This window comes from Cetorhinus maximus, chromosome 16, assembly GCF_964194155.1.
Source record: "Cetorhinus maximus chromosome 16, sCetMax3.hap1.1, whole genome shotgun sequence".
Lineage (NCBI taxonomy): Eukaryota > Metazoa > Chordata > Chondrichthyes > Lamniformes > Cetorhinidae > Cetorhinus > Cetorhinus maximus.
In genome coordinates this window covers 98,898,455-98,970,543 of record NC_135894.1, presented here as the reverse complement: position 1 = coordinate 98,970,543, position 72,089 = coordinate 98,898,455, and positions in this window count along the sequence as shown.

The window sequence follows — 72,089 nt, the reverse complement described above, 5'->3', positions numbered from 1 at the left end:
TCAGGCGATGGGAGATTACAATCTGTCATCTGTGAAAACTCTGACCAACAATGCTGTGCAAAGAAAGGCTGCCACACGTTCTGACATAACAACTGTGCTTCAAGAAAACTCGTTGTATTTGTAGCAGTTTGGGATGTTGCCTAAGGCATGTGGCCAAACGAACATCCTTCTTTCAATTGACGGACTGTTATCACATCAGACATCATCCATGGGTTGGTGAGTAGCAATCTTGCTTCTAACTCAGAAGGATGTGGGTTCAAATCTCACATTAAAGACGTGAGGCCAAAATTTATGTTGATAACTCCAGCGCATTCCAAGGGAGAGCTGCACGGTTGGAGATCTTGTGTTTTGGATGAGACCTTAAACTGAGGCCTTATCTAGCCTCTCAGATCCCAGGGCACTGTTTTTGAAGAAGATCAGGGGAGTGCCCTGGTCAATATTTATCCCCCAACCAATTTGCCTGATCGCTTACCTCATTGCCGTTTGTGGGATCTTGCTGTGTGCAAAATGGCTGCATTTCGAATGTACTTCATTGGCTGTAAACAACTTCCAGAAACTCTGATAGGCTGTATATGGAGGCAAGTCTTTCTTTTCCTTCTTTGAAAGTGACAGAATAAGCCATTCCCCAGGTATCAAACCTGGGCCTCTAGGGATGAGCAATAAGTACTTTCCCTGCCAGCAACACACATTACAAGAATGAATAAATTTACTATTTATTGAGATGGTTTATCTCCATGCAGTATTATTGTTCAGTAGATAAACACAGAGCTTCACAGGCACAGGCAGCACTGGCCCCTCTTATTCTGATGTCAATAGATAATGGAGATTATTAACTTAATATGAAAAACCATCATTGCAATCATCGCCTCTTACTTCAGTTCCTCTCTTGTGGTCCATTCTTCATACACTTTCACTAGATTACAGAAATTACTACACATTAGGCATACATCCAGCACGACTGAAGGATCTACACATTCGGATTTGTGACAACTGCGGAGGAAGGACCATTAGCGACAAGTGTTTGTCTCTCCTTAGGCTTTAGGGGGCCCTTCGGGGGCCTTTGTCAAACAACCTGAAATGTTTTTGTGCAGTCTGACTGTAAACCAATAATGCTCATAGAATCATACAGCACAGAAGGAGGGCCATTTGGCCCATCGTGCCTGTGCTGGCTCTTTGCAAGAGTTACACCATTATTCCCACCCCTTCACCTATGTTTTCCCCACAGCCCTGCAACTTTCCTCCCCTTCCAGTATTTGAAAGATGCTGGAACTTTGAAATGCCATGAAGATATTAATGTATATAATGTTATTGGAAATTATTGTAAATTGGGTTCGTAGTAGGGTCTGGGTCTGTGGGTGGGTGGGTGGGTGGGTGGGGGTATGTGTGTGTGTGTGTGTGTGTGTGTGTGTCTTAATTGGATTAAAGCCAGCTAGTCTGGGTGCTTTTATGTAAAGTAGTTTTGAGATGTTAAACAGTAAGGAAGTTAAGTTAAAGAGTACATTTACATTTTTTTGAATAAATCATGAAATCTTGCACCTAGCTAGGAGACACCAAGCAATATGTTTATATTACTAATAAAATTGGTACTATGAAAGGGGCTTTATTGTTAGAAGAGGTGGATTTCAAAAGGCCTGGTGATACAATGAGAGTTTGCATTCAAAGGGAAGGCTAGGTACAGACAGAGAAGAGTTTTGTGTGTGAGTCTGAGGCATGCTGCCTGTAAGCCTACAACTGTGCGAGGGAACCAAATTGAAAGGAAGCTCATTTGAATTTGTAAGATAAAATGTGCTTTGCCTGGTGCCTGTTTAAGTCTATGAACTATTGTTGCCTTGGGGAAGATTTACCTGGGGGTGATTCATTTGGGGATTTGTTTAAAAATTATTAAGGTAGTCATTTGTAGATGTGTGTATGTGTTTAAATTTGTTGTTAAATTAATAAATGTTTAATTTAATTTATATGAAAAACCTCTGGAGGCTTGGGTGGTTTCATTTCTGAATTCAGAGCTGCATCTCAAACATACCAATTGAAATTGTAGGTTATGACAATTGTTTAAAGTTTCCCTCTGGGATTTTAAATAACTCAGCCTTTACCAACTGCTGGGCAATAACAGAAATAAAAAGAGGAAATTCTGGAAATACTCAGCAGGTCTGGTAGCATCTGTAGGGAGAGAGAAAGAGAGTTAATGTCTTAGGTCAAGATGACCTCTCATGTATTACATCATGAAATCTATTATTATTTAATCTCTCCTGCTTTCCACCTTTCCCTTCTCTTCGGACCTTCCCTTGTCTTCTTCCTGCCCCCTCACCCCTGCCACTGGCTTAAAAACGCTTACATTTCTATCTTCAGTTCTTCATCAACCTAAATTTTGTTTCTCTCCACAGATGCTGCCTGGTCTGCTGAGTATTTCCATACACATGAGCCTATGAATTAGGAGCAGGAGTAGGCCATTCGGTCTCTTGAGCCTCTCCGCCATTTGATAACATCATGGCTGATCTGATTGCGGACTCAACTCTACTTCCCTGTCCACCCCCAATAACCTTAGGCTCCCTTGTCGATCAAGAATCTATCTAACTCAGCCTTAAAAAATATTCAATGACCCCGCATCCAATGCTCTCAGGAGAAGAGAACTCCACAGACTGACAGCCCTCTTAGAGAAAAAAACTTCTCCTCATCTCTGTCTTAAATGGGAGGCTCTTTTCATTCAGCTGTGTCCTCTTGTTCTAGCCTCTCCCACAAGGGGAAATATCCTCTCATCATCCGCCCCGCCAAGCCCCCGCTAGATCTTTGAATAAGGTCAACTCTCATTCTTCTAAACTCTAATGGACATAGGCCTAGCCTGACATAACTAGCTTTCCCTGATTCATGCACCAGGACACTCAGATCCCTCTGTACCACAGAGTTCTGCAATTTCTCTCCATTTAAATAATATGCTACTTTTTGAATCTTCCTGCCAAAGCGTACAAGTTTACATTTTCCCACATTATACTCCATCTGTCAAATTTTTGCCAACTCACTGAATCTAGTTGCGTCCCTTTGCAGACTCCGTATGTCCTCTTCACAACTTATTTTCCTACCTTTCTTTGTGTCACCAGCATATTTAGCAACCATACCTTTGGACCCTTCATCCAAGTCATTGATATGTATTGTAAACAGTTGAGGCCCCGGCACTGATCCCCATGGCACTCCACTAGTTACACCTTGCCGACCCGAAAAAGACCCATTTAACCCTACTCTCTGTTTCCTGTTAGCTACCCAATCCTCTATCCGTGCTAATATGTTAACCCCTACTCTGTGTGAGTTCTTATTTTGTGTAACGTTCTAGGTTTTTATTTCAATATGCTACCATGTCCACTTGATGCTACTTGCTCAAAAGCAGACAATTTGGAAATGGCCGCGTTCTCACATGCCAGCTTTCCAGGGGTGCAGTGTCACTAGGGAGCAGGAGCTCAGACTGGTTTACTGTAGGGCGTATCGCTCTGTCTGAGATCAGAAAGCTCAGAACTATTAGCCGTAAGATAGCCCAGCCCAGTTCAAGCAGCGAGCATTAATAACCCAATAAAAACATGATGAAAAAGGTGAAGCAGCTGCTGGGGGCACGATATCACACTGGATGCATGATCCTAATGGATTCCCCCTGGGCTAGGTGCTCGGACCTGTGCTGTGTTGACATCAGACAGGCAGAAGCACGGGGTTCTACAACTGGTTTTAATGAATCCGCTCACTAAAGTATCGCCTGGTGACTGCTGCTGGAAATGAGTGTGTGAGTATTCACAGGTGTGTGCGTGCATTGTTTTGTGTGTGTGTGTGTGTGTGTGTGTGTGTGTGTGCGTGTCTGTCTATGTGTGTGCATGTGTGTCTGTTTGTGTCCATACGTGTGTTTGCCTTCGCATGTGCATGTGTTCGTGTCTATGTGTCTTTGTGTGAATGTATTTTTGACTGTGTGTCTTTATGTGCATGTATGTGTGTGTTTTCCTATGTGCATGTGCGTGTTTGCCGATATGTGTGTGTCTTTGTGTGTATGTATGCAGACCTTTATGTGCTTTTCTGTGTGCATGTTTGCCTATGTGTTGTGTGTGCATGTATATATATCTTTATGTACATGTTTATCAGTACGTACATATATGTACATGCATGTGTGTATGTGTACCTGTATGCATGGTGTGGGTACACATGTATGTTTGTATGTGTATGTGTATGTTTATGCCTATGTATGTACAGCATGTGTTTACATAAGTGCGTATGTATGTACATGTTTGTGTATGCAGCCATATACACAAGATCGGGTAAGGACAGCATTGGCCTCAGCCTCAGACCCTTCTAAGCATCTGGCCAACACTCACTCCCTCATCTCACATGTGGTGAGGACACAGCAGGATGAAGCATTCTGGGGCAGCACCTTGGAGAGAAAGAAGAGGAGAAGACGTTCAGGAGAAAAACGCATTTGTGTATAAGTGATGGAGGAACATCAAACTAAAGGAAAGTTCCATGCCACAAGGCGATTGTATGTGAGTTAGTTACTAACTGTCCCCTGAGAGTACCAGAGCCTCAAGCACCTGCTGCCCCACACACACTCTCTGTTTCCCACTTCTTGTTGTTCCCCAGTTACCTCATCTGATCTTTAACTACATTTTTCCAGTTTAATGCTCTGTGTGAGTGTAGCTGCAACATGAGAAGCACGGCTTTAATCTGGGTGAGCAGATTTTCACTGCACAAACTGGGTCAAACTCAGCACCAAATTGGGAATTTCAGTCCGATGGGCCAAGTGGAGGGAAATATTACACTTTACAAACTCTCCTCAGATATCTGCAGCTTCGTTGGTAGTACTTTTGCCACTAACTCCGACATTTCTAGGTTAAAGTCCCATTCCAGGACAGGAGAATAAAAATCAAAGCTGACCCTACAGTGTAGGGCTGAGGGAGTATGGCGCTGCCGGAGGCTCCATCTTTCAGATGCTGTCTGAACTGGGCTGAAAAGATCCCGCAGCCATGATTCCGATGAAGAGCAGGGGATTTCTCCCTGCAGTCCTGCCTAATTCTTATCCCTCAGTCAACATCACAAAATCAGGTTACCTGGTCCTTGTCCTGCTGCTGTTTGTGGGAGTTTCCTTTGTGCAAATTGGCTGCTTGTTTCCGACATTACAAAAATCACAATGTTTCAAAACAATCTCATTTGCTGTAAAGCATTTTGGCATCTCTGGTGGTTGAGAAAGAGGCTACATAAATGTAAGATGGGACAACACAAAGGGAGCTTTACTCTGTATCTAACCCCGTGCTGTACCTGTTCTGGGAGTGTTTGATGGGGACAGTGTAGAGGGAGCTTTACTCTGTATCTAACCCCGTGCTGTACCTGTCCTGGGAGTGTTTGATGGGGACAGTGTAGAGGAGCTTTACTCCATACCTCAGTGAACATAAAATTAAGAAAACAAGCTGCAATAGCAACAATTGGAAAACTGAAGAAGGAATTCTACCCATAACCTCATGGACTGGGGACAAGATTGAAACTACAGGAATAATTTCAGGACAACTTCAGGACATCTCAAAATACTTTACAGCTGATAAAGTTCTTCTTGTAGGAAAGTTTGTGGGAAAGGCAGCCGCCTATTTGTGCACAGCAAGATCTCACAAGCAGCAATACAACAATGACCAAATTATCTGCATTCTCTTTTAATTTCAAGTATTTATCCAATTCTCTTTTGAGAGCTGTTTTATGTTTTATACCTCACATCGATGCAGATGCTATTTTAGCTTATGTGTGTGTAACAGGAACTTCTTCACAGTGTTTTATAATGTCTGCTCCATAATTACAGGTGTTTCAGGCAGCTGGTTCCAGATTTAATGGGGGTACAAAAAAACTTCTCATCTTCCCCCCCCCCTGGTTCTTTTGTCTCAGTTTAAAGCAAACACCTGACAGTGCTGCACTCCCACTGTACTGCAATAAGAGCACCAGCCTAGAATTTTTCATTCAGGTTTCTGGTGGGGCTTGAGCCCATAATCTTCCAACTGTGAGACAGAGATGCTAGCACAGAGCCACCGCTGACACTTGTTGACACTGTCTGTCTTTAACCTAGTAAAACATTCCAGTGTGCTTCACAGGCTGTCACACAACACAAATTAAACTCCAAGGTGCCTTATCATTACACTCTTGTCCACTCACTCAAAGGCAATGCAAACCCATTGATTTTACAACAAGACAATTTAGTACAAAGCAATCCACTTGACTGACATCCCATCTATCACTTTAAACATTCACCCCCTCCACCATCGATGCACAGTAGCAGCAGCGTGTGTGTGTCATCTGCAAGCCGCAATGCTCCTTAGACAGCACCTTCCAAACCCTGAATTGGAGGACAGCAGACACATCGGTTAACGAAGAAGATCCACCTGCAAGACCGCCAAAGGATTGACAATAACCACCGGACTCACCAGTGCCGCCCACGTGCTGTGAGTAAACTAAGGAGAAAGAGCTAACGCCGTGTTTAAACTAATGGGCGGAACCTGAAAACTCTGACAGAGTGAAAGTAGCACCCTGTGTGTCTGTCAGGAAAGAAAGACTAAAAGAAGACAGGTGGAATGGAGATCAGGCCAGGAGTCAGCAGGGTTCGGAGACTTGTCAATGGTGATTACACAGTGTAATTGCGATTATTTTATATTTACAAGCTGTTCGGTAGCGACTCCCTTCACGAGTTGTGAATCCAGTCCCTGCACACGCAGGGAAACAAAATCAGTGTCCAGCTCTGCTCTGCAGGAAACCAGCCAGACACCCGGAGGTAATGTGCATGTGCATGTTTTACAATTACACCCGGGGCATAATCTCACACTCCCTCGGCAACGGGTTGACAGGTAGGTGGGGTGCAAATGCCCATGGGATCTTTCCCGATGCCCACCTGCCTGCTCGCCCCACCCTCACCGCAGTTTTACACACAGCGGGAGGTGGCATTGGGTGGCCTACCTGCTCTTGCACCAAATGAAGCCCTTAAGTAGCCAATTAATGAATCAATTAATTAATTAAGCAGGCAGAGGCCAAAGCCAATTGGAACACAGGATTTAGGAGTAGGCCATTCAGCCCTTCAAGCCTGCTCCAGCATTCAATAAAATCATGGCTGATCTGGTTGTGGTCTCAACTCCACTTTCCCGTCTGCCCCCCACCCCCCATAACCCTTGACTCCCCCGTCTATGAAAAATCTGTTAACTCTACCTTGAGTGAGTTCAATGTCCCAGTCTCCACTGCTTTCTGGGGAAGGGAATTCCACACACCTACGACCGTCTGAGAAAAATTTCTCCTCATCTCCGTCTTAAAAGGGAGGCCTCTTATTCTTAAATTGTGTCACCTGGTTCTAGTCTCACCCAGAAGTGGAAACAGCCATCCCCGCACAGTTCCACTCTTTGGTCTATTTACACACTTTCTGTCCCATCAGATCTGGCCCACCCCCACCCCCTGGCCTGTGCACCCCACCCCCACCCCCACCCCCACCCCCCTCGTCCCCCTTGCCAGGGCCTCTTAATAACTCCCACCCCCTGGCCTGTGCACCTCACCCCCGCCCCCACCCCCACCCCCATCGTCCCCCTTGCAAGGGCCTCTTAATAACTCCCACCCCCTGGCCTGTGCACCCCACCCCCACCCCCCTCATCCCCCTTGCCAGGGCCTCTTAATAACCCACCCCACCCCGGCCAATTTACCTCTCCATCTGGCCCCCAGTGACAATCTCTGTTGGGGTTTGGCTGCAGTCCCGGCAGTGGCCACTGCTCCTGGGGGCGCTGCTGGGGGTCAGAAATCTCACCTGGAGTTGGTGAATTCCCCCCCCTCTCTGTGTGTGTGTGTGTTACAGGGTTGAGAGGCAGCTCAGCAGAGATCAGGCTCCCAACTTTTGTCTTTTCAGTGGGGCGAGGCCAGGGGTAGGTGGTGCAAGGGAGCGGGAACCCCCGGAGAAAGGATCAATCCTGCCCCTGGCCACCGATTGACGCGGGTTTTGTTCACACAAGTCGGGGGCTCTGAAACTCTGAGAGTGTCCGGATCTTCGAGAGGGGGAAGCTGGAGGGCCGGGGGGGTGGGGGGTGCGTGGGCAAGGGGAAGACCACAAAATGTGGGGGGGAAGAGAGAGGGGGGAGCGGATCCGTCAGGGATGTAAATGTCAATCTGTGCCAGTTTGCTGTGAGCTGAGGAGTCAGAATCCTCTTCGCAGCTCCTGCCAAACCCAACTTGACAGGATATTTTCCATCAGCCTCTCTAGGGTGTCAAAGGACTGTCAGCGCTGATTGAAACTCCGGCTGTTTACAGGAAAGAGACCTGCTGCTGGCTGACTCAGACTCAGGAACAGATGAAGCCCCTTCGCTCCATCCCGATCCTTCTCTCTCACTCAATCTGTGACATCTCACCCCCCCTTCCTGCCTCACAGGAGAGAAAAAGAACTTGCATTTATATAGCCCCTTTTTTACCAGCTCAGTCTGTGACAATTCTCACCCCCTTCCTGCCTCACAGGAGAGAAAAAGAACTTGCATTTATATAGCCCCTTTTTTACCAGCTCAGTCTGTGACAATTCTCACCCCCTTCCTGCCTCACAGGAGAGAAAAAGAACTTGCATTTATATAGCCCCTTTTTTTTTACCAGCTCAGGGCATCTCCGCAGCCAATGAAGTATTTTCCAAGTGTCGTCAACGTAGGAGAAACTTCAATTTGTGCGCACAGCAAGATCCCACCAACACCAACTAATGATCAGACCCTTTTTTTTTAAATACCCCTGAGTGTTGTTGGTTGAGGGATAAATGTTGGTCCCCAGGGGGGGAGGGGAGAATTTAAAAATAAAATAAAAATGTTTAAACTTTCATTTATAACATGTCCCTGCTCCCACATGACAGAGTCACACGAGGGTGTGTGGGGAGGGAGTAACATGTTTTATAACCTTTTTTAAAAATCTTTATTTTTGATGTTTTAAACTTGTTCGTCTCCCTGAGGGACAGAAGCAGCCTCAGGGAGCTTTGCCAACGCGCACCCCCACCCACCAGCTTTCTGACCACCCTCACCCACCCACCAACCCACCCACCCACCAGCTTTCTGACCACCCCCACCCCCACCCACCCAACGAGGGGGGGAAAAAAATCCTCCTCCTCCTCTCTTGCTCTTGTTTGAAAGAGAGGACGTGGATCTTTCTGACCCATTCAAGAGCGGGGGGGCAGACAGGACCTCAGTTGAACATCTTATCCAGTGTAAACACGGGTATAAACCCGGTGTAACTCCGCTACAGGAATGCAATTGTTCTGGATGTTAATGCACTAGGAGGATTGAGTTCCCCTCAGTCCAGTGGGTGGCTAGAAGAGGGAGGAGGGTAACATTAAGCCTCGGGGGGGGGCAGACAGCTCACAGGTCCCTGATTTCCAGTGAGGGTTGAGCGGTCAGTGAGGGAGGTCATCAGCAAATAAACCTCCAGTCCAGTGTGTGTGTTTGACCCTCCCTGGGTCTGTACCTGGGAGAACCAGCAAGTGTTGCAATCTGAGTTTCAAAAGTTCTGGCCCTTGGGTCACATTCCGCGTGACCTCACCATCCCTAAAAACAACAACAATTTACACTTATCTAGCCACCTTTAATACATTAAAACTTCTTCCCCCTGGGGGGGTGAGCTTCACAGGAGCCTCAGAAAAGGAGATATCAGGTACCCGGTGCTGACCAAAAAGCTTAGTCAAAGAGGTGAGGAGGGTTTTAAGGAGCATCTTAAAAGGGGGGGAAGGCGGAGAGAGAGAGAGAGAGAGAGGGTGGGGTGGGGGGGGGGGCGGGGGGAAAGGTGGAGAGAGAGAGAGAGAGAGAGAGAGGTGGGGGGTGGTTTCGGGAGAGAATTCCAAAGCTTGGGACCCAGGCAGGCGGAGGCACGGAAATCGGAGGCACTCGGGGAGACTGGAATTGGGGGAGTGCAGGGATCTGAGGGGTTGGTGGGGCAGGAAAAGGCTGCAGAGGCTGCAGAGGTAGGGAGGGAGAGGGAGAGGGAGAGGGAGGCGAGGCCATGGAGGATTTGGAAACACAGTCAGTGGCTGCAGCCCGAAGCTCTGCAATTCCTTCCCTGAACCCCCCCACCCCCTTTCTCTAACTCGCTGTTTAAATCATCCCTAAAACTTACCTTTTCGCCCAGTCACCACCTGTTCTGACATGGCCTGATGTGTCAAATCTCACTTGGTAACACTCCTGTGAGGCACCTTGGGATGATGCTTTGCTACATTAAAAGCGCTATATAAATGTACGTGGCTGTTGATGTGGTGCAGATGGACAGGCAGGTTGTTAATAGTGAGAAATAGGTGTGTAGACTGAAGAGGACAGTGAGGCAAGGGAGAGAAATGACAATGCAGACTGGAAGAGAGGAGCAGGTAAGGGGCCACTACAAAAGTAACAAAAAAGAGATTGCTTCCGTGTCCCCCCCCACCCCCCTTCCCCTTGAGCCAGTGCGAGTGAAACTTGCCGGAGTCTGATCCAATCGCCCGTCTGCAGTGCAGAAGGTCTAGACCCATTTTTTTTGCTCAGACAGTGTCTCTGATCTGTCGGTGCTGATGTGAAGTTGTGCATTTGTGGCTCAGAGGACACGGAGCAGGCCTGCCCTCTGGTGGGGATGGTCTGCAACAGCAACTCTCACCCTCCACAGACTCACCACTTCTCTTCACAACAAGGGGTTGGGTCTTAGTTCGAAGAGGTCAGCATTAGGCTATAGAAGATGGAACGGGTAGAGGCTTGAAAGGAAAAAAAAACACACAAAACCATTTAAATCTGTATATTTACTCTCTGCCTATTTCTATTTCCAAACATTGTTTCACCATGCTGGGTTGGAAATCGGATGGCAGACAAACTCTTGCCTTGATTCCCAGTCCAGCGCACATTCCGAATGGGACCTTCTAGAATTTGTCTGGGGATAACAGGAATCGAACCGGTGAACTGCAGGCGTCAACTTCAGCCTCCAGAGGCAGCTGACCAATGGCAGGGGGAGCAATATTGACAGGTTGGAATGCGGGCCGAGGGCTTAAAGTGAGGGAGGTGGCGATGAGGCAGTCGGGGGGCAGGGTGGGGTGAGAGGGGTCTGTTGGCCAGGAAGCACTGGGAGAGCCACAATCAAATAAGGGTAAGTATTTTGTTTAAGCCTAAGGGGTGCTCCACATCAGCACACACTCCATCAGTAAGACTGCTTTTACTTCATAACATTTATATCCATAACATCACCCTACCTCAACTGACCGACTGCTGACGTCCTCACCCCCGTGTTTGTTACCTCCAGCTCAACTGTTACAATGTTCCTCAGGATAGCCTCCCATCTTCTACTATCCATAAACCAGAGCAAAACTCTGCTGCCTGTACCCTGACTTGCACCACGTCTCGTTCACCCATCACCCATAGGCTCGATGGCTTGCGTTGGCTCCCAGTCTGGCATCACCTCAATTTTAACATTCGCATTTCTGGTTCAAATCCACTGCTCCCCCCAACCCGCCCCCCACCCCAATCCCCTCCCGCACCCCCCTGACCTCACCCCTCCAAAAACCTGGAACCTCCTCCTACAACCTAGCCCACTCCTACCACTCTCCGAGATCCCAGCCTTCCTCCAATTCTGGCCTCTTGCTCATCCCGATTTCCATCACTCCACCATTGGCGACCATGACTCCAGCTGCCTAAGCTCTGGAATTCCCTCCCTAAACGTCTCCGCCTCTCTACCTCTTTCTTTTCCTTCCAGATGCTCCTTAAGACTCTCTTTGGCCAGGGTCCTAAATCGCCCAGGAATTCAGAAGCGGTGATTAGATTAAATTTTGCAAGATATTAAGGGGAGCCGACGGACTTGATAGGGAGAAACTGTTTCTGCAGGTTGGGGGAGCCTAGGACTAAGGGGCATAATCTAACATAATCTATCATTCAGGAGTGAATTTAGGAAACACTTGTACATACAAAGAGTGGGAGAGATTTTGAATCCTCTTCAGCAATCGGCAACGGTGAAATTTAAATCTGATTGACAGACTTTGTGAACCAACAGTTTTAAGTGATATGGAGAAAAGTCAGGTTTATGGAGTTTGGTCGCAGGTCAACCATGATCTCATTGACTCGTGGAAGAGGCTCGAGGGGCTGAATGGCATCTTCTGTTTCTATATATAATCCTAAGCGCCTGTCTGAGTGTCTCCTTATGTGGCTTGGTACATACGAATAAATGAAATAGGAGAAGTAGGCCATTCGGCCCCTCGGGCCTGTTCCGCCATTCAACAAGATCATGGCTGATTTGTTTGTGTTTCGAGTTCCACATTCCCACCCACCCCCGATAACCTTCGATTTCCTTGAGAATCTATCTACGGCAAAAGCAAAATACTGCAGATGCTGGAAATCCGAAATAAAAACAGAAAAAGTTGGAAAAACTCAGCAGGTCTGACAGCATCTGTGGAGAGAGAAAAACGGAGTTAATGTTTCGAGTCCGTATGGCTCTTCTTCAGGGTTGAGAGTTTTTCCAGCATTTTCTGTTTTTATTCCAAGAATCTTTCTACCCCTGCCTTAAAAATATTCAATGGCCCCGCCTCCACCAGCTTCTGAGGAAAGTCGCACAACCCTCTGAGAGAAAAAAGTTTCTCCTCATCTCTGTCCTAAAAGGGCGATCCCTAATTTTAAAACAGTGCTCCCTAGGCCTGAACTCACCCACATGTCTACCTTGTCAAGACCATTCAGGATCTTATATACTTATATACCCTCACTCTTCTAAACTCCAGCCAAGCCCAGCCTGTCTAACCTTTCCTTATAAGACAACCCACTCATTCCAGGTATCAATCTAGTAAACCTCCTCTGAACCGCCTCCAATGCATTTACATCCTTCCTTAAATAAAGAGACCAAAACTGCACACAGTATTCAAGATGTGGTCTCACCAATGCTCGCCCCTGTGTAACTGAAGCATAACATCCTCATTTTTATGTTCAATTCCTCTCGTAATAAAGGATAACATTGCATTAGCCATCTTGATTACTTGCTGTACCTGAATACTAACTTTTTGTGACTCATGCATGAGAACATCTAGATCCCTCTGCACCTCAGAATTCAGCAGTCATTCTCCGTTTAAGTAATACTCTGCTTTTTTATTCTTCCTGCCAAAGTGAACAACTTCACATTTTTCCGCATTATACTCCATCTGCCAGGCTTTTTTTCCCCACTCACTCAACCTATCTATATCCATCTGCAATCTCCTCATGTCCTCTTCACAAGATACTTTCCTACCTATCTGTGTGTCATCTGCAAATTTAGTACCACGTCTTCACTCCCCTCATCTAAGTCATTGATGTAAATCGTAAAATGTTCAGGCTCCGGCACAGATCCCTGTGGGACTCCACTCGTCTCATCCTGCCAATCAGAAAAAGACCCATTTATACATACTCTCTGCTTTCTGCCAGCCAGTCAATCTTCTATCCAGGCTAATTTGTTACCCCCTGCACCATGAGCTTCTATCTTCCACAATAACCTTTGATATGGCACCTTGTCAAATACTTTCTGGAAATCTAAGTATAGTACGTCTACAGGTTCCCCTCTATCCACCCTACATGTTACTCCTTCAAAGAACTCTAATAAATTGGTTAAACATGATTTCCCTTTCGTAAAACTATGCTAACTCTTCCTGATTACCTTGAGTTTTTCTAAGTTCCCACCGCTATAACCTCTTTAATGATCAACTCTAACACCTTCCCCATGACAGACGTCAAGCTAACTGGCCTATAGTTTCCTGTTTTCTGCCTCCTGCCCTTTTTAAATATAGGGATTATATTTTCTACTTTCCAGTCTGATGGAACCTTTCCAGGATCTAGGAAATTTTGGATAATTAACACCAACGCATCTACTATCTCATTAGCCACCCCTTTTAAGACCCTAGAATGAAGTCCATCAGGGCCCAGAGCCTTGTCAGCCCGCAGCTCCATCAGTTTGCTCAGTACCACTTCCCTAGTGATTGTAATTTCACCAAGTTCCTCTCTCCCCTCCACCTCCTGTTTTATAGCTATTACTGGAATGTTTTTTGTATCCTCTACAGTGAAGACTGAAGCAAAATATTTATTCATTTCATCCACCATGTCCTTATCCTCTACTATTAACTCCCCATTCTGACTCTCTAAAGGACCAACATTCACTTTGCCTGCTCTTTTCCTGTTTAAATACCTGTAGAAACTCTTGCTATCCATTTTCACATTTCTAGCTAGCTTCCTCTCATACTCTAATTTATTTCTCCTGATCAACCTTTTAGTCATTCTCTGCCATTCTTTATATTCTGACCTATCACCTGACCTGCCATTCATCTTTGCACAGTTATATGCTTTTTCTTTAAGTTTGATGCTTTGCTTAACTTCTCTAGTTAGCTGCAGATAGTGGGTCCTCTCTTTAGAATTTTTCTTTATAGTCAGAATATACTTATTCTGAGTGTTTTGAAATATCCCCTGAAATGTCTGCCAGTGCTTCTCTCTTGGTTTATCCCCTAGCCTAGTATCCCAGTTCACTTTGGCTCACTCAGCTTTCATGCCCATATAGTTGTCCTTATTTAAGTTTGAGATACTAGTCATAGACCCAACTCTTCTCCCTTTCAAACTGGATGTAAAATTCAATCACATTGTGGTCACAACTACCTAGGGGTGCCTTCAGTCTGAGGTCATTAATTAATCCTGTCACATTTCACAATACCAAGTCTCTGGTTGGTTCCAGAACATGCTTCCCTAAGAAGCTATCTCGAAAGCATTCTCTGAACTCCTCATCCAGACTCCGACTGCCAATGTGATTTTTCCAGTTGATATGTAGAGGAAAATCACTCATGATTATTGCCATCCCTTTATCACAAGTGCCCAATATTTCTTCTTGTATACTTTGACCTACATTGTAGTTACTGTTAGGAGGCCTGTAGACTACTCCCACTAGTAACTTCTTTCCCCTACAATTCCTTATCACCACTCAAACCGATTCTATATCCTGATCTCCTGAACCAAGGTCATCTAACTATTGCACCAATGCCGTCCTTGATTAACAGTGCTACCCCGCCCCCCTCCCCTTTACCTAGCTTCCTAATCAAATTTTGTTCCAGAATGCTCCTGTGAAGCAACTTGGAACAAATGATTTTACTGAAGACTGTCGGAGGACATGCCAGGAGCAGCTCCAGGCGTCAACCTGGTGAAGCTATGACACAGGACTACTTGCGTGCCAAACAGCATAAGCAGCAAGTGATAGACAAAGCTAAGCAACCCCACATCCAACGGATCAGATATAAGCTCTGGAGTCCTGTCACATCCAGTCGTGAATGGTGGTAGACCACTAAACTAACTGGAGGAGAAGGGTCCACAAATATCCCCATCCTCAGTGATGGAGGAGCCCAGCACAGCAGTGCAAAAGATAAGGCTGAAGCATTTGTTACAATCTTCAGCCAGAAGTGCCGAGTGGATGATCCATCTCAGCCTCCTCACAGATGCCAGTCTTCAGTCAATTAGATACATTCCACATGATATCAAGAAACAGCTGAAGGCATTGGATGCTGCAAAGGCTATGGGCCCAGATTCCATCCCACTGTAGTGCTGAAGACTTGTGCTCTAGAACTAGCTATGTCCCTAGCCAAGCTGTTCTAGTACAGTTACAACGCTGACATCTACCCGGCTATGTGGAAAATTGCCCAGGTATGTCCTGTACACAAAAAACAGGACAAATCCAACCCGGCCAATTATCACCCCATCAGTCTACTCTCAATCATCAATAAAGCTGTCGCCAACAGTGCTAACAAGCAGCACTTACTCAGTAATAACCTGCTCACTGATGCTCAGTTTGGGTTCCGCCAGGGCCACTCAGCTCCTGACCTCATTACAGCCTTGGTTCAAACATGGACAAAAGAGCTGAACCCAAGAGGTGAGGTGAGAGTGACTGCCCTTGACATCAAGGCAACATTTGACCGAGTGTGACATCAAGGAGCCCTAGCAAAATGGGAGTCAATGGGAATCATGGGAGAACTCTCCGCTGGTTGGAGTCATAACCAGCAGAAAGGAAGATGGTTGTGGGTGTTGGAGATCAATCATCTCAGCTCCAGGATATCACTGCAGGAGTTCCTCAGGGTAGTGTCCTCGGCCCAACCATCTTCAGCTGCTTCATCAATGACCTTCCTTTCATCATACGATCAGAGGTGAGGATGTTCGCTGATGATTGCACAATGTTCAGCATCATTCACAACTCCTCAGATACTGAAGCAGTCCATGTCCAATTGCAGCAAAACCTGGACAATATCCAGGCTTGGGCTGACAAGTGGCAAGAAACATTCGTGCCACACAAGTGCCAGGCAATGACCACCTCCAACAAGTGAGAATTTAACCATCACCTCTTGACACTCAATGGCATTACCATCACTGAATCTCCCACTATCAACATTGACCAGGAACTGAACTGGACTAGCCATATAAATACTGTGGTTACAAGAGCAGGACAGAGGCTGGGAATTGTGTGGAGAGTAATTCAGCTCCTGACTCCCCAAAGCCTGTCCACCATCTACAAGGCACAAGTCAGGGGTGTGATGGAATACTCCCCACTTGCCTGGATGAGTGCAGCTCCAACAACACTAAAGAAACTTGACACCATCCAGGACAAAGCAGCAGCCCGTTTGATTTGCATTCCATCCGCAAACATCCACTCCCTCCACCACCGACGCACAGTAGCAGCAGTGTGTATCATCTACAAGATGCACTGCAGAAACTCACCAAGCCTCCTTAGACAGCACCTTCCAAACCAATCTAGAAGGACAAGGGCAGCAGACACATGGGAACACCACCACCTGGAAGTTCCCCTCCAAGCCACTCACCATCCTGACTTGGAAATATATCGCCGTTCCTTCACTGTCGCTGGGTCAAAATCCTGGAACTCCCTTCCTAACAGCACTGTGGGTGTACCTACACCACATGGACTGCAGTGGTTCAAGAAGGCAGCTCACCACCACCTTCTCAAGGGCAATTAGGGATGGGCAATAAATGCTGGCCCAGCCAGCAATGCCCAAATACCGTGAAAGAATAAAAACAGTTTAAAGATGCTATATAAATGCAAGTTGTTTTTGTTGTTACGTAGAATTAGGTAGATATAAAATTCACAGCACAGACATAGGCCATTCAGCCCAAATGGTCGAAAACATAGCTTATGTTCTCCATGGGCCCCAGTATCTCCATCTTTATCTCACCTTAAGAAAATACTGCATCCTCCTTTTTCCCTCATGTGTTTAACCAGCTGCCACTCGTCTATCTCTGTGTTATTCACCTCAGCCACTCCGTATGGCGGTGAGTTCCACATTCTCACCACTCTCCCGGGTAAGGAAGTTCCTCCCGAATTCCTGATTAGGTTCATTGGTGTATCAATGGCCTCTTATAGGTTTGGTCTCGCCCACAGTTTGAAATATCTTTTATATGTCTAACTTGACCAAACCACTTCATCATTTTAAAGCTCAGTAAGAGAACCCTACCCTGTTCAATCTTTCCCAATAAATATAACCCCTGAATTCTGGTATCACCCTTTCAAATCATTTTTGTCCCTTCTCTAGTACCTCTATATCCTTTTCATCATATGCAGACTGGGACTGTTCACACTGCTCCTATTGTGGCCTCATCAAGTTTCTGTACAAGTTTAACATAGCTTCTTTGCTGTTCAATTCAATCGTCTAGAAATTAACCCCAGTGCTGCATTTGCCTTTTTTTTTTAAATGGTCTTATAGTCTGTGTATAATGCAAAACCTTTCTGAGAACCTGATTTTAATTTCCCCATCCTTCAAAACTTTTCCTTCTCTTCCTCCAGCCCTGCAATTCGTATAGGATTCAGCCAGCTTGCACTCTCCCAATGGCCCACCAGGTGGCAGAGGAGTACTGTCCCAGTTCAGCCGGTCGCCTGATTCCTCCTGTCCTTTTTGCAAAGTTTCAAACTGGGCCAGGTTTTGGGGGAGGAAGGGAGGGTCCCCCTCCGACAACCTGTTTTAAATTCTGATGGCTGTTTTGCCGCAGATTAAAATGAACCAGAAACCGATATAATCAGGGTCCGCAAATCAGAATTTCTGTTATTTTGTTTTTAAAAAAGCAGGGAATTCTAATTTCCAAATGAAACATTTTGCGGCTCGTTGTTTTAATTTGGTTAAGCCGGGCGGGGGTGGGGTCAGAATTGCGACTGCGCCGTCTAAAATCAGGCTGGGCCACTGAGACCTCCCCTCCTTTGCAGGCCAGGGTCATGAGTCCACGTGTGTGAAAAGCAATCACAGACTCCGCAGTTGCCAATGCACCACAGGGGGGAATGTGTCCTCTTCCCCCCCCCCAACTCCTCTGTTAAAACCCAGACACGCTTTACCTACCTAAAGCCAGGGGGAGGCAGTGGCATAACGGTATTATCACTGGCCTAACGATCCAAATATCACTGGCGACCTGGGTTCCAATCCCATCACACAACCGATGGTGAAATTTTAAATTCAATTAAAAAATCTGGAATTAAAAGTCTAATGATGGCCATCATCGTAATTGTCTGTAAAAAAAACCCACCAGGTTCGTTCATGTCCCCTTTTTAGGGAAGGGCATCTTACCTGGTCGCCCACACACGACTCCAGACCCCACCCAATGTGGCTGACACTTAACCGCTTTCTGAAATGACCCAGCAAATCCTCAGTTCCATCCTCTACGGCCCTCAGGGGCGATGAGGGTTGGGCAGTAAATGCTGGCCTAGCCAGCGACGCCCTCTCCCCATGAAGGGATGAAAAAAAAGAGCTGTTCTTTGATCAGTGGAGTCTGAGCGCAGGCTCTTCTGCTTGGGTCTGAGCAAGGAGAGATGAGGGCCTTCGCACTGTGATATCTGGAATAAACTCGGTGCAGCAGCTGGACTCTTTCTTAAAGAAATATTTGAAAAGCAAAAGGGTAAGAGCATACCTTTGACCCTCTTGATATAACCAGTACAACATCAGTGGAGTTGCTAACTAATCACAGTGATCAATCCCTATCAATCAGTCACCGACTGACCCAGGCATGGGGTGAGGGAACTCCCAGTGATGCAAAGACTCAGAAACCATAGCTTCAAAATCATTTGTCTCTTTCAAGCACGCTACACTCATTACCCATAGAATCCAACTGCTCAGAAAGAAGTCATTTTCCCCATTGGAAAATCTCTTCATATCTACCAGTTCCTCTTTCTTTATTCATTCACTGGGTGTATGCTTCACTGTCTGGGCCAGCATTTATTGCCCATCCCTAATTGCCCCCTAAGCAGATGGTGGTGAGCTGCCTTCTTGAGCCGCTGCAGTCCATGTGGTGTAGGTACACCCACAGTGCTGTTAGGAAGAAAGTTCCAGGATTTTAACCCAGTGACAGTGAAGGAACAGCGATATATTTCCAATTCAGGATGGTGAGTGACTTGGAGGGGAACTTCCAGGTGGTGTTGTTCCCATCTATCTGCTGCCCTTGTCCTTCTTGGTGGTAGCGGTCGTTTGGAATGTGGTGCCGAAGGAGCCTTGGTGAATTCCTGCAGTGCATCTTGTAGATGGTACACACTGCTGCTACTGTGCGTCGGTGGTGGAGGGAGTGAATGTTTGTGGGTGTAGTGCCAATCAAGCAGGCTGCTTTGTCCTGGATGGGGTCAAGCTTCTTGAATGTTGTGGGAGCTGCACTCATCCAGGCAAGTGGGGAGTATTCCATCACACTCCTGACTTGTGCCTTGTAGATGGTGGACAGACTTTGGGGAGTCAGGAGGTGAGGTACTCATTGCAGGATTTCTAGCCTCTGACCTGCTCTTGTAGCCACAGTATTTATGTGGCTAGTCCAGTTCAGCTTCTGGTCAATGGTGGCCCCCAGGATGTTGATAGTGGGGGATTCAGCGATGGTAATGCCATCGAATGTCAAGGGGCAATGGTTAGATTCTTTCTTGTTGGAGATGGTCCTAGCCTGGGACTTGTGTTGTGCCCACGTAACTTGCCATTCACCAGCTGAAGCCTGAATGTTGTCCAGTTCTCGCTGCACATGGATACTTCTGCTCCTCCCATTGTACCCCCAGTTACCCATTTACTGTGTCCATCTATTTAATCTCATTCTCCAGCCACATTCAAGTGATATCTTACCTCCCAGCTAAACAGGCAGGTAAGAACATGGTCCAAGCGACAGCTCCTCTGACAGGGCTGCATTCCCTCAGTACTGACACTAGTGCTTGGCTTCTATCTATAAGGCTAAGATGCACTCACAGACGGTAAGAAAGAAAAAATATTGCACGTGCACACTGCCTTTCATGACCTCAGGGTGTTTTAAAGCACTAGTCACTGTTGTAATGTTGGAAACGCAGCAGCCAAACTGCGCACAGCAAGATCCCACAAACAGCAATGTGATGCTCAGATGATGTGGGATTTAGTGACATTGGCTGGGAGATAAATATCAGCCTAGGTCACCAGGGAGTAACTGCCCTGCTTAGAAATAGTGCCATGGGATCTTCTAGGCCCACCTGCAAGGACAGACAGAAAGATGGTGCTTCTGACAGAGCAGCACTCCTTCGGTACCGGTAAGTGGGAGTGCCTGCTTGGAGCGACTCTACTATCTGGAGTGGGCCTTGAGCCCATATAACCTTACCAGTCAGAGGTGAGTGTGCTTCCCACTGAGTCACTAAGTCCCCATTGTGTGAGGAACTGCCTTAATTAAATCTCCTGTATAGAATCGCACTGCATGTATGTCACAATTAGACCAGCATTCACATTATATAACTGAAAACCTCTGCACTTTTTAACTCTCTCAACCACAACTTAATGGATTACTAAATAAGGAAACATTTCTTTACAAGATGTTGAAATCTGTAAGTGCTGGCGGGCCAGGAAGATAAATATTCCCCATATTCCCAACTCAATTTCCATTTAGATGATTAATCGGGAGAATTTCCTAAAGCTCAGACATAATCAGCAACATACCAGAACACAAGGCTCCCTACACAATAAAGACTGATAAACATTTCCCTCCAACTCCCGAAAGGTCTCAGTTCTGATGGAGGAAGCACAGCAGCTAATGCATGCACAGCAGGCTCCCTTAAACAGAAATGAAATATTGACCAGACTGTCTTTGGGATAAAAATGTTGTCCAGGACACTTAGTAGGTCTTCCCCTGCTCTTCTTGGAAATAGTGGCAAAGGGATCTTAGAGGACAGACAGGAGCAGTGTATTGAAAGTTGCATTATGCATTTTGTCCACTTCAGGCTACCATACCCATATACCAGCAGAGGGAGTCTAGAGGGAGAATAAAGAAATTCATGTTTTAACAGCACATGAAGTTCTGATTAGGGTTGCCAACTCCAGTTGGACATATTCTGGGAGACGTTGGGGATGTGTTGTCAGGGAACCCAGCGATGTGAAGCGAGCAGATTTCTAGGTTCATGATAAAAGCAAAATACTGCGGATGCTGGAATCTGAAATAAAAACCGTAAAATGCTGGAAAAACTCAGCAGTCCTGGCAGCGTCTGTGGAGAGACTGAACAGCTCTGAAGAAGGGTCATACAGACTTGAAACGTTAACTCTGTTTCTCTCTCCACAGATGCTGCCAGACCTGCTGAGTTTTACCAGCATTTTCTGCTTTTTATTCTAGGTTTATGAGCTGGTTGTGTACGAACAGAGGTACATGAATGCAAATCCTGCCCCACCTCCTCTTCCTGCTGTTGATGTGCATGAACTGGGGTGGGGTGGGGAGTGGGGGAGAGATACTGGAAACATCAGTAACAAGAAAATCTCAATCTCAGCTGAGCTACTTACCCTCTGACACAGACATATTCAGCTGCTACTTTCACCCTTTACCTCACCCCACATGTGGAACAGGATTGGAACTTGATGTTGCCTTCACCCATGGAGCTATTATGGGGCATTGATGGTGGAACATTTTAATAGACGGGGTTGAACCCTGCAATAAGGTGATATTTGGCACTACCCCTGTAAAACGGCCATTGGCTGTGGGGAGGCCAGGCTCTGGGCCAGTGAAGTGGTGAAATTAATGAAGGCCATTTGCCAGGCAAGTGTGTGCCCTTTGGCGAAAATAAAACAAGTGATGTAACATCTCTCCAGTTTATTGGCCTGTCAGATTGGTAAAGCTGTAATTAAGTAGATTGGGAGTGCTTGTATAGAGACGTTTTAAGACTGGTGATTAATACAAACTGCTGCATATTTACCAGCCTCTCAAGCTTACAGTGATTGTGAGACCTTTCAATCCACAATTAGCACAAGTGTCCTTGAATAAGGGAACAGTGATCCATTCTCCTGTTCACAAAGTTAAGTGTGGAACATGGGAACAGGAGGAGGCCTTTCAGCCCCTCAAGCCTGTTCCATCACTCAGTTAGATCCTAGTTGATTTGAACCTTAACACCATCCACCTGTCTTAGTTCATAATCGTTAAAGCCATCATCTCAGAAAAGCCTGTCCATCTTCTTTTCAAAATGTCCAATTGATTTCACCTCCCCTCTTTCCCCCAACCCTCCAGCCCCACCATTTTTTTTGGAGGGGGGGTCAGTGGGGTGGGGTGGGGTGGAGGGAGAGTTCCAGATTTCCACTTTGTGTAACAAAGCGATCCCTGGCATCAACCGTGAATGACCTCGCTCTAACTTTAATTTTATCGATAGTAATCCTAACTCCTCCATCACCATCCGTCCTAATCCCATCTCCCTGCCCTTGTCCCATTTCCTCTTGAACTGTTCGTCCAGCTCACGGGATTACATTGAGTTTACGGCACAGAGACAGGACATTTTCTCTGACTGACCTGTCCTGAGCCGGCATTCATGCTCCCATTCTACTGACCTCTCTCCGCCCTCCCCTTAAATACAATATACTCCGTCCACTCCTTGTTGTGGTGGGTACCCTAGTCTTAAATAATACTGAGAGCAAGAAGTAGGCCATTCAGCCCAACAGGTCTATGCCAGAACATACTAGCCTTTTTTCACCATTCTTCACCTCACCTGATCAGTTTATCCTTCTATTCCTTTCTCGCTCGTGTGTTTATTTAGCTTCCCCATAAATGCATTTATACTATTTGTCTCAACTTCTCCTTGTGGTAGTGAGTTCCACATCCTCACCACTCATAGAAGCGTAGGAAATAGGAACAGAAGTAGGCCATTCGGCCCCTCGAGCATGCTCTGCCATTATGCCAGATCACAGTTGATCTTCTACCTCAACGTCATTTTCCCATACTATCCCCATAATCCCTTGATACCTTTGATAATTAGAAATCTATCGATCTCCGTCTTGAATATGGTCAGTGACTGAGCCTCCACATCCCTCTGGGGTAGAGAATTCCAAAGATTCGCCACACTCTGAATGAAGGAATTCTTCCTCATCTCAGCCCTAAATGGCCTACCCCCTTATTCTGAGACTGTGTCCCCTGGTTCTGAACCCACCCCCAGTCAGGGGAAACATCCTTCCCACATCATACTCTCTGGGTAAAGAAGTTTCCCTCAAATTCCTCATTGGATTGATTAGTGACTATCTTGTATTGATGGCCCAGACTTCTGGTCTCTCCCACAAGCGGAAACGTCTTCTCTATGTCTACCCTACTGAATCCCCTCAGAATTTTAAAGACCTCGATCAGGTCAGCCCCTCGGTCTTCTCTTTTCTAGAGAAGTCCTTATCACTCATTCGTTTTTTGATATGTTGCTGTTTATTTCAACAAGAAGACAGCCAACTGGGATTATTGTACTTGGCTGCAGTGAGGAGCAGGATCTTGGGTGAGAACTGAAAACATAATGAACAGGTTGTTGTAGGGATGCAAAATAGCTTAACCTGCCCGTAGGTGTAAGGGCTTAAAAATGTCACATCGCAGTTTTGAAATTTTCACATTGCAAATCAAATGAAGTGAAGAGAAAATATTATTTTGAAGCTGCCCGATTTAAAATTACTTATTGATATCGCCAGGACAAACCTACCCATGTCATAGATAAGCAGAGAAAAATACAGATCTGATTTATTAAAAAAACTAAAGAAATTTTGTTGTGTTCATTTAACATTCTAGAATCTTCCGGAAAGCCCACCCGAAACTCTCCTGTCCAGTGGAAACTGTGGTGTTGCTGACACTATATTTTACCCTGTGGTTGAAACGGGTTAAGGAGCCGGCAAGATAAGTAGCGGGGTTGTAATTCTACAATGAACAGAGAAAGTAGCTGTCAAATTCAAACTCTGTTTTTGACGCAAATTACTTTTGTTGTATTTTCCTGATAGTTTGTTTCTGGATCTCATTCTGTGACATCTTTCCACAGGGTGAAGAAATTCAATATTTCAGCCCCCTTGAGAATGCTGGGTCTCATTGGTTTTTTTAAAAATTCATTCACGGGACGTGGGTGTCGCTGGCTGGGCCAGGCTTTATTGCCCATCCCTAATTGCCCCTTGAGAAGGTGGTGGTGGTGAGCTGCCTTCTTGAACCACTGCAGTCCATGTGGTGTAGGTACACCCACAGCGCTGTTAGGGAGGGAGTTCCAGGATTTTGAACCAACGACAGTGAAGGAACGGCGATATATTTGCAAGTCAGGGTGGTGGAGGAGAACTTCCAGGTGGTGGTGCTCCCATCTATCTGCTGCCCTTGTCCTTCTAGATGGCAGTGGTTGGGCATTTGGAAGGTGCTGTCTAAGGAGCCTTGGTGAATTTCTGCAGTGCATCTTGTAGATGGTACACACTGCTGCTACTGTGTGTCGGTGGTGAAGGGAGTGAATGTTTGTGGATGTGGTGCCAATCAAGTGGGCTGCTTTGTCCTGGATGGTGTCAAGCTTCTTGAGTGTTGTTGGAGCTGCACTCACCCTGGCAATTGGAGAGTATTCCATCAAGCCTGCTCCATCATTCAATACACTAGCCCCATAACCCTTTATGTTATTGTTAATCAGAAATCTATCAATCTCTACCTTAAACATACTCAATGACTGCACTTCCACGGCCCTCTGGGGTAGAGAATTCCAAAGATTCACAACCCTTTGAGTAAAGAAATTTCTCCTCATCCCGATCCATAGCGGCTTCCCCCTTATTTTGAAATTGTCTCTCCTGGTCCTTGACTCCCCAACCAGGGGAAACATCTTACCTACATCTATCCTGTCTATTCCTTTCAGTATTTTGTAGGTCACAATCAGATAACCTCTCATTCTTTGAAACGCTAGAGAATACAGGCCCAATTTCCCCAATCTCTCTTTGTAAAACAATCCCGCCATCCCCGGAACATGTCTGGTGAACCTTCACTGCACTCCCTCTATGGCAATAATATCCTTTCTGAGGTAAGGGGACCAAAACTGCACACGATACTCCAGGTGCGGTCTAACCAAGCTTCTATACAATTGAAGCAAGACTTTGCTACTCCTGTACTCAAATCCTCTTGCGATAAAGGCTAACATTTCATTAACCTTCCTAATTGCCTGCTACACCTGCATATTAGCTTTCAGTGACTTCTGGACAAGGACACCCAGGTCTCTTTGTATATCTGCACTTCCTAATTTCTTACCATTTAGGAAATACTCTGCACATCTGTTCCTTCTACCAAAGTGGATAACCTCACATTTTTCCACATTATATTCCATCTGCCATGTTCTTACCCATTCACTAAGTCTGTCCAAATCCTCCTGTAGCTGCTTTACATCTTCCTCACAACACACATTCCCACCTAGCTTTGTATCATCCACGAACTTGAAAATATTACATTTAGTCCCCAAATCCAAATCATTGATAAGTGAACAGCTGGGGCCCAAGTACTGATCCTTGTGGTACCCCACTAGTCACAGTCTGCCAATGTAAGTATGAACATTTATTCCTGCTCTGTTTTCTGCCTGTTAACCAATCCTTAATCCATGTCAGTATATTGCCTCCTATCCAACGTGCTTTAATTTTGCTAATCAACCTCCTGTGGGGGACTTTCTAAAAAGCCTTCTGAAAATCCAAGTGCACTATGCCCATCGACTCTCCTTTTATCAATGTTGTTAGTACCATCCTCAAAAAACGCCAACAACTTTTTCAAACATGATTTCCCATTCGCAAATCCACGCTGATTATGCCCAATCAGATCATGATTATCCAAGTATCCATTTATCACATCCTTTATAATAGATTCTAGCATTTTCCCTACCACTGATGTAAAGCTAACAGGTCTGTAGTTCCCTTTTTTCTCTTTCCCTTAAATAGTGGTGACATTTACTACCTTCCAATCTTCAAGAACCATTCCAGAATCTATAGAATTTTGGAAAATGATCACCCAATGCATCCACCATTTCTACAGCAACCTCTTTCAGCACTCTGGGATGCAGAATATCAGGTCGGGGCCTTATCAACTTTCAGTCCCATTAATTTCTCCAATACAACCTTCTTACTTACACTAATTTCCTTCAACTCCTCATTCTCCCTAGTCCCTTGGATCCCTAAATCTGGGAGATTTCCTGTATCTTCCTCAGTGAAAACAGACACAGTGTAATTGTTTAGCTTCTCTGCCATTTCTCTAATCCCCATTATGAATTCTCCTGAATCTGCATGTAATGGACCCACATTTGTCTTAGCCAAACACTTCCTTCTTACATACCTATAGAAGGTTTTACAGTCCATTTTTATGTTTTTTGCTAGATTGCATTCATATTCTATTCTCCCTTCCTTTACCAGTTTCTTGGTCTTCCTTTGCTTTATTCAAAAAACCTCCCAATCCTCAGGTTTACTACTCCAGACAACTTTATAAGCCTTTTCCTTTTAATCTTATAAAATCCTTAACTTCCTTTGTCAGCCACGGTTGACTGACTTTTTTGGGGGTTTTGCACCTTGAAGGAATATATAGGTGCTGTAAGCTATATAATGGTCCTTTGAAGACAATCCATTGCCTATGTAGTCATACCTTTTAATGCATAATCCCGATCCACCTCAGCCAATTTGTCCCTCATGCCTTCATAATTTCCTTTATTCAAATTCAACACCCTTGCTTCAGAGTGAACTACCTCACTTTCAAACATAAAGTAAAATTCTATCATATTGTGGTCACTCATCCCTAAAGGTTCTTTTACAACAAGATTATTAATTAGCCCTTTTTCACTACATAATACTAGATCTAAAATAGCCTGTCCTGTAGTCGGCTCCTCAACAAACTGCCCTAGGAAACCGTCCCTAGCATACTTCAGAAACTCGCCTTCCACAGCATCAGTGCTCGATTGGTTTACCCTGTCTATATGCAGATTGAAGTCACCCATGGTCACTCTATTGTCCATGCTGCACGCTTGTCTCATCTCCTGTCAGTCAACCGTGGCTGACAAAGGAAGTTAATACCATGTCCCACAGTACCACTACTGTTTGGTGGCCAATAAACAACTCCAACCAATGTCTACTGCCCTTTGCTGTTTCTTACCTCCACTCAAACAGATTCCACGCATTGTTCTTCCAGTCTGAGATCCTCCCTTACTAATGCACTGATCCCATCCCTTATTATCAGTACAACTCCACTTTCTTTCCCTTCTTGTCTGTCCTTCCTAAACGTCGGATATCCTTGAATATTCAGTTCCCAGTCTTGGTCACCATGCAGCCATGTTTCCGTAATGGCAATTATATCATACCCATTTACCTCTATTTGTGCCTTTAGATCATCTACCTTATTGTGAATGCTGTGCACATTCAGGTAGAATGCCTTTAACTTTGTCTTTCTGATATCATTTGAAGTGCACTCAATGCTCTGCTTTGTTTCTCCTGCCTTCTAGTCTCATTACTACTTCCTATTACCAACTTTACTCCCTTCCAATTTGGGCCACCCCTCAGGCTCGCACCCCCCTGACAAGCTGGTTTAAACCCACCCCAACAGCACTAGTAAATCTCCCCGTGAGTATATCAGCCCCAGTCCAGTTAAGATGTAACCAGAACAGAAACAGAATTACCTGGAAAAACTCAGCAGGTCTGGCAGCATCGGCGGAGAAGAAAAGAGTTGACGTTTCGAGTCCTCATGACCCTTCAGCAGAACTGAGTATAGTTAGGAGAGGGGTGAAATATAAGCTGGTTTAAGGTGGTGGGGGGGTGGGGGGGGAGAGAAGTTGATGGGTGTGGGGGGCGGTGGTTGTAGGGACAAGCAAGCAGTGATAGGAGCAGATAATCAGAAGATGTCACAGACAAAAGGATCAAAGAGGTGTTTAAGGTGGTGATATTATCTAAGAAAATGTGCTAATTAAGAATGGATGGCAGGACACTCGAGGTACAGCTCTAGTGGGGGTGGGGTGGAAAGACTGACAAGGTATTAGTTGTTACCGCTACCTTCAAGGGCAGTTCCTCTGACATGTCCTCCTTCTTCCTTGGCCGAGGTTTTCCACCCACGGTCTTTGACAGGGCCCTCAACCGTGTCCGGCCCATCTCCCGCGCATCCGCCCTCATGCCTTCTCCTCCCTCCCAGAAACATGGTGGGGTCCCCCTTGTCCTCACTTATCACTCCACCAGCCTCCGCATTCAGGGGATCATCCTCCGCCATTTCCGCCAACTCCAGCATGATGCCACCACCAAACACATCTTCCCTTCACTCCCCCTGGCGGCATTCCGTAGGGATCATTCCCTCCGGGACACCCTGGTCCACTCCTCCATCACCCCCTACTCCTCAACCCCCACCTATGGCACCTCCCCATGCCCACGCAGAAGATGCAACACCTGCCCCTTCACTTCCTCTCTCCTCACCGTCCAAGGGCCCAAACACTCCTTTCAAGTGAAGCAGCATTTCACTTGCATTTCCCCTAACTTAGTCTACTGCATTCGTTGCTCCCAATGCAGTCTCCTCTACATTGGAGAGACCAAACGCAAACTGGGCGACCGCTTTGGAGAATACCTGCGGTCTGTCCGCAAGAAAGACCCAAACCTCCCTGTCGCTTGCCATTTTAACACTCCACCCTGCTCTCTTGCCCACATGTCTGTCCTTGGCTTGCTGCATTGTTCCAGTGAAGCCCAACGCAAACTGGAGGAACAGCACCTCATCTTCCGACTAGGCACTTTACAGCCTTCCGGGCTGAATATTGAATTCAACAACTTTAGATCTTAAACTCCCTCCCCCCATCCCCACCCCATTTCTTCCCCCTCCCTTTTGTTTTTTTCAATAATTTATATAGATTTTTCTTTTCCCACCTATTTCCATTATTTTTAAATCTACAACTAATACCTTGTCAGTCTTTCCACCCCACTAGAGCTGTACCTTGAGTGTCCTGCCATCCATTCTTAATTAGCACATTTTCTTAGATAATATCACCACCTTCAACACCTCTTTGATCCTTTTGTCTGTGACATCTTTTGATTATCCGCTCCTATCACTGCTTACTTGTCCCTACAACCACACCCCCCTCAACTTCTCTCTCTCTCTCTCTCCCTATCTCCCCACCCCACCCCACCCCCTCCCCCTCTCCCCCCCCCCCTCCCCACCCCACCCACCTTAGACCAGCTTATATTTCACCCCTCTCCTACCTATACTCAGTTCTGCTGAAGGGTCATGAGGATTCGAAACGTCAACTCTTTTCTTCTCTGCCGATGCTGCCAGACCTGCTGAGTTTTTCTAGGTAATTCTGTTTTTGTTTAAGATGTAACCAGTCCAGCTTGAACAGGTCCCACCTGCCCCAGAACCGGTCCCAATGCCTCAGAAATCTGATGCCCTCCCTCCTACACCAGTTCTACAGCTATGTATTTAATCGATCAATCCTCCTATTCCTATGCTCACTAGCACATGACACTGGGTGTAATCCTGAGATTGCTGCTCTTGGGGTCCTGCTTTTTAATTTCCTTCCTAACTCCCTGAAATCTGTTTTCAGGACCTCATCCCTCTTTTTACCTATGTCGTTGGTAACAATGTGGAACACATCCTGCAGCCGCTCCGTGACATCCTTGACCCCGGCACCAGGGAGGCAACACACCATCCTGGAGTCATGTTTACTGCCTCGGAAACACCTTTCTGATTCCCTGACTATGGAATCACCTATCACTTTTGCCCTTCCATTCTTCTCCCTCCCGCCCTGTACAGTTGAGCCGCCTGAGCTGCCACAGGCTTGGCTCTGGCTGCATTTCCCCGAGGAACCATCACCCTCATCAGCATCCAAAATGGAAAACTGATTAACAAGCAGGTTAGACTCAGGGGACTCCAGCACTACCTGCCTGGCTCCCTTAGACTGCCTGGTGGTCACCCATTCCCTCTCTGGCTGTACGTTTCTGACCTGCGGTGTGACCAGCTCCCTAAACGTGCTACCCACGTGGCCCTCTGCCTCACGGATGCACAACAGTGACTCCAGCCGCCGCTCAAGTTCCAAAACCCGGAGCTCAAGCTTGTGCAGCTGGTGACACTTCCTACAGATGTGTTTGTCTGGAACACATGGTGCATCTGCAACTTCACACATAGCGCAGGATGCACATTCCACTTGGCCAAGCTGACCTGCCATGCCATAACTCTAAATTATTACACTTAGAGTAAGTAGAATGAGTAGAATAAATTACTAGTAACTTAATTTTACTACACGTACGCTAACTTTATCTTACTTTGGTTTAATTAATTACTTTATTTCACTCTGACTTGATTTAACTTTACTTCCCTATTGTTAGTGTTCCTTGCTGAAATCCAAGTAGCTACTTCTTTATAAATAATATGTTTTTTCTAGTTTTAAGCTATTTAAACACACTCCCTAACAGCAGTTTCTCACCAACCAATGAACTTATAGTTTTACTGCGACATGACTCCTGGATTTTTGCAAACTTGGCCCGATGCCCGAGTAGAGGCGTCCCTCGCAGGTCTGGCTCTCTCTGCTCCCGGAAGGTGAGAATGCTGTGTTAGAACACTGTGTTCCATCTGGTTATTTTGAAGTGGAAGACCTGCCAGCTGGATCCAATCCTATCCTTACCCAATGGCCCAACATGTGGATTCCAATAGGTCTAACAGTTCTGGTCACATCTTTAAAAGTTCATAACCTCAGATACTATTTGATATGCACAAGGTTCATCAAGGTTGTCCAAAATGAAGCTTGTTAAAGATGAAAAAAAAAGATTTTCCTTTAAGTAATGCCTGATTGGATTGTTGAAGTTGATTGGGTGAGGTACCTGAGACAGTGTAGCACCCATTGAACCGTAACCATAGCACCCTGCGGAGCAGGCGGGTAAAATTTGCGAAGAAAAGTTTAAAAGTGAGGAAGTCTTGCTACAACTGGGCATTAGTGAGACCACACCTAGAGTACTGTGTACAGTTTTGGTCACCTTACTTAAGGAAGGGTATACTTGCATTGGAAGCAATTCAGAGAAGGTTTTGTTTAACTTATTCTTTCACGGGATATGGACACCACTGGCAAGGCCAGCATTTGTTGCTCCTCCCTAATTGCCCTTGAGCTTGCACAGCCATTTCAGAGTTAAGAGTCTAGAAAGCTGTGGGTCTAGAGCCACATCATAGGCCAAAGCAGTAAGGATGGCAGGTTTCCTTCTCTAAAAGGCACTAGTGAAGCAGAACCAGATGGGCTTTTACAACCCTTGATAACGGTTGCCATGGCCACGATTGCTGAGCCTAGTTTTATATTCCAGATTTATTAAGAGAATTCAAATTCCACAAGCTGCCATGGTGGGATTTGAACCCATGTCCCCAAGACATTTTAGCCTGGGTCTCTGGAGCACTAGTCCCATCATTACCACCACACCACCTAGGCTGAATCCTAAGACAAAGGGGTTGGGCTTATGAGGAAAGGTTGAGTAGGTTGGGTCTATACTCACTGAGATTTAGAAGAATGAGAGGTGATCTTACTGAAACATAAAATTCTGAGGAAGCTTGACAGGGTGGATGCTGAGGGGATGTTTTCTCTCGTGGGGTAATCTAGGCACAGTTTAAGAATAAAGGGTTTCCCGTTTAAGACAGAAACGAGGAGGAATTTCTTCTCCCAGAGGGTCGTCAGTCTTTGGGATTCTCTTCCTCAGAGAGCAGTGGAGGCTGGGTCACTGAATATATTCAAGGCCGAGTTAGACAGATTTTGATTGACAAGGGGGGGTCAAGGGTTATAGGAAACAGGCAGGAAAGTGGATTTAAGGTCAAAATCAGATCAGCCATGATCTTATTGAATGGCAGAGCAGGCTTCAGGGGCCGAATAGCCCACTCCTGCTCCTATTTCTTATGATTTAATGATCTTATGTAAAAGAGGAAAAAAAATACATTACAATGAATATTCATACGCAGATCAAAACAGATGGTGCAGTTGGCGGGTAGCATCCGAGATGGTCTCATCTCAATGGAAGGCAATCCCAGACTTATCATAACTTTTATACAACAACTTGTATTTATGTAGCGCCTTTAATGTCGTAAAATATCCCAAGGTGCTTCACAAGAGCGATTATCAAACAAAATTTGACACTGAGCTACATAAAGAGGTATACGGGTAGATGACTAAAAGTTTGGTCAGAGGTAGCAAGTAAGGAGTGTCTTAAAGGAGGAGAGAGAGGCAAAGAGGTGGGGAGGTTTAGGGAGAGAATTCCAGAGTTTAGGTTCCAGACAACTGAAGGCGCAGTCACCTAAGGTGGAGCGATTAAAATCAGGCAATGCGCAAGAGTCCAGGATTGGAAGGACGCAGAGATCTCGGAGGATTGCTGGGCTGGACAAGATGACAGAGATAGGGAGGGGCGAGGCCACTGAGGGATTTTTAAATGAGGATGAGAATTTTACAACTGAGGCGTCACCAATGTAGGTCAGCATGCGCAGTGGGTGATAGTTGACGAGGACCTGGTGCGGAAGCAACAGAGTTTGGGATGAGCTTATGTTTATGAATGGTACAAGACATGGATCCCCAGCTCTTGTTGGACATATACCTGGAGGTTTCATTACTTCACCTCCCACCCCTAAACACTCCTCCTGGTTAAACAGCCTTTCTCTCACCACCATCCCCGAATATCTTCATAAATAATAAACAAAGAAGTGTTCAGAGAAAATGAAAAAATACTTTATTTCTAAAGTCACTCATATCAATCTTGTGACAATTGGCAAAAAACTGTAAGAGTAGGAGGTAACTTGATCAAAACCTTCAAGATCCTGAAGGGTCTTGACAGGGTGGATGTGGAGAAGATGTTTCCTCTTGTGGGAAACTCTAGAACTAGGGGTCATGGTTTAAAATTAAGGGCTTGCTCATTTCAGGCAGAGATGAGGAAACATTTTTTCTCTGAGGATTGTGAGTCTGTGGAACACTCTTCCTCAAAAGGCAATGGACGCAGGGTCTTTGAATATTTTTTAAGGCAGAACTAGATAGATCCTTGATTAACAAGGGGTTGAAAGGTTATCGGGGTAGGCGGGAGGTTACAGTCAGATCAGCCAAGATCTTATTGAATGGCGGAGCAGGCTTGAAGGGCCGAGTGGCCTATTCCTGCTCCTAGTCCGTATGTTCGTGTGTAACAATAATCTGATGCAGAGGGGTTGCATTAGGAAAGACAGACACCAGCAGTAGTTAGTTAAACAATGAGTGCCTGATTGCAGGTTTACTTTCCAATGTACATCATCAAAACCATTTCACCTTAATTAGGAGCCAATTAACTGGCACCTAGATTATTGGATTATTAGTGAGGAATCTTTTCATAAAATTAACCTAGGGCTGAGTGAAGGGAGGTTACTGAGGGGGTCCTTCCCTAAAACAGCTTCAATCCCAAGTCATGGGAAAAGGAGAATGAAAACAAACTCCAGCTGTTCCTTCTTTTGCTCCTCTAGTTTAGGATTAAGAAGCGAGTCATCCAGATGTGGCTACAAGAGGCAGGTCAGAGGCTGGGGATTCTGTGGCGAATAACTCACCTCCTGACTCCCCAAAGCCTGTCCACCATCTACAAGGTAGATGTCAGGAGTGTGATGAAACATTCACCACTCCCATCACCCTTCCTTCACGGTCACTGGGTCAAAATCCTGGAACTGCCATCCTAACAGCACTGTGGGTGTACCTACACCACAGGGACTGCAGCAGCTCTAGAAGGCAGCTCATCACCACCTTCTGAAGGGCAATTAGAGATGGGCAATAAATGCTGGCCCAGCCAGCGATGCCCACATCCCGCAAATGAATTTTAAAAACTTGCCTGAATGAGTGCAGCTCCAACAACACTCAAGAAGCTTGACACCATCCAGGACAAAGCAGCCCACTTGACTGGCACCACGTCCACAAACGCTCATTCCCTCCACCACTGACACACAGAGGCCGCAGTGTGTACCATCTACAAGATGCACTGGAGAAACTCACCAAGGCTCCTTAGGCAACACCTTCCAATACCAGAACCACTACCATCTAGAAGGACAAGGGCAGCAGGCACATGGGACCACCACCACCTGGAAGTTCTCCTCCAAGTCACTCACCATCCTGACTTGGAAATATATCACCATTCCTTCACTGTCGCTGGGTCAAAATCCTGGAACTCCCTCCCTAACAGCACTGTGGGTGTACCTACACCACATGGACTGCAACGGTTCAAGAAGGCAGCTCACCACCACCTTCTCAAGGGCAACAAGGGATGGGCAATAAATGCTGCCCTAGTCAGCGATGCCCACATCCCGTGAAAGAATTTGAAAAAAACAAAGGACTTCTGTCAGCAAATGTCTGGGAGGTCAACTGCTCCAGGCTCATTGTCAGCCGTGAGGAGCACTCTTAATCATTTCATTATTTTCTAAATTACAGCACACCAGGCTCACACCTAAGTGTCTGTCTCTGACGTCCACTCATAAAGCTCTCAATCCTCCTGCTGATCTGCACCCCCCCAGCACGAGAACAGAATGGCTTTCAAGAGCCCACTCAGCTGGCGATAAAGCTAAACGGAGGCATGGGGCTGGATTTTCATCTTCGAGTTGGGTAGTGGGAGTTGGGAAATTTCCCGGCTCGGCATGCCTGCTTTGGGAGAAAGTGCCAGGAAAGACGGAATTTTCGTCTTGTGGGGAGGCGGGTGCGGGCTTCAGTCAGGCAGGCAGCCACAGGAGCTGCCAGGCTTGGAGGCAGGCTGTTTACAAGGCCTGCCAGAGTGCTCTGGGAGTTGATCCCAGTTATAATACAAACAGTAAGGTCCTCTAATTCTCACCCCTCGTATACTCCCCATGCCGCCTCATGCATCCCACCCACATCACATGGCTCTTCATATCCCCCGTGACAAGCTAGGCCCTTTCACCCATGCCCATCCCCCACCCAACATTGGACCCTCATACTCTACATACCAAGCTGATTTGTGCCTGGTTATGGACAGGCTTTGGGGAGTCAGGAGGTGAATGACTCGCTGCAAGATTCCTAGCCTCTGACCTGCTCTTTTAACCACAGTATTTATATGGCTGGTCCAGTTCAGTTTCTGGTCAATGGTAACCCCCAGGATGTTGATAGTGGGGGATTCAGTGATGGCTTAGATGTCAGTGATGCCATTAAATGTCAAGGGGAGATGGCTACATTCTCTTTTGTCAGAGATAGGCATTTCCTGGCACTTGTGTGGCACAACTGTCACATGCCACTTGTCAGCCCAAGCCTGGATATTGTCCAGGTCGTGCCACATTCAGGCACAGTTTGCTTCAGTGTCTGAGGAGTCACTGAACATTGTGCAATCATCAGCGAACATTCCACTTCCGACCTTATGATGGAGGGAAGGTCATTCATGAAGCAGCTGAAGATGGCTGGGCCTAGGACACTACCCTGAGGAACTCCTGCAGTGATGTCCTTGGACTGAGGTGACTGACCTCCAACAACCACAACCATCTTCCTTTGTGCTAGGTATGACTCCAACCAGTGGAGAGTTTTCCCCCTGATTCCCATCGACTTAATTTTGTTAGCGTTTCTAAATACCACACTCAGCGAAATGCTGCCTTGATGTCAAGGGCTGTCATTGTCACATCACCTCTTGAGTTTAGCTCTTGTGTCTATGTTTGGACGAAGGCTGTAATGAGTGACCATGACTGAGCACCACTGAAGTTGCTGTTGAGTAAATGCCGCATGATAGCCCTGTCGATGACCCCTTCCAGCACTTCACTGACAATCGAGAGTAGAATGATGGGGCGGTAATTGGCTGGGTTGGATTTGTCCTTTTTTATGAACAGGACATACCTGGGCAATTTTCTACATCGTCAGGTAGATGCCAGTGTTGTAGCTGGGTTGGGTAGGGGCGCAGATAGTTCTGGAACACAAGTCTTCATTACTACAGCTGGGATGTTGTCAGGGCCCACAGCCTTTACTGTATCCAGTGCATTCAGCTGTTCCTTGATATTCCGAATGTTGAAACACTGAAATCTGTGATGCTGGGGACCTCCGGAGGAGGCCGAGCAAGGTCCTCCATTTGGCACTTCAGGCTGAAGATGCTTCAGCCTTGTCTTTTGCACTGATGTGCTTGACTCCCCATCATTGAGGATGGGGATGTTTGTGGAGCCCCTCTTCTCCAGTTATTTGTTTAATTGTCCTGGGAGTGTTTGATGGGGACAGTGTAGAGGGAGCTTTACTCTGTATCTAACCCCATGCTGTACCTGCCCTGGGAGTGTTCATTGGGGACAGTGTAGAGGGAGCTTTACTCTGTATCTAACCCCGTGCTGTACCTGCCCTGGGAGTGTTTGATGGGGACAGTGTAGAGGGAGCTTTACTCTGTATCTAACCCCGTGCTGTACCTGTCCTGGGAGTGTTTGATGGGGACAGTGTAGAGGGAGCTTTACTCTGTATCTAACCCCGTGCTGTACCTGCCCTGGGAGTGTTTGATGGGGACAGTGTAGAGGGAGCTTTACTCTGTATCTAACCCCGTGCTGTACCTGCCCTGGGAGTGTTTGATGGGGACAGTGTAGAGGGAGCTTTACTCTGTATCTAACCCTGTGCTGTACCTGCCCTGGGAGTGTTTGATGGGGACAGTGTAGAGGGAGCTTTACTCTGTATCTAACCCCATGCTGTACCTGCCTTACGCTTGATGCTGTGATTGGGCATTTGAAATGGGAAAGTATTCCATTCCCTGGCAATGACATCCCTCCACTTGCTGAGCATGAAACCGAAAAATAAAAATACATTATTTAAACAGGAACAATTCCGGTCTCACAGAAACACACTCGCTACCACCTGTGAGAAAGACTTGATTTGGGATGCTCGCTACAAAAGACAACCAACTCATTGCACTGCCAGGAATTTCCTGGCACTTTCAGGATCAGCACCTCAGCTGCGCTACATGGGCACAATCCCAGCTGGCATTTTCTAGTGCAGTCACACCAAGATACTCATCATCATAATGCAAAACCTACAACTGCCGGGCTCCAAGGGAACCTTAAAGAAAAATGTATCTGAATAAGGGTTTTTAATCTGAGGGAATGAAAAACTGAGAATGTGAAAGGTCATCAACCTGAAATGTTAACCCTGTTTCTAGCTCCACAGATGCTGCCAGACCTGCTGAGTATTTCCAGCATTTTCTGTTTTTACTCAGAATGCATTGCAAGGTTGCAAGAGAGATTTTAATCGCTCCACTACTGGTGGCCGTGCCTTCAGCGGCCTGGGCCTTAACCTCTGGAATTTCTGCCCTAAACCTCTTCACCTCTCTACATCTCTTAACTCCTTTAAAACGCTACTTAAAACCTACCTCTTTGACCAAACTTCTGGTCACCTGTCCTAATATCTCTTTACTTGGTCCGGTGTCAAATTATGTCTGATAATGCTCGAGTGAAGTGCATTGAAACTATATTAAAGGCACTATATACTTGTAACTTGTAATGCTGCATGAAATCTAAAGTATCTAGGACCTCCTTCAGGTTTTTTTAAAAATCATTCTCAGTAGCAGGGCTGATATTTATCGTCCAGCCCTAATTGCCCTTGAGAAGGTGGTGGGGAGTTGCCTTGTTGAACCGCTGCAGTCCGTGTGGTGAAAGTGCTGTTCGATAGGTTGCTGCTGTACTTTGATACAAATGCCACATCACTTCAGAGGACAGGTAAGTGTCAACCATATTGGGGTAGGATTGGAGGTACATAGGGCAGAACGTGTAAAGAGGGCTGGTTCCCATCACCACAGGGCAGCTGGGTCTTTTACAACAATCCCACAGTCTCATGATCACCTTTCACTTCAATGTGTTTTTGGAGAAACTGAGATCTCATTCTCAAAATGCCACGTTGGTATTTAAACTCCCATTTTCTGGATCATTTGACCAGATCACTGGGTTAAAGGACCACAAACATGAACAGCTCTAACCACCATAGCTTTCATCTGTAGAAGTGACTTAGAGGACCTTGGAACCACTGCAACTAGCAGACTCAGAACCCAGGATTCAGGACAAATCGCTGGGGAAACAATACAACAACCATCCCATTTCTAGAGAGGGCAGACAGTTTTATCAGATTCAGGTTTGGTCAGTTGCAGTATCGGGAGCTATCACGAGGTTAAATCAGGAGATTCAGCAGTAACATTCAAAAGAGAATTGGATAAATAGAATCATAGGATGCTACAACAGAGAGGAGGCCATTCAGCCTGTCGTATCTGTGCCAGCACTTTGAATAGCTGGCCAATTGGTTCTACTCCCTCGTTTCTTCCCTTTAGCCTTGTAAATTAGTCCTCTTCAAGTACAAGTCCAATCGTTCATTGAAAGTTCCCATGGAATCTGGTTGCATCGCCATTTTGGATGATGCGGTCCAAATCTTAACAACTCTCTGTGTTCAGAAACTTCTCCTCGTTTGCCCATTGCTAATTAGTTTAAATCTATGGTCACTGGTAACCCATCCTCTTGCCAGAGGAAACAGTTTCTCCCTCCTCCTCTTCATTCAGGTACCATGCCCATGTTGGCACCATGGAATGGTCCATGATTAAGCTTGGCAAAGCACCACTGCCTTCTGCTGTGTGGCTGACCAGGGAACTGCCCCACTTTTACCCCCGGCCATTAGGCATATTGGTAGAATTTACAGGCTGATAATCAACCTGATTAACCATGTTATGAACACACTTTCTATGGCCATCAAGTCCTGAAGTGGGACTTGAACCCAGAGGCAGGAGCGCTACCACTGTGCCACAAGACCTCCCAACATCTTCTTACTTGCTCTAGGTTCTCATAATTTTGAATACCTTTATTAATTTCCGCTTAACCTTCTCTGCTCTAAGGAGATCAAGCTCAGCTTCTCCAATCTCTCCACATAATTAAATCCCTTCCTCTCTTGTATCAACTTGGTAAACCTTCTCTGTATCCTCTTCAGGGCTTTCATATCCTTCCTGAAGTATGGTGCCCAGAATAAATGAAGAGAAAAAAGATTCAGGTTTATGGGGATAGAGCAGGTAGTGGCACTAATTGGATAAAGAGCTGGCAGAGACACAGAATCACAGAATTGTTACTGCGCAGAAGGAGGCCATTCAGCCCATTGTGCCTGCACTGGTTCTCCAAATGAGCAATTCACCGAGTGCCATTCCCCCCCCCACTTCTCCCCGTGACCCTGCACATTCTCACAATCCTCTCGAATGCCTTGATTGAACCTGCCTCCACCACACTCTCCGGCAGTGCATTCCAGACCCCAACCACTTGCTGCCTGAAAAAGTTATTTCTCATGTCGCTTTTGCTTATTTTGCAAATTACATTAAATCTGTGCCCTCTTGTTCTCGATCCTTTTATGAGTGGGAACATTTTCTCCCTATCTACTCTGTCCAGACCCCTCATGATTTTGAATACCTCTATCAAATCTCCTCTCAGCCCTCTCTTCTCCAAGGAAAACAGTCCTAAATTCTCCAATCTATCTTCAGAACTGAAGTTCCCCATGCCTGGAATCATTCCAATGAATCATTTCTGCGTTCTCTCCAGTGCCCTCACATCCTTCCTAAAGTGCAGCACTCCGAACTGGACGCAATACTCCAGTTGAGGCTGAACTAATGTTTTATACAAGTACAACATAACTTCCTTGCTCTTGTACTCTATGCCCCTATTAATAAAGCCCAGGATAATTTATGTTTTCTGATTTCTGCACAGGCACACCCAGGTCCCTCTGCTCCTGCACCCCCTTTGGCGTTGTATCCTTCATTTCATGTTGTCTCTCCATGCACGCAATGGGCTGAGTAGCCTTCTTTGTGCTGTATCATTCCATGAATATATAAATGTCAGACACATGGATCATAATCACGAGAATCATGGTGGCAGTCCTTCTAACCTTCAGTGTGGAGGAGCTTGAACAGACACTGATCTGAGGTCCAGTCTGCTCCGCTCCAAAAGCCAGCCCATGTCTAGGGGAGGGTTGGGGTGTGGGCACAATACGCTGAGATGTCACTGTGATTGCTGTCTGATGGAAAATCAGGGAGAGGACTTGCAACTGGGCCGTGTCTGGTATCTCCTGACAGCTGGCTATTGACCTCAGCATTCCAGGAACAGGGTAGCTAATGAGAAGATAGAAATATTGGAAGATGCATTGAAATACATTGAATCTGTAAACATGGAAACAGGCCATTAGGCCAAACCAGTCTCTGTTGCTCCTCCTCACATTCTAACTACCTCTCCCCACTCTGTCCCTTTCTCCTTATATTCCCTTCTCCCTCATATATACACCAAACCACCGATTAAATGTATCAATGTTCTTTCCTTTGACTACTTCATGTGACAGCAAGATCCACTTTCTCATCACTCTCTGGGGAAATTCCCTCTGAAATACTTGACTTGATCTTCTGGTACCTATTTTATATTTATGCTCCCTTGTTCTGGACTCACCCACAAGTGAGATCTTAGTGTGAAAATGGCATGAATGCAATTTAAGAGAGGACAGGCTACAATGGGGAGGCTGCCAAGCCCTTTATGGTAGGATCTAAAATGCAATGTCAGTCTTGGCTGAGTGGAAAGCACTCTTACTTCTCAGTATGAAGGTTGTTGGTTCAAGGGCTCCTCCAGACACTTGAGTGGCAAGTCACTGGCTATGCTTCCAATGCCAGTCCCAAGGCAGTGCATTGTTGCATGGCACTATATCAAAGGTAAGAAGGAGAGCTAACTCTGGTATTCTGCCCAATAATGATCCCTCAACCAACATCACTGAAGCAGATGATCTGGTCATTATCACATTGCTGTCTGTATATGGCATCGATAGCAATAAAATTAATGACCAGTTTAGCTGATGGTTTAAGTATTAAGATTGGCCAGAGCTCCCCTGCTCTTCCTCAAACCACTGCCATGGAATCTTTTCCGTCAACCTCAGAGGGCATATGGGGCCTCGATTTAACCTTTCATCTGAATGGTTGCAACTCCGACAGTGCAGCACCCCCTCAGTACTGCACTGGAAGTGTCAAGTCTCCAAACTCCAAGTGAAAAAAGAAAAAACAGATTGCATCAATTTGACTCTAAGCAGGACTGCCAACGCCCAACACCTTACTGCTCCTGGGATAGACAGGCTGGGGTCTAGGCATTTAGTTTGGTGTGATTTTTGTTATTACCTATGTGCTTCTTCACAAGTAGACAACTAATGAGCACTTCACGCATTTTGATCTCTGGGCACCATGCCACTTTATTACAGAAGTCAGAAAACATAAGTAAACAAAGTGCCATGAGTACATCACCACCGTTGTGCAAAGGCCTCGCATTCCCTTTGCTATTTTAAAAACAGGTTACAAGGCCTGCCGTAGCAACTCGCCAAGGCCTCTTCAACAGCACTGCCCAAACCTGTAATCTTCACTCCGCCCCCAAGCTATCCTCAGAGTTTCACACACACCATCCTGACTTGAAAATGGCTGTTCCTTTATTATCACTGAGTCAAAATCCTGGAACTCCTTCTCTAACAGCACTCCGCAGTGCACCTACAGCACACGGACTGCAGTGGCTTAAGCAGGCAGCTCACCACTACTTTCTCCAGTGTAACTGTGGGATGGGCAATAAGCGTTAGCCTTACCATTCATACCCGTACGCCAAGAATGAACGTACCACAATATTCAAAATGGTACAAGACGATGTATAACTCCAGCTACAATTAGCCTGGGGTTTTGAAAGCCTGCAGATTATAAAACGAAGGGGCAAACGAGGGAGGTGAGAATTTGCACAGGTTATAAGTCATGGAGGGGGATGTCAGAAAGAAAGTTTTGCATTTATATTACATTAATGTTTTCACAACTCAGGGTGCGCCAAAGCATTTTATAGCCGCTGAAGTATTTATGAAGTGTCGTCGCCGTTGTAATGTGGGAAGCTCAGCAGCCAGTTTGTGCACAGCAAGCTCCCACAAACAGCAATGTGATTATCACCAGATAACCTGTTTTTAGTGAATGTAGTTGAGAGATAAATATTGCTCAGAACACCAGGGAGAATTCTCCTGCGATTTTTTGCAATATTGGTCGTGGGAGCTTTTACACCCACCTGAGAGGGCAGACGGGACCTCAGTTTATGTTTCATCCGGAAGATTGCACCTCCAACAGCGCAACACTCCCTCAGCATTGGGAGGATCAGCCTGGAGTATGTTCTCAAGTCTCCAAAATGAGATTTGAACCTGCAACTTTCTTGACTCGAGGATGAATGAGCCACCAAAGAGCCATAGTTGACACAACATAGGGGCTGGTGTGATGAGTCTTGATATCAACACATTAAGAGGCAGAAGAGTGTTTACATGTGGGATTTGTAGCTTTAGCTGTCTAAGAGAAGAACATTCAGAGGGAGAATGACCTTCCCTGGTATTGACTAAATAGAGTGAGCTGAAAGGTTGGTAAATGGACGGAAATTGGATGCAGCAATGGAAAAAGATCTATAATTGAGCACTGATTACTATTAAATTGTCAATCTCAGAGGCTAATGTGTGAAATGGAACTGGAAAGATCACATTGATGCAGCCCACCTGAAGACTGAGCAAGATTCATCTTTAGAAACAGTATCAGACGTGCTTTCCCTGCACCCCCCTTGGGTTCAATGGCATTACCATCATTGAAACCCCCACCGTCAACATCCTGGGGGTTACCATTGACCAGAAATTTAATTGGACCAGCCATATAAATACTGTGGCTACAAGTCAGGGGCTAGGAATTCTGTGGTGAGTAACTCACCTTCTGACCACCACCACCGCCGCCGCCCCCCAAAAGCCTGTCCACGATCCAGAGGTATAAGTCAGGAGTGTGATGGAATACTCTCCGCTTGCCTGGATGAGTGCAGCTCCAACAACACTCAAGAAGTTCAACATCATCCAGCACAAAGCGCCCACTTAATTGCTGCCCCATCCACCACCTTAAACATTCATTCCCTGACACCCTATGCACAGTAGCAGTAGTGAGTACCATCTACAACTTGCAATGCAGCAACTTGTCAAGGCTCCTTCAGTAGCAACTTCCAAACTTACAGCTTCTACCATGTAGAAGGACAAGGGCAGCAGACACATGGGAACACCACCACCTGGAAGTTCCCCTCCAAGTCACTCATCATCCTGACTTGGAAATATATCGCCGTTCCTTCACTGTCACTGGGTCAAAATCCTGGAACTCCCTCCCTAACAGCGCTGTGGGTGTGCCTACACCACATGAACTACAGCAGTTCAAGAAGACAGCTCACCAACACCTTCTCAAGGGCAATTAGGGATGGGCAATAAATGCTGGTCTAACCAGCGATGCCCTCATCTCAAGAATACATTTTTTTAAAACCTGGGAGTGCTTGAAGGGACAGCATTGGGGGAGATTTACTTTGCATCTAACCTATTCTGTACCTACCTCGGGAATGTTTGATGGGACAGTGTCAAGGCTGATGCCTACCGGACAGATCATCGACCTAGCACCAAGACATTGCAAGGCCCAAAAGTCCAAGAGGAAGAAGATCAATGTCTCAGCCCTAAAGCAGCCGGACTGAAGAGAGGAATTCCAGGTGCTGCTCCCGACCGACGAATTCCATTCCAGAACAGTGGGATCAGATAAAGTCAGCTGTACTAGACTCCTGTGCCCAGACTATTGGATTTGTGCATTGTCACCACCAGGGCTGGTTCGATGAAAACTATTCTGAAATATGTGACCTCCCAGAACAAAAACGAGCAACATTCACTGCCAGGCGGAACAACACAAAGTTGCAAGCCAAGGGGGGCAGCATTTCAACATTTCAGAATTCAAGGCTGACACCCAAGGCACATCCGGAAGATCAAGGCCATGTGGTGGGAAGAGAAAGCCTGAGAGATCCAACGATATGCATGATTATCATGCAAAGCTTTTTTAAATCACCAGGGCCACCTATAGACCAAGGTCAAATGGACAAAATCCCCTTCGTTCACAGGATGACAACGCCATCTGTCAACGGTGGGAAAAAAACATTTTAAACAACGCCTCAACCGTGAATCCACAGAGGCAGCTGACACTTTCCAAGCTATTCCCCCAGTACTCTGTGGTGGAATCCATCCATCAATGGCAAAGCTGCAACAAGCAATCAGAGGGATGAAAAACAATAAAGCCTGCGGCCCTGATGGTATGCCAGCTGAGGTTTCAAAGCTGCTGGGCTTTTGCTCACATCGAGACTCCATTCACTCATCCTACAGATTTGGGAAGAAAAATAATTCCAACCCGCCCACCCCACCCCCTCCCGACTTCAGGAATACAATTGTAACTACCTTCAAGAAGGAGAGATTAGGTCAACTAGGCCTGTATTCGCTGGAGTTTAGAAGAATGAGAGAAGATCTCATTGAAACGTATAAAATCCTGACAGGGGTGGACAGACTGGATGCAGGGATGATGTTGCCTCTGGCTGGGGTTCTAGAACAAGAGATCACAGTCTCAGGATACGAGGTAGGCCATTTAGGACTGAGATGAGGAGAAACTTCTTCACTCACAGGGTGGTGAACCTGTGGAATTCTCTACCACAGAAGCTGTGGAGGCCAAGTCACTGAATATATTTAAGAAGGAAGTAGATTTCTAGACTCTGAGGGCATCAAGGGGTATGGGGAGAGAGCAGGAGTACGGTGTTGATCATACTGAATGGTGGAGCAGGCCCAAAGGGCCAAATGGCCTACTCCTGCTCCTATTTTATATGTTTTCTGTGTTTATATTTAGGTATTTCTCTCTTGTGCATATCAGAAAAAAATTCTGACACACATTCTCTGAAACCGTCTACGTCCTGTGGCTAAGGAAATCTTCCCAAAGAAGAAGTGTGGCATTCGACCTTCCAGAGGAACCTCTGACATGGTCTTTGTTCCCAAACAAATCCAAGAAAAATGTCGAGAACAACACCAGGAAATCTTCATTGCATTCATCAACATTCTCAAAGCATTTAACTCAGTAAATCGTGAGGTTCTGTTGATTGTGCTCCAAAGATTTGGATGCCCAAGAAACTTCATCACAATCTTGGCAATTGCTTCATGACGATATGACTACAACTGTATTCAGTGGGAGATCTGAAACAGACACCATCAAAATCCGGACCAGAGTCAGGCAGGGCTGGGTGATAGCCTCCACACTATTTACAATCTACCTGACAGTGGCTATTCACCACATCAAAGATCAACTGCCCCCTGGTGTCAGTATTAAATATTGTCTAGACAACTCTAACCTCAGCCGCCTCCATGCCAAAACTAAACTGACCATGATAGACACACATGATCTACAGTTTGTGGATGACTGCAGTGTTGTTACCCACTCTGCACCAGATTTTCAAGCCATTCTCAATCTCTGCAACTCTGCGCACAAGAAATCTGGCCTGTCCTTGAATGTTGCCAACATGAAATCCATATCAACCCACATCTGGTCAGTCAAATATTCCACCTCCCACATACATTGAAGGAGAGAGTCTGGAATATTGTTGAGCGCTTCCCATAGCTTGGCAGCCACCTGTCTCAAAGGACCACCATTGACAAGCAGATCCAACACTGGATCAGCTTCCTTCACTCAGCCTTCTACAAACTATGGAGCAAGCGTTTGACATCAAAGACCTCCGTATGTCAACAGCGGTCCTGGTGTACAGAGCAGTTATCGCCACTGCACTCCTGTACTGCAGTGTGACCTGGACTGTGTATCAGCGACAAATAAGAGCACTGGAAAAATTCCTCTGGATTCAATCCGGAGCCTATGCCTCTAGATTCAATGGGAGGACCATCGAACAAACGCTAGTGTCCTTCTTGAATCCAGCTCCACAAGTATTTAGGCGAAACTCCTGTAAAATCAACTTTGATGGACTGGACACTGTGTCCAGATAGCTGAAACCATCCCCCTCACCAGGTCCTGTTCTGTCAACTCTCAAATGGCCAGTCTTCCAGGGCAGGACAAAGAAAATGTTTCAAAGACACCCTGAAGCTCCCCTTAAAGCACGGCAGCATCGACATCAATGGCTGGGAGGAACTTTGTACCAATTGTTCAAAGCGGCGACAACTTGTCAATCAATCTGAATCACACGTCACAACGTCTTAATGGTGAGCCAGAGCGGTGGCAGAGAGGGAAAGAAAGGGAAGAAAACCCCGCACTCCGGATTCCACTACCTCGTGGGACGTATTGCCCCATGTGCCCAAAGACCTGCGGGTCGAGAATCAGCCTGTTCACTGACCTGAAGGCCCATGGCAGAAACCCGTGACCCTGAGTAGAAGTCACCCTCGACTCAAGGGGCAGCTAACGACGATGATGGCCGAGCGGCAAATTGAACCTGTGCTGGATGTTGCCCTGAGTAAAAAAAATACCACAGCATTACGTAAGAAACAGAAGCTGGAGGGGGCCATTTGGTCCTTAAAGTCTGCTCTTGATCTTCTACTTCAACTCCAACTTCAACTCCATATACCTTAATTACCTTCCCATCCAAAAATCTATTGCCCTCTGTCTTGAATGACTGAGAATCCACAGCTCCCTGGGGTAGAGAATTCCAAAGATTCATAACCCTTCGAGTGAAGAAATTTCTCCTCATCTCAGTCCTAACTGGCTGACCCTTTATTCTGAGACCTTGGCCCCGAGTGCCAACTAGGGGAAACAACCTCTCAAAATCTACCCTGTCAAGTGCCTTATGAATTTTCTGTTTCAATGAAAACTCCTCTCATTGTTCTACACACCAGGGAATATCAGCCTCCTGGTAGAATAGCCCCTCTCCCAATCTAATGAATCTTCATTGCACTTCCTTGAGGACAAGTATATCCTTCCTGAGGTAAAGAGGCTGTCCTTATTCCTTTTTTTCTTATACGCTTATGGGAAGTGGACGTCGCTGGCTAGGCCAGCATTTATTGCCCATCCCTCATTGCCCTGAGTAAAAAAAATACCAGTATTACATAAGGAACAGGAGCTTTCAGAGGGCATTTAAGAGTCAACCACATTGCTGTGGGTCTGGAGCCACATGTAGGCCAGACCAGGTAAGGTTGGCAGATTTCCTTCCCTGAAGGATATTAGTAAACCAGATGGGTTTTTATGACAATTGCCCCTGGCTTCATGGTCATCATCAAATTTTTAATTCCAAATACTTGCTGAATTCAAATTCCACCATCTGCCATGGTGGGATTTGAACCCAAATCCCCAGGGCATTACAATGGGTTTTTTGGATTAACAGTCCAGCAACAATATCACCATGCCACTGTCACCACCACCTCCCAAAAATTCTGTAATCTAGAACAAAGTAAGAGCCCCGAGCTCACGTCTGGGAGAAAGAAGAAGCGAAGAGTTCCGTGTTTGAGCGTGGGAGAAGATTCCAGACGGAGGGAAGTATATCCAACACCTTCGCGTTTTACACGAGATTCTACAGCGATTTCCTTGATATGCAATGCGTGTATCTCTGCCATTGGTTATCCTGCTGTTGAGTTGGCAGATTAATTTTCAGTTTTTGGCAGTGATTCTGCCTCTGCTGGGCCTGAGCACAGGTGCCAGGAATACAAAGCAAAACGCAGCTCAAAGACTGTTCTCGTTGAAGATAAGATTGGTTGGGGTGGGGGGGTGTTGTGATGGAGGAGGGGGAAGGGGGGAGGCAGGGTGGGAGCAAGGCCAGGGGGAATAAGAATTGTAATTGGAGACTTTTTTTTATAGTCATGAAGGGAATCAAGAGATAACTTGCATTTAATTGGATAGCTCCTTCAAAGAGCCAGCCACAAGCATGATGGACAAAATGGCCTCCTTCTGCCTTTTGCAATCCTATTATACCTACAGCATCTTTCACATCTGCAGGATGTCTGAAATTATTGCCAATGATTAGAATTAGAATGCATTTGGAATTTTTAGCAATGGAAAGGAGTCAATTTTAATTCGCTCGAGCTCCCATGAGATTCATGATTGCTTGTTGTGGGTCTCCGGGAGCCCAGAAAAGTAAGCTGCTATGTGTCTTTGGCTGTGGCCTCTTTGGTTCCATCACCCAGGTGACTGTTCGGAGTGAGCACTGAACACCGGCTCCAACTTAAAATGGCGACCGGGGTCTGATTTACGTCACAGGACCCCGATTACCATATTAAAAGGGGCCCATTGTCTGAACCAGGTGGGCGCTTTGGGGACCTGGGACTAGGCCCCTTTCAGATTGGTGACGGTCACATGGCCAAGATGAATGGGGCAGTGAGGTGACCGACTGCCTTTCTGCAGCGTTAACTGTCCCTTTAATACCAGGTCGCAGGCAATATGAAAAGCCCAATGGGTCATTGAGAACTCCAGCCTGTCTTTGGCAGCAAATCTAACACTTTTTTTCAAAAAGATGGTTTGACAACGGGTCCAAGGGTCTTCATCAATAATTGTGAAATCAGTAACTCTGGCATATTTAATTATCATCGTCCCAGCAATGGTGACTCTGTCTTCAGCCTCCTGAACTCAGGAACTCTCTCTCTCTCGGTTACCACTACTGAGATTAGTTTTCAATTCAGGATTTGATTGATTAGATCTAAATTCCAGCAGATACCACAGTGGGATTTGAACCCATGTCCCAGAGTATTAGCCTGGCCTTCTAGATTACTAGTACAGTGACATCGCCACTATGCCACCATCCAAAGCTCAGGGGACAGTGGGGTGCACACAATTCAAAACAGCAGGAACCATGTTCTAAAGGGGCCCAGGCTCCTGTCTTCGAATGGATGTGATGAGGGCAACACAGATGCATATGGTAACAAGGCAGCATTGTGACGAGCAGCCGCCTGAGTCTGCGACAGGCGCGAGGGACACCATTTCTGGTTGGGCAGCGCAAGAAGCTGGTTAACTTGTGAAATTGAGACGGCCGAGGGAAGGAGGGAATGGTGGTGGTGCCAAAGATTGCAGCAAAGCCACTAGAGTCTCTGAATGTGTCGTTGAAGGAAGTACTTAAAAACAAAAGGGACAAATTATTCCTCAGCTCAGTCTAAAGGGATTCCATTTTGTATTTAAATGCTGAAATATTAGGATTGACATCTATCCCAGTGACCTGTTCTTCTGACTTTACTACATCCAGAGTCTCTCCAGAGTCAGATACATATTGCCAGCAAGCGCTCATGGAACTCAGGCACCCTGGGTGGTCATCACATCAAGGAAGGCAGAACCTCAGCCATCAACTCTTTCCACTTATGGGGTCTCCAGCAATGAATATGTTTTTTATCAGCAGGCCCTTAACTAGATTACATTTCTTGTTTGGGTTGACAGGCGGGGGTAATCCAGGCTAAGATACTTCTGAAAGTTGGCGGGTTGGCTTAACCCCGAGCGTTCTGCATAACAAGTGTCCACCAGATCCCAGGTCAAGGGTGAGGAAACACCCAGCCTCCAAGCACCCCACCACCACCCACCCCTCTCACCCCCTGCCTGGCAATGCAAGTTCTGTACAGCACAGATTTGCACTGGTTTGATGTAACTCCAGGTTCTCAGAAATCAAAACAATTGAAAGCAGTATCAAATCTTTTCAGTGCTGAAATGCAGTTCAGGCCAAGCTCCTTGTACTCACTCAGCTACCTTTATGTGGTTTTATTTTAATGTGACTTGGCTTTTCCCTCAGGGCTGTAATTGTGAAGCAAGTAATTAGGAAAGCAAATAAAATGTTATCGTTCATTGCGAGGGGAATTGAATGCAAGAGTAGGTAGGTTATGCTACAGTTATACAGGGCATTGCTGAGACCACATCTGGAGCACTGTGTACAGTATTGATCTCCTTATTTAAGAAAGGATGTAAATGCATTGGAAGCAGTTCAGAGAATGTTTACTCGACTAATACCTGGAATGGGTGGGTTGTCTTCTGAGGAAAGGTTGGACAGGCTAGGCTTGTATCCGCTGGAGTTTAGAAGAGTAAAAGACGACTTGATTGAAACATATAAGATCCTGAGGGGTCTTGACAGGGTGGATGTGGGGAGGGAGGATGTTTCCTCTTGTGGGGGAATCTAGAATTAGGGGTCACTGTTTAAAAATAAGGGGTCACCCATTTAAGACAGAGATAAAGAATTTTTTTCTCTCAGAGGGTTGTGAGTCTTTGGAACTCTCTTCCTCAAAATGCAGTGGAGGCAGAATCTTTGAATATTTTTACAGCAGAGCTAGTTAGATTCTTGATAAGCAAGGGGGTGAAAGGTTATCGGGGGTAGGCGGGAATGTGGAGTTGAGATCAGCCATGATTGTATTGAATGGCGGAGCAGACTCAATGTGCCAATTTTTTTTTTTATTTGCTTGTGGGATGCTGCCTAGGACAACATTTATTGTCCATCCCTAATCACCCTTGTTCAGAGGGCATTTTTAAGAGTCAACCACATTGCTGTGGGTCTGAAGTCACATGTAGGCCAGACCAGGTAAGGATGGCAGATTTCCTTCCCTAAAGGACATTAGTGAATCAGATGGGTTTTTACAACAATCGACAATGGTTTCATAGTCACCTTTAGACTTTTAATTCCAGATATTTATTGAATTCAAACTCCACCATCTGCCATGGTGGGTTTTGAACCAGGATCTCCAGAGCCTACACACCTCCTAATTTGTTTGTTTGCATGTTGAAGGCAACCAGGCCAATGCCATAACATTTGTCATGAGTTAGGCCGAGGACCTGGTTTCAATTAGCTAGCTCTTAAAACTCTCATATTAGCTGAATTAAAGGATGACTACCAAGCTGAAGCTAGACAAAACAGTTAATTCCTGCCACCGTTCCACAATTAGATTAACTGTCCCATCCGAACATCTAACTGTACGTTTAAAAAATCCCGAATTTTTAGCTTGTATTAACCTGTTTGGTAGACTGTTCCATTGATCACTCTTAAAGAAATGTGACCTTAACTGGTGTTTTCTTTAGATTTGTTTTCAGTTAATTTGTATTTTGCGTCCTCTAATTCTTATTTCGCCTCACAGTAGCAATCTGTATACACCTTAGCGATAGTAATTAATATTTTATATATCTCACTGAGGCGTTCTCTTCAATCTTTTCTCCTAGGCTGAACAGCACAAGCCTCTTTAATCTTTCCTCATAGCTGATTCGTTCTGACATGGTCCATCAGTGGGTGAGCCCGACCCTTTGTAGAGCGGTTGTGATGAACGCAGTGTGCTCGCTTAAGAAATCTCACTCTTTTGTCAGCTCTTCCCTGGCCATATTGGCTCCAGCAAAGATCATTAAGAGTGAGAGAATGATAAATAATGAAATACGAACATGACTGTAAAACAGCAAGTGACGCGACAGTGTGCAGGGGCCTAGGAGGCGGAGGAGGGGTGGGGTGCGGGGTGGGTAGTGGGGTCAGACGCCAGCAGGTGGTGGCAGCGGGGAAGGGAGCATCCACCTTCTCTCTGCCGGCTATTGCAGTCCCACAGGCCGCACCGCCAGCCTCCATCCCTAATAAACTTTCCACTCGACCCTAAAATCCCGCCCCCCCCAACTACCTCCCAGCCTCTGTTTGCCTGTGGAGGACGGAGGGCGAGGCGGAGTGCAGTGACTGGATCCATCCCTGTGCCATCCACCAGCATTAGTTAACATGCTGGAAGCATCTGGAGCAAATGCGGAGAGGCCCTCCCCTTTAAATGTGACTTGTTGGTTTATTTACCTCTCTTTTTAAGTAAAATGAAAAGCAGCATTTCACAGTTTGTCTGATCGCATGAAACACCAGAGTGTTGGGGGAAACAAGAGCTCTTTCTGAATATAAAGTATTGGTGCAAAGTTCTGTGTGGAAAAATAAGTTTCCCTGTTTTTCTCGCCATTATTATCTGAAGCGTATTTGACTCAGATTTTACTAGAATCAGGGATGGTGTGGGAGGGTTTAAGGGTGATGTGGTGGGTGATAATAAGCACCAGCACCCATGACTTTTTCCCTGGCCCTGCCACCATTTCCCCCTTAGGTAAAATGAAACACCTAGCCAGCCTTGACCACTTTTCTAAAGATTGCATTTATATAGCGCCTTTCATGACCTCAGGGCATCCCAGAGCACTGCACAAGAAAAGTATTACTTTTGAAGTGTAATCTCTGTTGTAATGTAGGAAACATAGCAACTAATTTGTTCACAGCTAACTCCCACAATCAGCGATGTGATAATCTGATTTAGCGACATTGCTTGAGGTATAAATATTTGGCAAAGGGTTAGGGAACCAAGGCAGGTGAATAGGGTTGAGATATAGGTTAGTCTTGAAAAAAATGAATGGTGCGATAGGCCCAAGGAAGAATGGCCTCCTCCCATTCCTATGTTGCTATGAACCACACCCCCCCCACTCTCTCTTTCTCATGCCATAGAGTTTACCTACTAAAAATTGATCTTTTTGTTGCTACCTGCCGAAGTCCAGCTTTGCTGTAACTCTTGCTGAACTCTTTCCAGCTGGAACATTGCACAAATTTGCCCTTAAAAGTACCCATGCATGAGGCCATGCTGGGCTTTTTGCTGACACCAATCCACAGCTGTTTAATGTCCCTGTTATCTCCCTTCCCCTTGTGGAGTAATGGTCTAGATCTACAAGTGCCCAGTACTATCTCACCAATGGCTGTTCTTCATGTATGAAGACATTGAATGTCAATGGACTATTCCCCCTCAGAGGCATCAAAGACAAGGCTGATTCTGTCTTTCACTCAATAGCCACGTGCACCTTCCTAAAGGGGATAGGCACTGAGGCCCATAATCCCACCCCACCCCCAAACTTCTGCTCCCTTATCTAAGATCAGTCAACTCACCACAGGCTGGAGCCAGAACCTTCCCTGGTCCTGTACATCCATGTTTCAATGAAGATACAACAGCAGCAGGAGACTCGCATGGTGTTACACTGAGCCGGATATTTTAAATGCATGTGAATGCATGTACCATACGGAGTGTCGAAAATAATTCATATCCTGCATATGGCAACTAAGGGAACCTGTCCAATAAAGAAAAGGAATAAACAAGCGAGGCTGATCAGAGCCCTACTCACTCACCCACACAGTTATGAAAGATTAGCAGAGGCTTTCTGTCTTACACACACACTGATACACAAATACGCACACAGATACACAAATACTCATACAGATACATAGAGGGACATATACACAAAAACAAAATACACACACAAATACAGAAGAAGGATATATACACAGACATAAACATACAAATATAAACATACACACAGATACACACAGAAACAAAATACACACACACAAATATATACACTCAGACAGACACACTCGCACACACATGCATACGCACACACACCCACACACATACATGCAGATACACATGCAGAGGATGGAGTTGGATGTGAAAGAAAGGGGACAGAGAAACATGTTTTATTTAAAGAAGTTTAGCACATGTCCTGGAATTGTGCCAAAGATTAAGAATGTCTTATATTCATACAGCACCTGTCACTACTTCAGGACATTTCAAAGTAGTTTAAAGCCAATTATATACTTTTTCAAGTGTGCCCACTGTTGTCATGTAGGGGATGCAGGAGCTGATTCACACACAGCAAGCTCCCACAAACAGAAATGAGATAATGACCATATCATTTTTGGCTGATGGATAAATGCTGACCAGAGCATGTAGAAGGACTTCCCTGCTCTTCTTCGATATAGTGGCTCTGGGGTCTTTTACATCCACCTGAGAGAGTGGATGGGAGCTTAGGTTTAATGTCTCATTCCAAGTATGGCACCTCCAACAGTGCGGCACTCCCTCGGTAACTGGCACTGGGACTGTCTGTCTGGATTGTGTGCTCAATTTTTTGGATCAGGACTTGAGCCCATAACCTTCTCACTCAAGTGCTTCATGTACAATGGGTTACTGGCAACGTTATTACGTGGGTGAATATAGCAGTGATATTTGCACACAGCAAGGTCCCATAAACAGCAATGAAGCAAAAGGCGAGGTATTCTGTGTTTTTTTTTTCAGTTGGTGCTGCTTGAGGGAGTAATATTGACCAGGATGTGGGGAGAACTCCCTGTTCACCTTTAAGAAAAGCAGGAGTGTGGTTAGAGGGTGTGAGCCACTCTGTACAGGGTAAGCTGAGGTTTGTGAAGGCTGTAGGTTTGTCGGCCTACAAGGGAAAAATGGAGCATTCTGCCCTCGAGTCGATGAAGGTGAAGATTACAGGTTCCACAGCTTGGGGAGAAAGAATGATCCCATTCCTTCACATCTGGCTTGGCCACATGAAGTACTATCAGGTTCTGCTCTCATCTGCCAAAACTGCTCACTTATCCAGGATCACCCTGGAATGGGATAAATCCTGACTACACTGCAAATCATCTCCTTAAATTCCTTTCCCCTATATCCTTCATTCTCAGCTCCAACAGTAAGTACAAGGAGCTCATGGGCATCTTTGTCACTAAGATTGAGACCATTTGGTCAGTTGGGTCTGCTGGTTCCCACCCTTTCACTAGCCCACTGGGCATTACTCTGCATTTGGTGCATCTTTTAGTTTCTACTCTTATCTCCCCTCATACCCTCTCCAAGCACATCTTGCCCATAAGACCCATCTCCTGATCTCTCAACCCTATTCCGACTAAACTACCAGCCGCCCAAATTTCTTTTCTGGCTCCGTTGTGTTTGATAGCTAGTCTCCCTCCTCAGGTACTATCTTCATCCTAGTTTTCAAATCCCTCCATGGCCTCACCCCTCCCTACCTCAGTACTCACCAACTTTACAACCCTACGAGATCTCTGCGCTTCTCCAATTCTGGGCTCTTGAGCATCATGATTTTAATTGCCCCATTGGTAGCCATTTCAGCTGACTTGGCCCTAAGCTCTCAAATTCCTTCCCTAAATCTTTCTGCTTCTCTATTTTTTTTCTCCTCCTTTAAGATATTCCTTAATATCTACATCTTTGACCAAGCTTTTGGTCATTTGCCCTTATGTTAAATTTTGTTTGGTAGAACTAGGGACGCTTTACTACATCAAAGGTGCTATAAAAATACAAGTTGTTGTTGCATTGGAGCACCTTTTTGAGTCTGCTCTGCCATCAAATCAGATCAGGGCTGATCTGTACCTCAATCAAGGCAAAAGAAATCTTTGCAACAAACTCTCAGGCTCAGGTCAATGTTGAACAGTACCACAGGCACACACATGCAAAGGCACAGACTCAAATGGACTGATACACACTCTTTTGACTTCTGGTTCCCACAAGTTAGAAATAATCATGTGTTAGATTCACAATGCAGGAGCTTCACCAGTGTATTTCTTTCAGCTCTCCATGTGGCTGGTAGACTGATAAACTGATGCGTTGTTACTTAGCACATGACTGGAATGCAGCAGTGAATGTGGCATCCTGAGGTATATATTCACATAACAATTAGTTATTAGCTCTTTATGAATAATAACACACACGCACAGACAGACGGGTACACACACATGCATACAAAGTTAGATGGATACACATACAGATAGACTGATACAAACATAGGCATACACACAGGCAGATATTGTTATGATCCCAGCTGATATTAATACTGGGTAAGTCAGATCCCAGAGTGAAACCTGGCTTGGTAGATCCTAACTTTGTTTTTTTTTGTAGAAACCATGGAGGTCAGTTACTGAACACATTCACAAGAGTCTGCCAGTAGACTGTTAACACAAAGAATAAAACGTTGATTAAACAAGGAAAATGAAGTATATTACACCAGACAAAAAGGCTGGAAAGATTTCAATATAGATACCAGAAAATGATTTAAATTCACACAATTCCTTTTATCCAAGCAACCCTTACAGACACAAACTCCAGCAAAGATTTACCACTGTCTCAACACCAAGGTTTCTTGCTTGGGTTAATTCAATTTCAAACAGTTTTCTTCCAGTGGATTTCTGAGCATTCACTGGATACTTTTCTTCAGCTGGTATCTCTCCCCGAAAGACGCAATCTAAATCACAATCACTATTACTTCAACATCAGAGCAAACAGATGAGCTCAGTTCTCCAGCATGCTTGCAGGATTTCTTAGAGAGACTAAAACTGCTGCCTGCACTCTCTGGTATACACAAAGTAACTGACTGCTCTTCTATGTTTCCGTCTTTCTGTGTGTCTCTGGACTCCTGTCGCTAGCCAACAGCACAGTTTTTACTACTTTATGCTTTTTTTTTAACTTCACTAAACTACTAACCCCTTGGTAACCCATCTCTTCATTTCAAGCGTTGTAAAACCTCATTGAAAATGCATCTATACAAACAGGGCCCCATGCTTCACAGCACCCAGCTCACAAAAACCTTTAAATGAAACTAAAACCAGGTTTCACATTTATTAACACCCAAATACAAAATATAAATTAAACTTAAAGCTATACATTGTTTGTAACAACACACGCACATGGGCAGAATGGTACGAATACAGAGATGCATGGTAAACATTTACATTCTAATGGGCCAACCACTTTATTGTATGAACAGCTGTCACAGAGATTCAGAAAGATTTTCAACTCTTCTCTCTCATTCATGTCCTGGCCCAATATTTATCCCTCAGCCAATAAAAAAGTGGATTATCTGGTCATTTATCTCATTGCTCTTTGTGGGATCCAGTTGTGCATGAATTGACTGCCAGGTTTCCCTACATTGCAACAGTGACTGTGCTTCAATAAAAGGATCTGGTTGGCTGCAAAGTGCTTTGGAACATCCTGAGGTTGGGGGAGGCGCCGCAGAAATGCAATAATAAACGCCGGTGCTGGAGGTCCGAAATAAAAACAAAGTGCTGGAAAAGCTCAGCAGGTCTGGAGGCATCTGTGGAGAGAGAAAGAGTTAATATTTCAGGTCAATGACCAGTTCTGATGGTAGGTTATTCTGAAGAAGAGTCATATTGAACTCGAAACATTAACTCTGTTTTCTCTTTCCACAGGCCTGCTGTGCTTTTCCAGCACTTTCTGTTTTTACTGCAGAAATGCAAGTTGCTTTCTTGGACATGACCTCTTAATCTGTCTCGATCCCCGATGACAGCCAAAAAGCTACAACGCTAACAAAATGGACTGTCGGAAGATGAGAGTTTTACTGAGGTGGCAGTACCTTCAAGGTTGGAAGGCATCCAAGAAAATGCCAGCTTCATGCTAAATGCTCGACATCAGCGTTGAAGCTGCACTTCAAAGCTTCTAATCTTTTAAATTGGTCAGCTTTTTTTCCCCAAGAACTGTACTTCAACTAAAACTAATTCCACCATTTAGCACAATGACCCTTGAGCATCACTTTATGAAGGTCGAGGGGACCTCCCTGTTCCTTCAATCTTGCCTTGTGCTCAACATATGCATTACACAAGCATTAAAAAGCTCTCAACTTGATTGCGTCTGGGCAAAGGGGACCTGAAGGACAGAGAGAGAGAGAGAGACAAAGAAAGAGAAAGAGACGGAAGAGGAAGGGAAATGCTGGAAAGTCGGACTCCGAAGCCTGCATCATTTGTTATTGTGAGTTCTGCTCAAAGCTCAGCAGATCCATATTAAAAGAAAAAGTGCCTTTATCTGAATTACTGCATAAATCCTGTTGTAAAACGAAATGATTACAGAATTGCTGGGGCCTTTCTCACCTTATTTCTTTTTGTGTCTTTTATCCCTCGGTACTGTTTGCCAAAGAGAGTCTGGGAGCAACATTCTGGGTAGTGTGTCCCCTTACAGAATTATACTCTTCAGAAAGAGGCCATTCAGCCCATTGTACCTGTATTGGCCCTTGGAAAGAGCTATTCAATTAGTCTCACTCCCTTCTCCATAGCCTTGCAAATCTTTTTTCCTTCACAATTTCTCCTTGAAAGTTACTATTGAATCAGCCTCCACTGTCTTTCAGGCAATACACCCCAGATCACAACAATTTACTGCGTTAAAAAAAAAATTCTCATCTCCTCTTGCTTCTACTGTCAATTAACTTAAGTCTGTGTTCTCTGATTAGTGACCCTCCTGCTGGTAGCCAGTTTCTCTGTACTTACTCTGTCAAAACCCCTCATAGTTTTGAGCACTTCTATTAAATCCTCTCTTAACCTTCTCTACTCTAAGGAGAACAATCCCAGCTTCTCAAGTCTCTCCACATGACTGAAGTCACTCACATAATAATACAATTTAAAAGAGCGGTTACAGTACAGTAAGAGAACATTCAGCCCATTGAGCCTGTGCCAGCTTTCTGCAAGAGCAGTTTAGTTAGCCCCACTACCCCACCCTTTCCCTGTAAGACAACAAATATTTCACTTCAGGTGCTTATCCAATTCCCTTCTGAAAACCCTGATTAAATCTGCTTCCACCGCATTCTTGGGCAGTGCATTCCGAATCCTAACTACTAAACCTCTTCTCATGTCACTTTTGATTCTTTTGCCAATCATATCAAAGCTATGACTTCTGGTTCTCAACCCTTCTGCCAATGGGAACAGTTTCTCCCTATCCACTGTGTTGAGGCCCCTCATGATTTTGAATCCCTCTAATCAGGTCTCCTCTCAACTTTCTCTCTAAGGAGAACAACCCAGCTTCGCCAATCTATCTATACAACTGAAGCCCCTCGTCACTGGAACCTTTCTCGTGAATTTTTTCTGCACCCTCTCTAAATCTTTCACATTCTTCTTAAGGGTCATTACATAAATATGTACTGTCTCCAAAACCAATATATTCTTCCTGAGGTGCGGTGCCCAGAACTGAACATAGTTATTCCACCTGGGGTTTGAACAAAGCTCTGTACAAATGCTGAGCCCAGCGGACAGATCAAAGACCGGAGATCAACCCTGGGACTTTCCTGGTTGGTGCATTGGCTGAAAGGAATGGCAATCAGAGCAGGATTACTAACCTTCCAGGTTTGACCAGGAGACTCCAGGAATTTAAGATTAATCTCGAGGACACTGAGAAACATCCGGGGAGGAAATCAGAGGGGTAGTATGTAATTGTTGTGCTTTTTTCAAATTTTCTTTGATCACTTTTGTCCATTAGTTATAAAAATATTATACATGGGGGAAAATCTGTTTGATTGACAGTCGGTAATTATCCAACAACTTATATTGGTATTGTGCCTTTAATATGACAAACTATCCCAAGATACTTCACAGGAGCGTTAAAAAGCAATATTTGACATTGAGCTACATAAGGAGACATTAGGTCAGATGACCAACAGCTTGGTCAAAGAGAAAGGTTCAAAGGAGGTGGAGAGGTGGAGGGAGATATTTCCAGAGCTTAGGGCCCAGGCAGCCGAAGACACAGCTGCCAATAGGAAGGCCAGCAGTCAATGAATTAGACAACTTGGAGGGTAGTGGGGCTGGAGGAGATTACAGAGATAGGGAGGGATGGGGCCATGAAGGGATTTGGAAACAAGGATGGGAAGTTTAAGATCAAGGGGGAGGAGATGGTGCAATGGTATTGTCACTGGACAATAAAACAGAGACCCAGGGTAATGCTCTGGATTCGAATCCCACCACAACAGATGAATTTAATAAAAATCTGGAAGTAAAAGTCTAATTATGACCATGAAACATTGTTGTAAAAACCCACCTGGTTCACTAATCCCCTTTAGGGAAGGAAATCTGCTGTCCTTACCTGGTGTGGCCTACATGTGACTCCAGACCCACAGCAATGTGGTTGACTCTTGAATGCCATGAACAAGGGCAATTAGAGATGGGCTATAAATACTGGCCTAGTCAGCAACTCTCACATCTCATGAATGACATTGATTGATAGAGGTATTCAAAGTCATGAGGGGTCTAGACAGAGTGCAGGGGAACAGTTGGCATTGGAGGAAGGATTGAGGACTAGGAGACAACAATTTAAGATGATTAGCAAAAAAAGCAATGGCAATGCAGGAAAAACGAGTGGTTTGGATCTGGAATGCACTGCCTGAGAGTGTGGTGAAGGCAGATTCAGTCATGGCTTTCAAAAGAGAATTGGATCATTTTCTGAAGAAAAATTGCCGCCCTTAAAAATCCATGTTTTTGTGTGTCCTACGTGTCTTGTATGTGTGTGTATAGGGATTTAAGAAGGGGTAGAGTTTAGGTTATAGAGTTAGAAATTAGCAGTTCATATTTCTTTCTTTTGCCACTGGTTAAAGACAATTTGTTCACTAAACAGTTATTTACTTATTAAGTTTACAAACCTGGTGCTCATCTTCTGTTAACCTAAATTAAACAATTAGGTGGTTTGATCAGACTTTTCACACTTGTCCCGGCTCGGGGGGAGCAGTGGGGCTTGATATTGCAGCGCACTATCCCCAGTGAGTCATGACAGTTGGCACAGGCATAATGGGCCAAATGGCCTCCTTCTGTGCTGTAACCATTCTGGGAGCTAATTTAGGTCAGTAAGCACAGGGGTGATATGAACATTCAAATATATGAATTAGGAGTAGGATAGGCTGCTCGGCCCCTCGAGCCTGCTCCTCCATTCAATAAGATCTTGGTTGATCCAAATGCAACCTCAACTCCACATTCCCACCTACCCCCGATAACCTTTCACCACCTTGCTTATCAAAAACCTATCTTGCTCTGCCTTAAAAATATAAGAACATAGGTGATAGAGGAAATGGGACTTGATGTGAGTTAGGACATAGGCAGCAGAGTTTTAGATGATTCAAGTTTACAGAGAGTTGATTATGGGAGGCCAGTCAAGAGTCCATTGGAATAGTCAAACCTTGAGTTGCCAAAGGAATGGGTGAGGGTTTCAGCAGCAGATGAACTGAGGCAGAGGGCAGGTGAGGATAGCTGGTGGGGGGGGAGTCGGGTTGGGAATCAAACAAAGTGATGGAGGTGGAAGACAATGGCTTCTGGCATCAAAGAGTTTGTTCACTCTCCAATTGAGTGTGGGAAGGAGGGCTGTTTCAAGGGTGGATGTACCAATGCGTCTAATGGCGGAGTGTGGGGTGGCAGTGGAGGAGAAGTCTTGCTATTGGAGGTCATGTGGTAAAATTTCTAAAATATACATTGAGCCCAGTGTTGGAAACCCTGAATGACTGCCAAACAGAAACGAATAAACACCAGTAACTTACCACAGGCAGAATATTAAAAGGACTCTTAATTAGAAAGTTGACAATTAAACTTAAGTACGCCCACTGATCAATTAGATCATAGTTTAATTTGGACAAAATACAAGCCTGAAACAGGGGGCTGATTAACAGTGCTTCGAATACAGGCCCAAATCCAATTACAATTGGCGAACACTGTGCATAATAGGAGTACAGTTAATGGATTAATTCCTTAATCTGATCTCGAGTGACAATCTCAGTCAATCATCATGGGTCTATGGCACTGTGGTTAGCCATTTGGATCCATAAATCCCTAATGCATTTTTATCTACAGTGGATTTTGTTTCTGGTGTGGAATAAGAGAAAAATAGGAAAGCGAAGACTTAATTCAATTCAGTTCCATTCCAGTACACGATGCTTAATTGAATTAAAGCCAGATGCAGAGCGAGTAAGAGATATTAAATGAGTTAACGGCAAAATATGTTTCAGGCACTCGGAGTCTGTGAGAGGGGAAGAAAAACCTTTATAAAGCTTTTTAAAAGCGCAGTGACATCAGTTTTCGATTCGTGTCAAATCTATTCTTACCTTGAAACATCAATGCATGTTCATTGTAATTAAAACAATGGGGAAAAAGAAATCAATATAACAACACTAACATTCCATTAGAGAGCAGGCACGCAAGTCCTCTGGCAGTTAAGTGGGTATAAACATCACCCAGTGAAATAACAAACCGTACAGATTGGAGAGTTACAGGTCCTCATGTGTTGCCCATATCCTAACTTGCACCAAGTCCCCTTCACCCATCACCCCCAGGGCTCGCTAATTTACATTGTCTCCTCATCCAGCGATGCCTTGATTTTAAAATCCTCACCCATGACCGTTCTTTTGCCTTTCTCTTTAACTTCCTCCAACCCTACGCCTCTCTGGGATCTACCTCTGCTCCCAACCGCTTCCGGCCTCTTGAATATCCCCAATTTTAATTGCTCCACCTTCAGCAGCCTGGCCCTAAGCTCTGGAATTCCCTGTCTAAACGGCTCCACATCTCCACCTCTCTCTCTTTCCTCCTTTAAGATGCTCCTTAAAACCGACCCCTTTGACCAAATTTTTGGTCACGAGTCCCAATGGCTCCTTATGACTCCTTTAAAGGGGAGGTAGTGATGTAGCGGTAACGTCACTGCGCTAGTAATCCATAAACCCAGGCTAATGCCCTGGGAATGTGGGATCACATCACACCATGGCAACTGGTGTGAATTGAAAGCTAATATCAGGAATGGTGACTGTGAAAATATCATCAATTGTTGTTAAAAAAAATACCCATCTGGTTCACTAAGGTCCTTTAGGGAAGGAAATCTGCCGTCCTTAGCTGGTCTGGCCTCCATGTGACTCCAGCCCCACAGCAGTGTGGTTGACCCTTAACTGCTCCCAAGCGCAAAAAAGGGATGGGCAGCCGATGCTGGCTTTGCCAGTGAGGCTCACATCCTGTGAAAGAATGTACAAAAATTATGTAGCTCCCTTTCAAATTTTGTCTGGTAACAGACCTACAAAGCATCCTGGGACATTTTATTATGTTAAAGACACAATATAAACGCAAATCGTCGTTGGTGTTGGTGTCAATTTTAGTTGAGCTCGGGACTGCAGTTGCATCCGAACATGCGAAAACGATAGCCGGGAAAACCAGGGGCTGGATAATACGCTCCCAGGTTGGGACCGTTCGCCGCTTTGCGGAGCGTAGCATGGGGCCTGGTGACATTGGGCGCCGTTTCCAGCATCATCACGTTGGTTTGTGATAATATGGTGGGCGGATGGGTCAAAAAGTCGGAAAGCCAGCTGCATTATTCAAATGGCAATTGAGAAGGCAATTATTGTTAATGACCCAACTCAGAGCAATAATACGCTCTAAAGGCAATAATATGTCCTCAGGGTGAGAATCATGACAGGTGGGGGATCCGTTTTTTGATGGGCAAGATTGTTTGGGCAGGTTTTAAAACTGCAGCCAAGACCAGATTTGCAGCTTTGCAGTTAACACTTCAGTGACTGCAGGGACTGCTCATGTGAATGAGCGGGAGGAGCCTTTTGGACAGTGTTTCATCAGGAGGACTCCCCTCCGATTCAGAGGGCAGCATTCGCGAGCGAGACCTGTAGCACGCTGCACCCAGATTGCTCATCCTGATGCCACACACACACCCTAGCCAACTTCACGAGGGCATTGAGCCTTTTGTGGCACTGGGACCAAGTCCTCCTCACCGCGCCCGCACCATTGATCTCTGGGCCACCTCCTCCCATGCAGCATGAGTCAGCCTGGGCTTCCTCCTCTTGCCAGCGGTCAGCATGAGCTGACCACGCCCATCACGAATTGCAGGCAGGAGGGCACCAAGGGTGGCCTCACTGAACCTGGGAGCTGGTTTGGCCCTTCTGGCATGTCTCTCCCCTCACTCCGATGGCACTGGCATCTATGTATGGAAACATATAACAAACGTACAACTCCTCAAGGCTAATTTTAAAAATTTCTGCCATCTACAAAGATCGGCATGGTTTGCAGAGATTAGCTACAATTTAAGTGCGCTTACCTGGCCAGACTGGAAAATGCACAAATCTTCTCTCTCTGTAATTAATCCACGAGACGGATCATCTGATGGGTCACCTGACACTGTCCCAGGTCAGGGGGCCCTTTAAACTGCTGGCGGTGACCATGGTCAGGCCTGCAGCCTCTGAGGCCAGACATCCTGCCCTCCAGCATTTATTGGGCAGAATGAAGGTTTACAACTCACCCTTGCCTCTAACTGGTGGTAATTAATGTATTATCAGGCATACTGACGGCAGGCCTGGAGGTTGGAAGGCCGCTGAATTCCAATTGCGGAACCTGCCGTCTGCGCACAACCATATTATTCAGCCCCAAATGATTCATCAAGCTGTAGTATGTACCATGGCCGTGGTATCATGATTACATGCTTCCCACCCCCCACCTTTCGCCCAACGATGTTGTCTCCGGGGAGAGAGAGAGGCAGAAAGGTGGAGAGATTTAGGCCGGGAATTCCAGAGCTGATGGCACAGCTGTCAATTGTAGAGTGAAGGAAATCGGGGGTACACAAGGGACCAGAATTGGACAAGTGCAGAGATTCCCGAGGGACTGGAGGGGGTTACAGAGATGAAGGCAAGCTCATGGAGGAATTGAAAACAAGCCTTCCATTCCAGTGTTAATGCTCATGAACCTCCTCCCATTCTATCTACTTCATATCACACCCTATCAACATATAATTCTTTACCCAGAGAGTGGTGAGAATGTGGAACTCGCTACCCCCCCAAGTTGAGGTGAATCATATAAATGCATTTAAGGGGAAACTAGATAAATGCATGAGAGAGTAAGAAATAGGAGGTTATGCTTACAGGGTGAGATGAAGTACGGCTGGAGGAATCAACCTCCTGGGCTGCATTGGCACCAGCATTGAGCATTTGGGCTGAATGGCCGATTTCTGTGCTGTACATTCTTTGTGATGATACTTCGACGTTTTGCATACGTATGTATATTTTAATATTCGGTGTTCAGTGTGGCTGTAGACCTGACTCAGCAGAAATCAGGGATCAGTCCCCCGAATATCGGAGCAGGAGGGGAAGAATTCATCACTGCCATTCCTATCATGGGTATTTTGCCTTGCTCCTCTGAACCCACAACTTCTTAGGGCAGAATATTAAGCTCGGCGAGCGAGCACGTGCCAGACCCAGCTGAGCGTAAAATGATAACATCGGGCGAGCGTCCCAAGGCCATCGCGTAGGCCTACGATATTTCGTTCGGCGGGCGCACGCTGAAGTCAGCAGCGCACCCGTCAACAATTAACAGGCCTGTTAAGGTCATTAAATAGGTGGATATATATGAGAATAAAAATCTCTTATCAGTAATGGTGACCATTACTGTCATTCTGACCCGGTCTCGCCAATTTAAGATTATCCATCGGGCTCGCAATGTGGATCACTTACACTTGCTAGAAGCTACACATATTCATATGCTGGGACCTGTCCTCTGGAGGCAAAAGGAACATGTCCAGGCACTTTCCATGGCAACACCTCGACCAGAGTCAACCTGCCAACCAATCAGCAACCTTTTCTCATGCACCTGTTCGCTTTGAAATTTGGCACTTCTCCATTTGTCCTGATGAGTACAAAACAAAAAGCTTTGACATGTCTCTTTTTTCAGCTATACTCAAGTTCTGTACTACCAAGCGACTACTTTGATAACTTTTTCAAAGAGGAACAACAGGTCAAATGGCACTCTTCTGAGTTGTATGATCCTAGGAACTGGTAGATGTCTCTGGGCTGCTCACATGAAGTTGAAGAATGCTGTCTCTCTCACTACTCTCTCTTGTGAACACATTGCTAACTTCCCTCTCTCCTCCTCATCTCTCTGAGTCTTCTTTCTTGCTTTTCACTTTCTCTACTTCTGCTCCATTCTCTTACGTTTTCACAGAATCACACAGTGCAGAAGAGGCCCTTTGGCCGATCGAGTCTGCACCGACTTGTGAGAAACACCTGACCTACCTACCTAATCCCATTTACCAGCACTTGGCCCATAGCCTTGAATGTTATGACATGCCAAGTGGCTCATCCAGGTACTTTTTAAAGGATGTGAGGTAACCCGCCTCCACCACCCTCCCAGGCAGTGCATTCCAGACTGTCACCACCCTCTGGGTAAAAAAGTTTTTCCTCACATCCCCCCTAAACCTCCTGCCCCTCACCTTGAACTTATGTCCCCTCGTGACTGACCCTTCAACTAAGGGGACAGCTGCTCCCTATCCACTCTGCCATGCCCCTCATAATCTTGTACACCTCGATCAGGTCGCTCCTCAGTCTTCTCTGCTCCAACAAAAACAACCCAAGTCTATCCAACCTCTCTTCATAACTTAAATGTTTCATCCCAGGCAACATCTTGGTGAATCTCCTCTGCACCTCCTCCACTGCAATCACACCCTTCCTATAATGTGGCGACCAGAACTGCACACAGTACTCCAGCTGTGGCCTCACCAAGGTTCTATACAACTTCAATATGACCTCCCTACTTTTGTAATCTATGCCTCGATTGATAAAAGAAAGTGTCCCATATGCCTTTTTCACCACCCCACTAACATGCCCCTCCGCCTTCTGAGATCTATGGACACACACACCAAGGTCCCTTTGTTCCTCAGAACTTCCTAGTGTCATGCCGTTCATTGAGTACTTCTTTGTCAAATTACTCCTTCCAAAGTGTATCACCTCACACTTTTCAGGGTTAAATTCCATCTGCCACTTATCTGCCCATTTGACCATCCCGTCTATATCTTCCTGTAGCCCAAGACACTCAACCTCACTGTTAACCACCCGGCCAATCTTTGTGTCATCCGCAAACTTACTAATTCTACCCCCCACGTAGTCATCTATGTCGTTTAAACGACAAATAATAGGGGACCCAGCACAGATCCCTGTGGTACGCCACTGGACACTGGCTTCCAGTCACTAAAGCATCCTTCTGTCATTACCCTCTGTCTCCTACAACTAAGCCAATTTTGAATCCACTTTATCAAATTACCCTGTATCCCATGTGCATTTGCCTTCTTTATAAGTCTCCCATGTGGGACCCTGTCAAAGGCTTTGCTGAAATCCATATAAACTAGATCAACTGCACTACCCTCATCTACACACCTGGTTACCTCCTCAAAAAATTCAATCAAATTTGTTAGGCATGACTTCCCTCTGACAAAGCCATGCTGACTATCCCTGATCAAACCTTGCCTCTCCAAGTGGAGATAGATCCTCTCCTTCAGAATTTTCTGCAATAGTTTCCCTACCAATGACGTGAAGCTCACTGGTCTGTAGTTCCCTGGCTTATCTCTACAACCTTTCTTAAATAGCGGAACCACATTAGCTGTTCTCCAGTCCTCTGGCACCTCCCCCGTGGCCAGGGGGGAATTAGAAATTTTGGTCAGAGCCCCTGCGATCTCCTCCCTTGCCTCCCTCAGCAGTCTGGGACACAAATCATCCAGACATGGAGATTTGTCCACTTTTAAGCCTGCCAAATACCTCCCATACCTTATCACTCCTATATAATTTGCTTAAGAACCTCACAGTCTCTCTCCCCAAGTTCCATACCTTGATCTTCATTCTCTTGGGTAAAGACGGATGTGAAGTATTCACTCTAGTGATGTCCTCTGGCTCCACCCATAGATTGCCCCCTTGGTCCCTTATGGGCCCTACTCTTTCCCTGGTTATCCTCTTCCCATTGGTATACTTATAGAATATCTTGGGATCTTCCCTACTTTTACCAGCCAGAGCTTTCTCATATCCTCTCTTTGCTCTCCTAATTGCTTTCTTAAGCTCCACCCTGCACTTTCCATACTCCACTAATGCCTCTGCTGATTTGCTCCCCTTGTACCTGCTAAAAGCCTTTCTTTTCCTTCTCATCATATTCTGAATATCTCTGGTCATCCATGGTGCTCTGGGCTTGTTACTCCTTCCTATCACCCTCGGGGAACATGTTGAGCCTGTACCATCCCCATTTCCTTTTTGAACAACCCCCACTGCTCCTCTGTAGATTTCCCCACAAGTAGCTGTTCCCAATCTACCTTGGCCAGATCCTGCCTTATTTTACTAAAATCCACTCTCCCCCAATCCAAAACATTTTTTTGCAACTTGTCTATTTCTTTGTCATAACAAACTTAAATTGTACCATGTTGTGGTCGCTATCGCTAAAATGCTTGCCCAACACCACCTCAGCCATTCTTCATTCCCCAGAATTAGGTCCAGCAATGCGCCATCCCTTGTTGGACCCTTTTCATATTGACCTAAAAAGTTCTCCTGTACACATTTCAAGGAATCGACTCCATTCAAGTCCTTAACACTATGTCTATCCCAATTAACGTTGGGAAAGTTGAAATCACCTAATATAATTACCCTATTGTTATTGTTTTTACATACCTCCGCAAATTGTGCACATATTTGCTCCTCAATTTCCCGCTGACCATCTGGGGGTCTATAATAAACACATAACAACATGCCTGCCCCTTTTTTATTCCTAAGCTCTACCCACAAAGCTTCATTCGATGCCCCTTCCAAGATATCATCTCTCCTCACTGCAGTAACTGACTCCTTAACTAATAATGTAACGCCTCCTCCTCTTTTACCCCCCTCCCCTGTCTCGCCTGATGATTCTATATCCCGGAATGTTGAGCTGCCAATCCTGCCCCTCCCTCAACCACATCTCAGTGATGGCTACTATATCACAATTCCACGTGTCAATCCTCACCCTTAACTCATCCGTTTTACCTGTAATACTCCTGGCATTAAAGTAGAGGCCATCCAGCCTTGCCTTACTCTCTTGAAACTTAATACAGCTGTACTCCCTCTGATTTGATTGTTTTACTGTGTTATGATGTGTCCTTATTCTGCTAACATTCTGTGTCCCCTCCCCTTGCCAAATTAGTTCAAACTCCTCCCAACAGCACTAGCAAACCCACCTGCAAGGATGTTAGTCCCACTCTGGTTCAGACTTAGACCGTCCCACTTGTACAGGTCCCACCTTCCCCAGAAATGGTCCCAGTGATCCAGGAATCTAAAACCCTCCCTCCTGCACCAACTCTTAAGCCACGTTTTCATCTGCGCTATTCTCCTATTTCTGAGCTCGCTAGCACATGGCACTGGGAGCAATCCAGCGATTACAACTTGAGAGGTCTTGCTTTTTAGTCTACTGCCTAACTCCCTGAATTCTTGAAGCAAGACCTCATCCCTCTTTCTACCTATGTCACTGGTACCAACATGTACCATGACCTCTACCTTATCACCCTCCCCCCTCAGGATGCCCTACAGCCATTCAGTGACATCCCAGACCCTGGCACCAGGGAGGCAACACACCATCCTGGAGTCATGTTGACAGCCACAGTGGCACCTATCTGTTCCCCTGACTATAGAATCCCCTATTACTATTGCTCTTCCTCTCTTCCTTCCCTCCTGTACAGACAGGCTGCTTGTGGTGCCAGAAGCTTTGCTCTGTCTGCATTCCCTGGAGAAACCAGCACCCTTATCAGCCTCCAAAATGGAATACCGATTTGCGAGCGGGACCCCAGGGGACTCCTGAACTACCTGCCTGTTTCTCTTGGACTGCCTGGTGGTCACCCATTCCATTCCTTCCTAAAGTCTCTTCAGCTGCGGTGTGACCACCTCTCTAAACATGCTATCCACGCTGCTCTCAGACTCGCAGATGCTCCATAGTGTCCCCAGCCACCATTCCAGTTCTGAAACCCGAACTTTCAGGAGCTGCAGCTGGACACACTTACCGCACACATGCTGGTCCCGGGCACTGGAAATGTTCCCTGCTTCACACATGGAGCACGAGGAGCACACCACGGCTTTGAGCTCTCCTGCCATGACTTATCCCTTTAAATTAAACCTTTTAAATCAATTACTCTAGGGCCCTTCTTTCCAGATCCTCATTACTATAGAATATACAAACTATAAGCCACAAAAAGACCTTAAACTATAAGCGGTTAAAATAGCAAATACTTACCCGACCTTACCCACTACTTACCAGACATTCCTTTCCCTTGTAGCCTCTACTGCTGCAGCAGGGCAAGACCACGCCCTAAAGATTTAAGAAGTTGGATAGCAAGGAAAAAATGCAAAGAGCACCTCTTCCCCTCTGCACCAAATTCCCACTGTGCACCAAATTGCCAATACCCACACTCACTCTGGCTGTGTCTCACTCAGGATGAGCTCTCTCCCCCGTTTGTGTGTGGAATGTGAAAAGGACTCTACAACAGGGAACTGCTGAGGGCTGCAAGGTCACTGTTTATATTATTGGAGCAAGGAGCATGTAGCTTGTAGAGCTTTGTCATTCCTTTTACATTTGCATAGGATAGCGTTAGCATAGTGGTTATGTTACTGTACTCGTGGTCCAGAGGCCTGGACAAACGATCCAGAAACATGAGTTCAAATCCCAGTACAGCAGCTGAGGAACTTAAATTCAATAAATAAATACAAGAATAAAAATCTCTTATGAGTAATGGTGACCATTACTGTCATCCTTACCCGGTCTGGCCCACAGCTATGTGGTTGACTCTTCACTGCCCTGTGAAATGCTCTAGCAAGCCACTCAGATGTACTCAAGATGGTGATTTGCCACCACTTTCTCAGGGGCAATTGGGGATGGGCAATAACTGCTGGCCTTAACGATGACGCCTACATACAGTTAATGGCTTAAAGAGGATAATCTCCCTGCCACTTCCTCCTGCCCCATTACTCTCATCAACAAACACACCTGTTTCCCCTTCTGACCACACACTCCCACAGTCCATCATACCTCTGCCTCTGAGGTGTCAGCTGTGGCTCAGTTCATAGCACCCTCGCCTTTGAATCAGAAGGTTGTGGGTTCATGTCCCACTCCCGGAAACCAAGAACTGTGAATGTACTCGAAAGAGTTACAATCTGTGACTGTTGATAACTCGAAAGAGTTACCTCTGCCTCTACTTGACACACCAGTTGTGGTGGAGAATTCCCAGCTTAAATTTTACGCTTTACATGTAACACCTTCTCTGTAAAACCACCATGGGCTGCATAACAAAACACCATGTGTCACTGGTTACAACATTCGACTACATGAATCAGAAGGCTGTGGGTGGGCTCAGATCATACTCCAAGACTTGAGCACAAAAATCTAGGCTGACACTCCAGTGCAATTCTGACGGAGTGCTGCACTGGCAAAGTTCCCACTTCTTGGTGAAATATTAACACAAGGTCCCATTTACCCCCTCAGCTGGATGTAAAAGATCCTTTCACCCTATTTTGAAGAAGAGCAGAGGAATTATCCCCGGTGTCCTGGCCAAGATTTATCCCTCAACCAAAATCACTCAAACAGGTCTTCTGGTCATTATCACTTTGGATAAAAGCAAAATTCTGCAGATGCTGGAAATCTGAAACAAAAACAGAAAATGCTGGAAAAGCTCAGTAGGTGTAGCAGCATCTGTGGGGTGAGAAACAAAGTTGACGTTTTGAGTCCGTATGACCCTTCTTCACTCAGAATCTGATAGGTAGAGACCTGCCTATGAGCTCCCATAAAAGTGACATGGTGCTGCCTGTGAAGTCTGGCGTTGATGACCGCGAGTGCTGCCCGAAGCAAGGTAGGCAAATGAACCTCACAGTCCCTAGCGCAGTGCAGCCCGTCGGGTGCACATCGCTTATGTACAGTTGGGAAACAGGATGACACAGAGTTGCGGGATGATTCCGGTGAGCAGGGCTTCTCATGAGGTGCTGAAGTATTGAAATTTAGTTCCCGATATGGGGCGGTGGGAAACGCGGCCCACTATTGACGGGCGGTGCGGATGGTCACTAACTGGTTTCACGATGGTGTGAAACCAATTTTTAGCCTTCTCACCATATTGTCGTCGTTCCCCCCCCACCCCACCCCACCCCACCCCACCCACCATGATGCCCGACACCAGTGGGGCTGGAAAATTCCGGCCACACTTCAAAAATAACTCGTTAGTTGTAAAGCACATTGGGATGTCTTGAGGTTGTGAATGGCGTTATTTAAATGTAAGTCTTTCTTATTTATAATTATTCTTATTATATATTATTATTATCTTATTATTATCCTTATTATTATTATATAAAAACCTAAAAACCACATTGTGCTACTGGGTACAACCTGGAACTCCCTCCCTAACAGCACTGCGGGTGTACCTACACCACATGGACTGCAGCGGTTCAAGAAGGCAGCTCACCACCAACTTCTCAAGGGCAACTATGGATGGGCAACAAATGCTGGCCCAGCCAGCGACACCCACATTCCATGAATCTATTTTTTAAATTACCATATGCATAAAAGAAACATAAGACCTTGTACTCGTTCAATTAGATCATGTATCTGTATCCCAGAACCATTCACCCACCTCCATAATCCTTAAAATCCTTGCTTGATGAACATACAGCAATAATTTCTTCTGGTGCGGGGACTCCAGGGTAAGAGGGCATAACCTTAAAATTAGGGCCCGGCTGTTCAAAGGTGATGTCAGGAAGCATTTCGTCACGCAAAGGGTAGTGGAAATATGCAATTCTCTACCTCAAAAAGCTGTTGAGGCTATAGGGTCATTTCAAAACTTTCAAAATGAGATTGATAGATTTT